This window comes from Cervus elaphus, chromosome 16, assembly GCF_910594005.1.
Source record: "Cervus elaphus chromosome 16, mCerEla1.1, whole genome shotgun sequence".
NCBI lineage: Eukaryota > Metazoa > Chordata > Mammalia > Artiodactyla > Cervidae > Cervus > Cervus elaphus.
This window is the reverse complement of record NC_057830.1, coordinates 28,693,955-28,766,043: the sequence shown is the minus strand read 5'-3', so window position 1 is coordinate 28,766,043 and position 72,089 is coordinate 28,693,955. Positions and strand designations below refer to the sequence as shown.

Genomic DNA, 72,089 nt, shown 5'->3' with positions numbered 1-72,089 from the left:
TTTTTTCTTAGTATCTTCTAGACAATTCAGTTTGTTTATAATGAACATAGCTTTAAAAAAAAAAATCTTAAATTCAAAGGGCAACAAACAGCTTACTCACCTAATCCAAGCGAGAAGAGCTTTCTTCCATTTCTCCTGCTGTATGTCAATGAATTGAACACAGCCACCCCTTAAAGGCATTTTTGTTGCAAGTAAATAAGAACTATTTGATCTATGTTTAACCTGCAGTTTGGAGAACTTGAGAGATACAGAGAGCCACAGAGAACATGTCTCATCCACCTCTTCCAATTGCTATTTTAATCAGTCTGTGTGTTCCTGGAGGTTTCTTCTCCTTTGACAACATATCAACTTTAATAATACAATAGCCAGTTTTTTTTTTTTTTTTACTAGCAAATGCAAATTTATTCAGGAATAGTCAGAGGAATTGCTATTTAAGATATTCAAACTATGGTGGACCATAGGCAAACCAGAGAACAAGGAAGGAGAACTTGCTTTTAAAGGGAAAGAAGGGAGTTGGAAGGAGCTATAATAATCAAAAAGACCGTTGCAGGAAAATGCAATCCAAAGTGTAAGTGTTAGTCGCTCAGTCATGTCCGACTCTTTGCAATCCCATGGACTGTAGCTGGCCAGGTTCCTCTGTCCATGGAATTTTCCAGGCAAGCATACTGAAGTGGGTTGCCATTCCCTTCTCCAGGGGATATTCCCAACCTAGGAATCGAACCTGGGTCTCCTACATTGCAGGCTGATTCTTTCCCACCTGAGCTGCTAGGATAGAGGCTTTTTATTGCTGGGGCTGCAAGAGTCTTTGATTGGCTGGGCTGTCCTGAGGCAAAGAGAGGTTTTCTCCCTTCTGCTGGATTGCAGAGTAGGGACATCTTCCTGTCAGAGATGCAAGCGTGTGTCTCTTCCTATTTGGAGTAGCTGATGATACAAAGCGGAGCATGAGAGGTTCCCCTACCTGCCTGTGCTAGCTCCAATTTTAGCTGAGGTTTCTTAAGTTAATTCCAAAGAGGACAAGTTATAACTGGGTAGTCTGGACCAGGGCAGGCTTGGGGTTTGCTTCTATAATCCTTTTTATCTGTATCAATAGGTTTCCCCACGTGAAATACTCTTGATTTCTGCACTTTTTCTCAAGATCACATCTGTAACACTTTTTCATGGGTGCACTCCCCATTAGAATGCAAACTCTGTGACAACAAAGACAGTTCTTGCCTTGCTCAGCGCTATATCCATCCCAGTTAGCACAATGCCTGGCCCAGAATATGGACACATTATACTGTTGTCCAATGAATCACTGAAACTAGTATTCTTTTAGCAACAAGATCTTGTGAAACCTGGCAGAGATTCAGGAGGTCACAGTGAAACCACAAAACCATGGACTGGGAACAATTAAAGATTACTAAACATGTTGTTAAATATGCAAAATGTTTTTACTCAGTGGAGTCTTTAAAATGATTTCATTACTATTTCTTTATTGGTTGGTGCATGTACATTTAAAGCATTTCTGTAACATAGAGAAAACGATATGGACATTCATTTATTTTCTTATTTTGACCTTATGTTCACTATTTATTTCCTAAAAAATATTGAGGAAGAACTGCCTATGCTCTTCCTAGTCCCTACCCTGACTTTACATGGGAATGAATATAGGGTGGGCTTTGGGCTTCCCTCGTGGCTCAGCTGGTATATAATCTGCCTGCAGTGTGGGAGATCTGGGTTCGATCCCTGGGTTGGGAAGATCCCCTGGAAAAGGGAAAGGCTACCCAATCCAGTACACTGGCCTGGAGAATTCCATGGATTATAGTCCATGGGATCGCAAAGAGTTGGACACAACTGAGTGACTTTCACTTAGGCTACAGGATTCTTAACCTCTATTTCTTCCTTAGCCCAGGGAGCTTCTCTTTCTCTTGCTGGGGGTGGGTGAAGAAGCATCCTATTAGCAAACAAATTGCTTTGTAATATTCCATTTGCCAGGCCTGCCAACTTCACAGTGTTTAACGTCTGTGTGATCCCTGTGGGTTGGTAGCTATGACAGACATCTAGTATCTTGTTTATTCAACTCGTTTTCCCTTTCTTCATAGAAGAGCGGCTTTCACCTCTCCAATCTTATAGTTCAAGTGAGGACCACCACGTTTTTATTCAACCCCCCTTGTCCCAGAGTCCGCCAACTGAGAAAGTCCCCAGACTAGCATGGAAGCAATCATAGCACCCCTCCCACACACATCTGGCCATGGCTGATTGGTTCAGGGGTGAGCACCTGACCTGATCCTGGCCAATCAGAGTGCTTCCCTGGGATTTTTTTTTTTTTTTTCAAGTGTAACTGGAGTAAAAGATTTAATTTCTCTGTGATGGTGACACTGACAGATTAGAGAAACCCGACCTTTCTAAAGTTGAAATATAGAAAGAAGCAGAAAAGAGAGAAATAGAGCAAAAATCTTGGCAGGGTTCTAGATTTTTGAGCTCCAGCTGCTTCTCTGTCCTGTCTATGGGTTAGTAATTCAATTCTCCTGTAGAGTCTATGAGATAAATTCCCCCATTTTTCCTGAGCTATCTTGATTCCTGTGGCTTAAAACCAAAAGGCCCAATCAATGTCCCCTCTATCCTCCCCATCCCACTACCAACTTCTTTTATTTGGATATATGGTCAAGAATTTCCTGGTTTTGAAATAAAATTTTGATTCCCACAGGGAGTGAGTATAAAAGAGAGTGTAATCATTGTGAAAAGGGTCTCAGTCATGGTGAGTAGATCAGTTCTCCTCTCCCTCCCTCCCTTTGTTGCCCATATAATTTGAGGTTACCTAAAACACTCATCTCTTAAAAGGGAGGAACATCTCTCAAACTCATGACTCCACTATATCCATGTATTTATAATGTGTACATGTCTGGTGTCCAAGGATTTGGGATACCGGGCTCCTCTTCTCCAATTTGTTGTTTTTCTTTTTAGTTGCTAAGTCATGTCTGACCTTTCACGACCCCATGGGCTATAACCTGTCAGCTCCTCTGTCAATGAGAGTTCTTTGGCAAAAATACTGGAGTGGGTGCCCATTTTCTTCCCCAGGGGATCTTCTCAACCCAGGAATCAAACTCGCATCTCCTGAGTCTCCTGCATTGGCGAGCAGATTCTTTACTGCTGAGCCACCAAGGAAGTACCATCCTTCTCTAATAAACAGCTCTTTTTTAGGTTTGAGAACTTTAAAAATAACATACAAGTTTAGAAACATCCATAGTTCCTAGGATAATGCTGCATACACTGTGTTTACCTCTGGGTATCAGTCTGCTCTGGAGAAGGGCATGGCAACTCACTCCAGTATTCTTGCCTGGAGAATCCCCATGGACAGAGGAGCCTGGTGGGCTACAGCCCATGGGATCACAAAGAGTCAGACACGACTGAGTGTTTAAGCACCATCTGTCTGCTCATCAGATATTTAAGAAATTTTTACCTCTTACGAATTTTTAGAAAATTCTTGCCAAACACTTCTATTCATTCTTTTCTAAGGTGAACTTGACAGAGGACTGAGACTGAGGTCAGTGCTCTTGTCCTGCCACCATACTCACCGGCCTGTGCAAGGCTTATGGTGACTCAGATTGGGCTTCAAACCAATCAGCAGCAGGACTGAGAGAAATCTGGTTGCCCCCTCATTTGTGCAGGTTTTGGTGGGAATTAGTCATGGGGGTGAACCTCAGTTTGCACCATGGGAACACCATGCCCGAGTGTTTTTGGAATGAAATGTGGTTAACTACAGGTAGGGGCACTCAGTTTAATGTAGCTAGGTCAAGTTTGACCTACATAATGGTTTCTGGGGCTAAGAAGTTGCCAACCCTACTCATAAGAAATTGACTCCTGCCTTCCAGAATGTGAATGATTATGTCCCCACCCTTTTTCTCTCTTTTGTTTCTCTTTTGTTCCTATTTTCATGCCGTTATGTTGGAGGTTTTATGTTCTTATATGATAATTTAAATCCTTTTTGGAACAAGGCAAGTATAAACACATACATACATATGTGAGAGGGGCTTCCCAGGTAGTGCTAGTGGTAAAGAACCCACATGCCAATGCAGGAGACGTAAGAGATGCAGGTTCGATCCCTGGGTTGGGAAGATCCCTTGGAGGAGGGCATGGCAATCCACTCCAGTATTCTTGCCTAGAGAATCCCATGCACAGAGGAGCCTGGTGAGCTATAGTCCATGGGGTCACAAAGAGTTGAGATGACTGAAGTGACTTAGCACATTAGATATGTGAAAGATTTTATGAAGCAAATGTTAATCAATATTACTTGTAGTCTTCATGACTGGAAAAAAGGGAGAAAATTGAAATTAAAGCCTGAGAGGATTTGGTGGAACACAAGAAAAAATTCCCTGCTCTTTGAGAGATTAAGCACACGAGAAACTTTAAGAATGCTGTTGTCCCAAATGGTTGGTAACACTTATGTGGAACACACTGTGTGATTGCCCAAAGTCATGTGTGGCTTCTCAGTTTTTTGAGATGTGGTCATTCATATCCTTTCTGACCAAATCCATGTGCCAAGAATATAGAAAGAAAGACACGGTCCTGTTTTCAAAGAGTTCCTGATCTAAACAGATACCTAATCAGATCATTACAAGAAAGTACAATGTTTACAGTAATAGAGATGGACAAAGAATTATGGGATCATAGAAGATGCTGAGAGAAGTACTACATGATAGAGTAGTACTATCATGTAGAGAAAGGCTACGTGATAAATGGAGAGGGCTTATGCTTAGGTTCAAAGCTCATTGGTTTAACCAAGATACTATTGAGTCATCTATCTTCAGGGTAAGTAACTATAATCTTGAACACTGCAAGTTCTGGCCATAAACCTAGTGTCCAAAACATAAGGCAAAGATGCAACCTTCCATGGGAGGGTAGGATATACCCTCCAGATACACACCCAGCAGATACACACTCCTCTCAAAGCACAAGTCCTCAAAATAGAGAGGATAACCAAGAAGAAACCCAAGTGATAAACAATGTGGAGAAAGGGAAGAGGGGAAAGGAGAGTAAAAACACAAATGAAAGAGATGCTACATCCATCTCTTAGAGGGGTGCTGCAGCTGATGCCCAGAAGGTGGCCATGTGCAGTGGCACAGGTTGTTGACTGCATCAGTGCACTCTGCCTAAAGGGAAGTGAGGCTGAACTGAGACTGCATTCAGCTTTTTGAGCCATATGCCTTGGTATGGGGCTGACTCTGCTGGCAGGAAAGAAAGATTGTTTTCTAAATTATATAGAAACATTATTAAGCAGTGGCCTTGAGTACAACCTTCTCTACTTACACATGTCTGCCTTTAAATAATTTCTAGCCTTGGCTTTCTTTTTTTGGTTTGTTTCTCTTTTTTTTTTTAATTTTTTTTTTCATTTATTTTTATTAGTTGGAGGCTAATTACTTTACAACATTGTAGTGGTTTTTGCCATACATTGACATGAATCAGCCATGTATTTACATGTGTTCCCCATCCTGAACCCCCCACCCGCCACCTCCCTCTCCATCCCATCCCTCTGGGTCTTCCCAGTGCACCAGCCCTGAGCACTTGTCTCATGCATCCAACCTGGGCTGGTGATCTGTTTCACCCTTGACAGTATACTTGTTTCAATGCTATTCTCTCAGAACATCCCACCCTCGCCTTCTTCCACAGAGTCCAAAAGTCTGTTCTGCACATCTGTGTCTCTCTTTCTGTTTTGCATATGGGGTTATCGTTACCATCTTTTTAAAATACCATTACACGCCAGTCAGAATGGCTGCTATCCAAAAGTCTACAAGCAATAAATGCTGGAGAGGGTGTGGAGAAAAGGGAACCCTCTTACACTGTTGGTGGGAATGCAAACTAGTACAGCCACTGTGGAAAACAGTGTGGAGATTCCTTAAAAAACTGGAAATGGAACTGCCATATGACCCAGCAATTCCACTCCTGGGCATACACACCGAGGAAACCAGATCTGAAAGAGACACATGCACCCCAATGTTCATCGCAGCACTGTTTATAATAGCCAGGACATGGAAGCAACCTAGATGCCCATCAGCAGATGAATGGATAAGAAGTTGTGATACATATATGCAATGGAATATTACTCAGCCATTAAAAAGAATTCATTTGAATAAGTTCTAATGAGATGGATGAAACTGGAGTCCATTATACAGAGTGAAGTAAGCCAGAAAGATAAAGACCAATACAGCATACTAATGCATATATATGGAATTTAAAAAGATGGTAACGATAGCCTTGGCTTTCATCACTATTTTTTTTTACTATTTTTTTTAATTGCATATTATGCTTTTTAAAAACATTGTCTCTTACATGACTTTAGTATCATGAAAGCAATGCATAAATCTTCAAAGTGTAGGGTGGTAGAAGGAGCATAGGCTTTTGGAGTTGAACAGGTGTTACTCCAGATCTCGGTTCTCTCATTTACTAGTTTGTCATCTTGGACAAATTAGCTAATCTCTCTGTACCACCTTTTTTTTTTTTTACCTGTGAAGTAGAAACAAAACTTAACTTGCCGTCTGTCTTGGGAATGAGGGATAATAAACACAAAGAGTCTTCCTTTGTGCCTGGCATACCCATACTCAATAAACAGGAGCTATTATAACATAAAATCTGGAAATCATTGAAAGAAGATGAGGGAGCAAAGATCGTGCTTAATCCTTCCATCTAGTCATAATCAATTTTAATGTTGTAGTGTATTTTCTTTTTAGATCTTTCTCTGTGCATTTTTGTTGTGCTTAGTCGCTCAGTCATATCCAACTCTTTGCAACCCCATGGACTATAGCCTGCCAGGTTCCTCTGTCCATGGGGATTCTATAGGCAAGAATACTAGAGTGGGTTGCCATGCCTTCCTTCAGGGGATCTTCCCAACTCAGGGATTGAACCCAGGTCTCCCACATTGCAGGTGGATTCTTTATCATCTGAGCCACCAGGGAAGCCCATGAATACTGGAGTGGGTCCCTTATCCAGGGGATATTTCTGACCCATGAACCAAACTGGAATCTCCTGTATGACAGGCAGACTCTTTACCAGCTGAGCTACCAGGGAAGTGTTGTTTGTATATAATTGAGATCACAGTGTGGGTCTCTGTGTGTGTGTGTGTATACTGTTTTGTCACAGAACAAGTCATAGGATTTTCTTATATCCTTAGAAACACTTCACAAATGTCATTTTTAATTGCTGCATAGCAGGCATCCTGTGGCTATACAGAGTTTATTTAACCAACCCCCTATTGTTGGCCCTTTGAGTTGTTTCCAGATTTTTTTCACAATTATAAATCCCATGCCTACTTTTAACTGCTTACAGGTTGCCAACTCTGTAGCATGCTGTTGTGTGGAAGGAATGCAGGATAATTTGTAATCCAAGCACCAGATCAATGTTTAGATTAAGAATTTACCCAAAAAAGGCAGAGAATAAATGGCCAAAAGAGACCCCAATCATCCTCATAGCGGTTGACCCAGAAGATGAAATCTTCTAGGTGATAGAACAAAGAACCAAGTCAGTGAGGCAGATAGAAATGAGAAGCAGAAATAGGACATTCAGTGCAAACTCTTTAGTGCAATTAATGCGGTGCCAGCAGAGCTCAGACTGGTTGCTGAACAGACTCTTAACGCAAATTAAGCAGTCACATGAAGTAAGCACAGACCAAGGGAACAGCTCCCATTAGCACCCTTACAGAAGATGGCATTCAAAACAGCGCAAGCATAGCTACCCAAGAGCTGGTCAGGCCTCTAGACCTGATCTCACCACCGCTGCTGCCCCCGCCGCGCCGATGTGTCCAGTGTGTTGCAGCAGGCTTCCGTATTCCTCCCGCAGCTCCACAAGCTTTTATGATAGTTTGCATATAAGAACACTGAGGCTTAAAGAGGTTAAACAACACACCCAGAAGCTAAGTGCCTAGTAGGTAACAGGGCTGGGCCTTAACCAATCCAAAGCACCTGCTGCTCCCAGTAAAGCCCTCTCTTCCCAACCCCAGGCCAAGGAGTTCATGGTAGTAGCATGATGTTGGCCATAATCATAGGACAATGTGAATGTAAATACAAAAAAAATCTAGATCTCCAAAAATTGTTAGCAGTGGTGATCTCTGAGTGGTGGTATTTTGGTGCTATTTTCTTTTTAAATGAAGTTCTGTGTTTTCCAAGTTTTCTGAATTACAATTGGAGAAAAGTCTGATGTTGACCAGAGAGGGGATATAACATCTTGGGAGGAAGTGCTTCAGGTCAGGGTCTTTGCTGTTGTTGAGAGTCGGCTGTTCACTACTGCACTCCTACCGTCCAATCTCCATCTGGTCTCCATCATATCAACACACTCTTTTTCTTAACAAGGAAAAGGAATAAGACAGAAATGAAGGCTTTGTCTATCTAATGGCAAGACACCAACCTGATTACATCATATCAAACAACTGATAAACTCAATTCTGAACCATTAAGATCACTGTCGGGTTGAATTTGCCATCTAGGTCAATGGTTCTCAAAATGTGGCCTTCAGACCAGTAGCATCACCTTCACCATCACCTGGGAATTACCCATGCTGATAAATTATTGATTTTAAAATTTAAATATAGGATCAGGTTAACTGGCTAAATAGTGGGAAATTTGGTTAACCAATTTGGTGTCTTCCACAGTGGTAAAAAATCTGCCTGCCAATGCAGGAGACACAGGAGACTCTGGTTCGACCTCTGGGCTGGGAAGATCCTCTGGAGAAGAACATGGCAACCCAATCCAGTATTCTTGCCTGGGAAATCCCATGGACAGAGGAGTCTGGTGGGTTGCAGTCCAGGGGTCACAAAGAGTCAGACACAACTGAGCAACTGAGGACACATGCTGAACTACTGGTTCCAGACATTGTGCGGCTGAATTGAAGGGCTGTTGCAACCAAAACTGGGGGGAGGAAGGGGATGGGGCTGGAAGGGTCAGAACTGCTGGTATTTTCAGATACACTGGTGTGTGTGAAGTCCTGGAAAACGATAAAGCAGTTGAAATCTATTCAACCACTCCATCAGCAGGCACCTGCTTTATGTGCCTCAGGACGTCGTCCTGAGCGCTGAGGATCCAAATTTGGCACGTCACATCTTGAAGCTTCAGGAGCTGAGGGCTACACGGCACAGGCAGCCACGTTAGAACACAAATTGCAGAGTTGTAGGATGCATAAAGAACTCTGGGAGCAGAGAAGGAGGCAATTAACTCAGCCCGCGTGCAACTAGTGTTGGAGGGTGGGATGTTATATAAACATCACAGAAACCTGCCCTGGTCTCCTCCGTCTCTACATATTTCTCTGTGGATCGCAAATACCTGTCATCAACTACTAATCAGGCTGATAGCCAGCACACTGTTTTATTCCACTCTTGGAAACACTGAAACACGCCCAGCAGTACCTCTATTAAAACAGAGACTTTGTGTGCAAGATAATGGAGGCATAGCTGGAGCCACTGGTATTTTTCTTGGAAAGAGGCCTCATTTGGATGGCAGGTGGGGGAGGTGGAATTTCAGAAGACACATTTTCCAAAGCTAATGTCTGTTAGGGAAGGGGAGACTGTGTTTCCTTTATCTTCCCATTGTCATTTTACGGTGGCAAACCCAAAATATATCAGCGAACATAACACACATGGTCTCTCCACAGAGGATATCACTGCCTTGCTTTTCTCACTAAACCTCTTACAAGAGCCCGGAGCTGATGGCAAAATCTTGGGGTAGAAGTAATCAATCTAAGGAATACTAGAACAGTATTCCCATGGTTGGGCAAAATATACATATATGCACAGCATACATAAATTATGTCATTTAGATTGTCTGCATTAGTGGCTCCATTTGAGAAAGAATGTAGGGGAAATAACTCCTCTCAGGTTCCCTTTGTGGAAAGAGAATGGTTAAACTTCATCTACAGCCGAATGTGCTATTCCTCTTGGGCATGTAACATGGAGACAGCAAATGTTCATAAACCGTTCCCAGAAGAAACCAGAAAAGTAATATAGAGCTCCCCTTAGTTTTTACAGTTATTTATAAAATATTTTATAAAGTTTATAAAGCTAGAGATTGTATCTAACAAATCTGCAGAACCATGGAAACAGGATATGCAAATTGTAGTAATACTTCAGGGTAGAGCAAAGACTAGAGTCTATTTATCAAAAATGGTATGGACACAATTAGTGTCATTGCATTTGGCAGTCTGATCCGCATCTCAAAAGATCAACTCCCTGAGTGATTCTTCTGTCGCAATGGCTTACTAGGCACACAAATCAACACTTTTGCTGCCACTGCAGTTACTCTCAAGGAATATCACAGTCATGGAATCATGACTCTCTCCATCATACGCGCGCACGCATACACACACACAAACATACAAACTGCTTGTCTTTTTCCATCAGTAAATTCCTGGTGATGAAGTAAATGACAAAAGAAACAGATGACTTTCCATAAGCCACATTGAGCTTGCAACTCATAAACATGAAAATTTGAACCAGAAATTACAAAGGAAAAGATAGATGGAAAGTCCTACACAATCCCTTTTCCAGAATTTCTTCATTTCCCTACCTCTGGCCTCCTAAAGCTGACAATTACTCTTCCAAATCTTTCTGAAGTTGACCTTCCATGTGGGTAAATGTGTCCCAGTGGGTGGGCTCTGGGGTTGTGTTTTCACTCATCCATGGTTCCAAGGCACTCGTGTATAGACCTCAGGCTCTAAAAGCAGACAGTCCTCAGTCTTAAGTCAGGGTGAATATAGGTCTGTGCTCAGATTGCACTTGATCATTCTTGTTGAGGGAGCTTGGATTTGTCCAGAAGTCTGATTGATGCCCACCCAACTTTATTTTTATATTTTTCCACTAGATAATTGCAAGCTGTTTATAACATATTCTTCTTGCTCAATCTTTGCATGAAACCATAAGGATGAACAACACAAAGCCTCCCATAGACATGTTTCACATTACAAAGTGATTTAAGATTCTACAAAGGATGCAAAATATGCAAAGCAGCCCCCTGCTCCTTGGGAGGAAAAGAACTATTATTAGATATTCCATATTGTCATGAAGTATGATCATTGTGCCCAGAGGGAGCCATAGCCCCAAAGAAGCTGACTGCCTCCAGTTGAGCTGTCCATGCCCCAAGCACAGAGAATGTGCCACCACCAGTCACCACCATGGCTTCCTGTACCCCACCACACCCAGGCAACTGGGTGACATTTGAAGCCTCCATCTGTACCAGTTCCTTCAAGAGCATCTGCCATTTAATCACTCCAAGCTTCTATCAGCTCCTAGGAAGCAGAGGATCTCAAGGAGGAAACTGCTTCCTTTTATGGAACATCTTTTATGTGATGCCACAGGGGTTGGTACTTCATATCGTTTAAATACCCTAACAGCTCTGTGAACTGGGCATGATCATTTTACAAAAGAAAGAAGTAGCTCAAAGAGATAAAATTTAATAGCTAGTAAAGAAGAGGAGTAGGGCTTCCCAGATGGCACTAGTGATAAAGAGCCCTCCTGCCAATGCAGGAAATGTAAAAGACACAGGTTCAATGATTGGGCCAGAAAGATCCCCTGGAGGAGGGCAAGGCAACCCACTCCAGTACTCTTGCCTGGAGAATCCCATGGGCAGAGGAGCCTGTTGGGCTACAGTCTATGGGGTCACAAAGAGTCAGACATGACTGAGTGATTGAGCAAGGAAGAGGAGGAACCAGGATTCTAACCCAGATCTGCCCGATTCCAAAGGCCCTGCTTGTCTCCTACACATTGAAGACTCTCATCTTTGTTATTGTTCCTTCCCATATCTCTTCTCCTAAACCTGATACATGCATGTGTGCTCAATCTCTTCAGTCTTGTCCGACTCTTTGAGACCTTGTGGACTGTAGCCCACAAGGCTCCTCTGTCCCTGGGATTCTCCAGGCAAGAATACTGGAGTGGGTTGCTGTGCCCTCCTCCAGGGGAATCCTCCTGATCTGGGGATTGAACCCATTTCTCTTATGTCTCCTGCATTTGCAGGCGGGCTCTTCACCACTAGGGCCACCTGGGAAGCCAAACCTGATACATAGTAGATCCTTAATAAGTATTTTTTAGAATGAAGCCTGTTAAAAATCAGAAATGAGTAAGCTAAGTGGGATAGAATCATGCATCCAGATTAGAGCTATAAATCATCTTTAGCCAAAAGATATAAATACCAGTGAACTTTCAGTGAATTTTTAAGTGCTGTGAAGGCTTCTAGATCAAACTTTTTTGGTTTCCTGGTTGGATTAAATATTTTAAAAGGCAATTTAAAGTGCTTACTTCCATAGGCTAAGTTAGCTCAATCTGCAAATTAAAAGTTGGGCTGCCACAAATAGGTAACAATACCCACTAGGAATCACAGCCTATCACATCTTCAAAGATTGGTCACTGTCTGCCTGAAATTACCCTGTGTATTTGTTTGACTACTTGTTTATTGTCTCACTCCTAAATGTCATCTGCCACTCTACACTCAGGGCCTCATACAGTGCCAGACACATTATCATTCTACTGTAGATAGTGATTGAGATTGTACCGGATACAATAACAAATGGGAAGATGGGTATCTCCATGCTCAGAGAAGGCATAACCCACTACACTTAAGTTATTAAGCTAAACCTTTGTTCACCCCAGAAGAATGCCATTGCCATTCAAAAGGATCAAACCTGTACCATTTTGGAAAGAATCTTAATATCATACCTCTCCTTGTTGGCCATTTGTATTGCCAGTGCAGACAGCAAAAAGCAGGCAAAGCCCCATAAGTCTGTCCTATCCTATCTTCTGCTCGTCATATCTTCTCAACTGTGGCTAATAAAGGAAAGAAATTATGTTTATGGGTTGGAAAATAAATCTGTCCCTACTTTTCACTCAGCATATTTATTATGTACCTACTGTATGCCAAGCACTGTTCTAGGTACTAGGAATGCAGCATTCAGCAAATCAGGACTTCTGCTCATGACGCTTACATTCCAGTTGACAGGAGATAGATCATAAACAATAAATTAAGATATGACAGCATAGGGTCTAAGCATGACCCTATAGGGACAGACCCTCCCACCAGATCTTCTGCTTTACTTCCTCTCTGAAGTGCTTAGATGATAGTATCTGATGCACATTTCCTGAGTTGCTTTGCAGATGCTAAAACTCCCCACCAAAGGGAAGATGTTAACTACTTGATAACCATGAGTATGTAGGCCCAGACCTATTAGATCCTAATTAGAGCCCTATTAAAGTGAAAGTGAAGTCACTCAGTCATGTCCGACTCTTTGCAACCCCATGGACTGTAGCCTACCAGGCTTCTCCGTCCATGGGATTTTCCAGGCAAGAATACTGGAGTGGGTTGCCATTTCCTTCTCCAGGGGATCTTCCCAAACCAGGGATCAAACCCGGGTCTCCTGCATTGCAGATAGATGCTTTACCGTCTGAGCCACCAGGGAAGATCCGTATTAGACTTTATTAGAACCACATTATGATTGATAATGTGACACTACCCTGTTACCTCACCATCAACCAATCAGAAAATTTTTTGCAAACTGATCACAAACCCTGTGACTCCCCTCCCTCACCTGGCCCTTAAAATTGCCTCTCTGAGGGACTTCTTAGTGGTCCACTGGCTAAGAATCTGCCTGCCAGTACAGGGAACATGGGTTTGATCCCTGGGCTGGGAAGATTCCACATGCTGTGGGGCAACTAAGTCCATGCACTACAACTACTGAAGCCTGTACACCTAGAGCCTATGTTCTACAACAAGAGAAGCCACCACAATGAGAAACCTGTGCTCCACAACTAGGAAGTAGGCCCAGCTCACTGCAACTAGAGAAAAGTCAGCAGCAACAAAGACCCAGTGCAGCCAAAAATAAATAAAATTAAAAAATAAAAATGCCTCCCTGAAACCCATTAGAGAGTTTGCATTTTCTGAGCACTAGATGCGCCAGACTCCTCATCTGGCCCCTTAAAATAAACACTGCATTTTCCTTCACCACGACCCAGGGTCGACAGATTGGCTTTACTGCATTTAGGTGAGTGGACTCAAGTTTGGTTCAGTAACAACAGGAAGCAGCGAGAAGAAAATCGTAATCAGAGGAAAGGGACCTAGAGGGGACTGAGAGGAATCAGGAACATTATTTTATCTGGAGTGGCCAGGAAAACAGTTGGTGTGGTCGATTAGACCTAAGATCCAGACCATTTTGAGGGACTAGGGGCACCTAAGGAAACTCTCATCACAAGAAAGAGTTGAGGGCCCAGGTGTGGCTCAAGGACAGTGGGCCAGTGGAAAGGAGGGTGACTCTGAGCATGCATCACCATGTCGACCACTCAACTCATCCCAGCCTCAGGGACTATTGCTGGGCCCTGGGAGGAGAGGCTCTGGTGATCCCCCTAAGCTCAGAGCCAGGCACCACTGCATATGTGTGTGGGGGGCTGGGGGTGGAGACTGTAGGGCAGGGGTGGTGACAGACCTTTTCCCAGGGTCCCTGTTACAGCCACCTGTGACCAGCATGTCTGGGGAGTCATGGCATGGGCAAGACAGTCTCTGGGGAACTTGGGTGGCCTAAGCTTCAGGTCCCACCAGGGAGAAGTAGAGCATCAGAGAAGAAAGACTGCAAATGTCAGTCAGGTGGCACCTGAAAAGGTCACTTGTAAGGGATTCCTTCCAGGAAGCCCCTAGCAAACTGGGGTCCCGAGTTCCTCTGGTGGGAGGAGGGTCAGAGTAATACTATGATGTTATTTTTACCCCCAGGCTGTTGTGTCCTGGAAAACAAGGCCAAGCCAGTGAGAACCATCTGCTTTAAGCTTTAATTCTGAGGCCGCCTAGCTTTGCTCGGGCTCGGAGTGTGGGCAAGATTTGCAGCCCCTGGTGCCCTTGACAAAGGACTGCCCCCCACAGCAGGCAGTAGGTCTGATCTAAACTGCCTGCTGTGTTAACAATGCCATCATAAGGTGAAAGATTAGGCCCTGGGAATTTGTATTTAATAGGTAGTAAAACTATCAAGAGGAATGCAGTTGAACAGTATTAATAAAAATATGTGGCTGGGAGAGACTAATACCACATAGTAAGTGGGCCTCTTTCATACTTGCAGAATCCTCACACCCAACCTGTGGACAAAATCTTTAGGCTAAACTATGACTCACGTGGACCTACTTGTCATAACTAACCCACCAGGCTTCAAATTCATCAGGCATCTTTTAAAAGGGAGAGCTCGAACCTCATGGCACGGAGGAGTCGGTGACTTTTTATGACTCTCAGGCCAACCCCCATCTTGCTGTTTATGCATTGACCCTGTCATTGTGCCAGCTTAAGTCCTCGAAACAAAGCTTCTCAAAATTGCTGGGTGGGTGCTGGGAAGACATTGTGTGAAATGCAAAAGTAAAATGTTACCACACACCTTCTTTCCAGCCAATGACCGTCACTCACGTGGCGGAAAAGCCAGGAGGCTCTCAAGCTCAGAAGACTGAGGGAGGCAGGCAGGAGCTCCAGGTGAGGAGGGCTAGGGACTTGCGGCCACTCAGTACCTGTTGACATATGCCATGTGAGCAAGAGGGCCCATGTTTCCATGTCTTTTCAGTCTCCTCAAGAGGAGCAGGAAAGCCATCTTAAAAGTAACGTCTCCCAAGTTTTTAAAGTTCACAATTATTTATTTTTTGGAAGCACTGCTGCTGCTGCTAAGTTGCTTCAGTTGTGTCTGACTCTGTGCGACCCCATAAATGGCAGCCCACCAGGCTCCCCCGTCCTTGGGATTCTCCAGGCAAGAACACTGGAGTGGGTTGCCATTGCCTTCTCCAATGCATGAAAGTGAAAAGTGAAAGTGAAGTCGCTCAGTCGTGTCCGACTCTTAGCGACCCATGGACGGCAGCCTACCAGGCTCCTCCATCCATGGGATTTTCCAGGCAAAAGTACTGGAGTGGAAGCACAGTGTGAAACAAACAAGATAAATACATCTGTGGGCGGGATTTTCCTCTGCAGACCACTAGTCTGAGGCCTCTGGTTGAAAGGATGATTGAGACATCTTTAGAGAACACTGTGATCTTTCTGTATTGTTTCCTGGGGCCCTAAGCATCTCCATTAGTAATTCTTCCAAGATGAAGCAGGAACTCTTTGGGCCAGGTTCTAGCTTGGGCCACCAAAGCACTTGATCTCCATTTGTGCCCTGAATCAGCACAATCAGGTCAAATTGCAAAACAAGTGGACCTTAACTGCAGCTCTTATTCTACATCCTTCAGACTTTGGAGAGCTCCATGTTCACCTTTGGAAAGAAAGTGTGAAGTAAACATGACTCGGAAAAACAGGGAGTGATGTGACTCCAGCAAGTTGCTCAGACCGGTGATGTCCACCTTTCCTCCAATAAGCATCCTGGGGTATTGGAGGAGTAGCTCAGTCAGAAGGGATGATCTGAATTTGGGGTGCTAGCCCTGTGATCTGGACCCGCAGTCATCCCCAGGAGGACCCCAGGTGTCATAGAGCAAAGATGAATGGTTCCTGCCAAGCTCTGCCCAAATTACAGATTTATAAGCAAAATCAATGACTTGCTGTATGATGTTTTGGGGTGATTTGTTACACAGCAGTAGAGAGCCAAAATAGTCATTTTGACTATGGACAGGGAAAGATTTAGGAGCTCTGAGAAGCCAGGCACTCACAGCCTCAGAAGCAGGAGGCTTCTCCCCAGGTTCTCTGCTGCTGTCTCCTGTGGTTCCTATGTGGCTGGGGCCCCACATGGCTGAGATTCTGCACTCTGGCCCCTCTCTTTCTGGGTGACCTCACGTCTTGCTCTCTCTAAGCATGGCTTTCTTTATGTCACCAATTCAAATCCGCCCCAAAGAGGGCCTCTGATTGGCTCAGTTCATCCTTCCGTGTAAGGCTGTCAATTGTTGGCTTGTCTATAGATTGACTGTTGCCGTGTCTCCTGGAAAGTGGTTTGCAATTGACTGGTATGATCCATGTGTCAAGAATGGAAATGAACAAAGAATAAATAACAGTAGAACTTTGTGCAGTGGACAGCAGGTTTCAAATTGGGTACACATTATTTTCCGAAGGGCATCCTAGCTCTGTGACTTGTGATACAGTCCTGGACATTTTCAAAGAACCAACTTGCAATGGTACTGTTTCTAAAATTGATCAAGAGGTGTTATGATAGTTTCCTTTCTCATCTTTACTTTCACTGATAAAATTGGCCTTCTCTCACTTCACAAATACCCTTACCCTTCCTGAATATTCTCGAGTGAACTGCTTCAAGATATGAAAATTTTCCTTCTCCAGGGACCTTCCTGACCCAGGGATGGAACCCGCATCTCCTGCATTGGCAGACGGATTCTTGACAACTGAGCCACCAGGGGTTAGTATCCTCTGATGTTGATCCTTCATTCTAGGGATCATAAAATAGCCCCTTTAATCACAGTAAGAGATTTATTTCCATTAAAAAGACCTTTTTCTTTTTAAAAATGATCAAAATCAGAATGACTAATACTTTTAACCAGTTCTAATAACAATGAAATGACACCTCAATCCAGAATACCTTTTTAATTGCTTGAAACCTTATGGCACCATGCAATGTTTAAAATAAATTTAGATTTATATCTTTGCCACAGAGGAATAGGAAAATCGTTTTACTTTGAAATGCCATTATAGGTTGGGTCTCTGGGAAGGGGACTGTGACATGAGGCCTTGGGTGCAGAGTGTTCATTGCGGGTGCCTCTGGAAGGACTCCTGTGGAAAGAGGAGGGGAGACTGATGCGGCCCATGGAGGATTTGGCAACCCTAGGGGAGCTCTGCCAGTAGAAGGGTCTATCAGAGTCACCCGCCCCTGCCCTGTGGGATTTGGGCTGCCTGAGGAAAGATATGACCTAGGGCGAAGCAGGTCTGCAACCGAGACAGATCTGAGAGGGCTACAGCCAGGGGCTGGCAGCATTCCAGGAGCAGGCAGCTGAGAGGCAACAAGTCTTTCCTCAGAGGAGGGTCTTGGTGGTGACTCATTGCCACCATCACAAATACTGACATTTTTATTATGCCAGAAATTACATTCTTTCACAACTCTTTACACTCATGAAAAAATTCAGGTATAAACTTTAAAAAACAAGGGAGTAGACAATCTGTCTACCAGCTTCCCTGGTGGCTCAGGTGATAAAGAATCTGCCTGCAATGCAGGAGACCTGCCTGGGTTTGATTCCTGGGTTGGGAAGATCCCCTGGAGAAGGGAATGTCTACCCACTCCAGTATTCTTGCCAGGAGAATTCCATGGACAGAGGAGCCTGGTCGAGGGACATGGGACAGACTTCTGAAGACCATGGCAGCAGGACTCTCCGGACCCTGGTCACAGCTGGGAAGCTTTGTTGGGAACATTTCGTGGTCACAATGAAACAATGGCTTATTAACAATACCCATATAGTTGATTCTGCTTCCGTGGCGGCTCAGACGGTAAAGAATCAACCTGCAATGTGGGAGACCTGGCTTCAATACCTGGGTTGGGAGGATCCCCGGGAGAAGGGAATGGCTACCCACTTCCAGTATTCTGGAGAATTCCATGAACAGAGGAGCCTGGTGGGCTACAGTCCATGGGGTTTCAAAGTGTCAGACACAATTGAGCGACTTTCACTTCACTTCGTAGCAGATTTTGGTGAGTACAGCTTGTGTTAGGGTTATGGATCAGTTAGGGTTGAGTTCAACTCTAAAGAGAAACCTAATGACTGAGGCTTGAATAGTGTGAGGGGTTATTCTCTTATGTAACAGGCTAGGAAGTTATACGATCCAAGGCTTTATTAGCTCCATGGTGACATGGAGCTAAAAACATATGACTTCTAGCTCTCCGTTCAGGCCTTCTTAGGATGGGGTCCTCCTTCATGCGCATGGCCCCCAGAGTTCCAGCTGTCGTGTTTGTGCTCTGGGCAGAAGGAAGGAGGAAAAGTGGAGAGAACACGGGCAAGAGCTGGCTCTGGTAGATGCTAGGATGCTCCAGCCACGTTCCCTCAGGCCCTTCACTTCAACCAGCCTCACACACAGTTCTAGGCACAATTAAGAGCATCGCACATGTAGCATCTCTTTGCTTTGCTGGAGTCACAGAAGACCGTCAACTATACACAAGAATAATGAGTCAGCATACAGGCATTAACAGCCCCAGGATGATTCCAACCAATAGGGAACAGAAGGCCCAACCTGCTTGTTCTCCAGTGAGACCATCATGAGGCAGGTTCTACACAGCTCTTTAGAGGGTCCCCAGTTGCACTGAGGACTCCACTGTAACGGGCTTGTTACTGCCTCCTCTTATCCTTTTCATCCTTCCTCATCTCACTCTCCCCTCCATTTCTGTTTCCTGTGATCACTTCCAGAGAAAATCTCCTGCCTCCAAGTCCTGTCTCAAGATCTTCTTTTCGAATCATCTGACTCTGTCCTCATTTAAGGGGCTTTCCTAAGGGACCCCTTCTAACAAACTCCAGCTAATCCCGTTGGTCAGCGGTAGGTCACAAGCTCATTCTAAGCTGAAAAGGAGATTGGGAAATATACATTTTTTAGATGAGCACTTTGGTACCCCCAACAAAGTCAAGATTCTGTTCATATGGCAGAGGAGGATGCACATTTGATGGGCAGCTAGCCAGTCCTGCCACAGACACAGAGTCTGTAAAAGTGAAGGTGAATGTATTGATGTTTGGGTGATTTTCAAGCACTAAGTTTGTGAAGAGAAAAATTGGGGAAATGACGACATACATAAAAGTAAAAACAGATATAAACAGTATAGAAAATACAAAAATAGGAACTTCAGAACTCAGTCTGGTTGTTTAGGATCCTTTTAACCTGGGAATGTCCTTTGTGGTAAGAAAAAATGTACTGTGTTTCAGACAAACCATTCTCTGATGCACCGTTGGGATGATGTTAACCTTGGACTTGGCTTTGATTAAATGTGTTGAAATAGAAACACATTACTTTTCTCTTCCATATTTACCGATTGCCTCTTTTCCATGGAAAATTTGAGGTGGGTTACAACAGAACACAGTCAACAAAGCAATAACAAAATGGAAAGCAGATTAGAGAGAACAAGATGACAAATAGGTGTCTCTGGGACCATGCCCCATGACAGCCATGCATCAAAGCTGGATCAGTGCTTCCTGGTACCCAAACCTAAGTGGAAGGGAGCATGCTTTACATTATTTCTGTTACTGGATGAAGACAGCATCCCTATTTTCCTAGAGCAAGTGAATCAGTCCCAGCATGGAAATCTAAAAACAACAAATAAAAATTTTAGGGGTTACTTTTGAGAGTAGGGAGCAATGCATGTAAACTGTTTTTAAGAACATTTTTACAGCAAAGCCCAATAATGGGTTTCATGGGCTTGGGTCCTGCTGTGTAAACGATTCCATAAATGTTTAAGTTGCAGCACTAATGTCCAACTAAGTGACAGTGATTCTGCAAATGGCAAAAATGCTCCCAGTGATGCAGCAAGTGTCAAGGATAGATCTCAGAATTTCTAGAGGACTAGAGAGACTGCTTGGCTCTCTTCGAAACTACATGGGATATTAGGAACAGACACCCTGAGGCAGTCCTCAGATGAGGCCAGGACATTCTGGCAACTGGCTTACTTGTTGAGGTAGTCACTCACTGTTTGGCTAATGCAATGCCTATTCCCAACTTCACTTCTCTCGCCTGTCTCTTTCTCTAAAATCCTCTTCCCCCTTGTTCCTGTTTTGAACATAGATGTGATGTCTGGTGCAGTGGCAGCTACCATGAGGCCAAAAGTGTGACACTGGAAAGCCAACTGGTTGAGGACAGTTTTGAGAAAAGAGAGTGCCTGGGTCTTAGCTGACACTGAACTCTGAGTCCAAACTTGAGAGAGTCTACCTACAGATTCTTAAGTAAATAATAACATAATAGCAATAATTTATGAATAATAAATACTAAATATGGTGAAGTTTTCTAGTTCTTGGTGTTGAAACCTTTTACTTTGGGAAGAGATCGTCTGTGTACTTTAAAAAATAGAGAAGCAGTTGATGAAATTAGTACAGCATATGAAAATAAAGAATTAAATCAGGGATACCACTTCATATGCAAACAAGGGTGAGACCTACACAGAGTCAGAATTTTGCTCAAGAAATAACTTTGGGCCAAATATAGCATGGGAATAACATCTTAGCTGAGTTCTCAATGTATGATGCCCTAAAATATGACAAAGGTAGTTTTTAAAAATTTAAAAACAGAAATAAATTGTCACCCATTAGAACCATATAAACCCTCATTATAACTATCCTGAATCAACTGATTTGAACAAAAAAAAACAACACTGCTTCTCCGTGAGCCTACTGTGATAATTGAGCTGGAAATTCATCTGCAGCTTCTAGTTAGTCAATATAAATAGATTTAATCCTGGAAACTGTTAAAAATAATGGTTTTAGCTTCCAAAAAGTTAATATAATTCTAAAATCATAATTTCTGAAAAAACAGAAATCAGTGCTGCTTTTTAACAATAATAGTATCTGTCTCATTGCTAGGTGACATGCATGTAGTTTCTCTCAAAGCAGCTTTAAATAACTGACAAATAATTCAAAAGAAAGGGAGGATGTAGACATCATAAGCCTGTTTGAAACCAATTAGAGAGAGTTATTCTTTGATGTCCTGAAGTCCTATGAGTATTTTCATACTGATCCCGCTTTTTATGATGATTTTGTGTGAGCTTCAGTGACCAGAAGTTCATGTCATCCTTGTGCAATTTGGCCACACATTGGCTATTATTACTGATTGGGGTGTGGAAAGCATTTCCAGCCCTGCTTTCTTCTTTTACATGAACTTGCAGACTAAGTTAATACTTCAATAGAACGCCTTGGAATGCACTGGTGTATGCATATCTAGAAATGCTATTGTACTTGCTTCATTTGTTTCAATATGATATTAATCATTTGTTAAAACTGAAATAACAATGAAATGAGAGGAAAAGGTATAGCAACATTCCCCATGTAAAATTAAGCCATAAATATGCAGTTTGAGAAGACAAAGTGCTTTCTCCAAATGTTTCCAATTATAAGAGGAAAATGAAGTGTTTTTGCTATTTGTGGGTCTTTTTTTGTTTCAAGTACATTGTTTTTTGAAAATGTGGGAGACAGACATGCAAATAAATGTTTTCTTTAAAATCATCTGCTGTAAAACTCCAAGTTTCTCTTTTGTTTTTTTTGGGTGTAATTTATCATTTCTTACGTTGTGTCAAAAATCATTTCTGTGAAACACATGGTGGAATGTCTCCTACAGTAAATGAAATAGTAATTCAACTTGCCGTTGTTTAGGTCATGGCGTGTTGCAAGAGACCACTTTTTCTGGATCACCAGCAACATAAACAAAGGGTTTATCACAAAATAAATAAATGTAATCTACAGTTTTCCATTTAACTGTATCAGAAAACATTTGGAGGACATAGCCACATGCTTGTTCAATTTAGTCTCAATAATGTTATTGGCATGACAAGGCCAACAAGTATTGCCAAAGTCAATACAGTAGGCTGAGATGTGCTGGGCGGGTTTCACGAGGGTGGTGAGATTTTATGTCAAGAGCCTCAACATTCATCCAGATGAGGTCCTCTTTTGGGGCCTCCCAAATAAGGGATCCCCTGTTTCCAAATTAGATAAGGCTTTGGGGACATTTGAAAGGCTGATAGGTTTGGGGGAACTAGGAGAGAAGAAATGAATAAAGTGAGCAATACACTGATCATACATGTGGGAAAATTTATGCTTAAAGAATCAAAGAAATATCAACAAAACTTAGTCCAGATTTAACTCCTATTAATTTGTTTTCATTTACTACACAAAAAACTCCACTAACTTTTTAAACACCTCTTAGACTTGCGTTTCTTGCAGACTTATTTCTGGAATAGTTAATGCATGATAATGGCAAGAAGTTAAAAGCTTAAAAATGTATATTTAATGAAGCATAAGTCTCCTTCCTACTCCTGCCCTTCAGACACACATCTCCCCCTCCCAAAGCAACCACTGCTCTCAGAAACAACCTAGGCATAAATGAATATACACAGACATAGTGGAATTTTTTTCACTTAATGATATGATAATCTTTGAGATCATTCCTTATCAATATACACAAACCCACCTCAATCTTTTTAATGGCTGCAGTGTATTCCATGGCTTGCAATACTCATTGCATTATTAATTAGTTTCTTATCATTGGACATTTACTGTGTTTCAGGAGTTCTTTATTATGTAAGATGGTATAGTAAGTAACACTGAACATAGATATTTCTTGAATGTGCAGACATATAGAGAGAATATATCTCTGAGAGTTGAATTATGGGGTCAAAAGGTATGTGAATTTTATAATCTTTAAAGCTTTTGCCAAATTGTCCTCCAAAGAGCTTTACCAGTTCCCTCTGGAAATGTAGAGGAATGACTCCCCACCACTCAACACAGTATGTTGTCAAACTCAGTCCAAAATCTGAATGGCCTCTTTTATTCAGACATTAACAGTAAGTCAGAGTCACACTATTTTAACAGCTTCTTTTGCTTTTAGGGACTATAACAGACCAAACAGCCATCTATTCATCCATGTAACAAATAGGCATTGAGCTCTTATTAATTCATTCAAGAACACCTTCTATGTACCAGGCATTTTGCCAGGGCTGGTGATACAATGATCCCGGATTTTATTGACAATGAGAGAGACAGACATAATCACATACAAGCGCTTGGAAGGAAAAGCACAGAGTCTGTGAGAGTGTAAAACAGGACAGTCTGTTCTGGTCTGGAGCGGCTACAAAAGCTTTCTTGAGAAATGCTGTCTGAACTGAAGGATGAACAGGAAATCATGGAGGGTATGGTGTATATGTGTGTGTACACAGGCACACGCAGAATTTTTCCAGATAGTAGAGAAAAAGCATGTCACCTTCTTCAAAGATCCAGAAGAAGGACAGAATGTGGAGGGAGGGAGGAGCAGAGAGAGCGTGAGGAATCCAGCACGGAGGGCACGATGGGACAAGGTCCTCAGCCTCCAGGGAGGAGTGAAAGGTGCCAACCACCGGTGAGTCTGGTAAAGAACGGGGTGATACAGGCCATCACAGGAGTGAAGTACAAGAGGAACTGATGAGTGAATCCCCGGGGTTTCAGTTCCATTGGCAGCTTGTGGGCTTGATTTGCTTATTTAGTTTATTTGGTTTTGACAAAATAAATACTGTAATACTCTTTAAGGCTTCGGTCCACTTTGGCTTCTCTCATAGCTCAGGTGGTAAAGAATCTGCTTGCAATGCAGGAGACCCTGGTTTGATTCCTGAGTGGAGAAGATCCACTGAAGAAGGGATAGGCTACCCACTCCAATATTCTTGGGCTTCCCTTGTGGCTCAGCTGGTAAAGAATCTGCCCTGCGATGTGGGAGATGTGAGTCCTCTTCCTACCATTTCAGCCTAAAGGAAGGGCCAAGAGATATAAAAATTTCAAACTCCAGGAGTTTCTACAAAATTCTCATCAGTGTGGGGAGAGCTGAGCCAAGACTGATGGCACAGTCCGCCTCAGGTGGGTGTCTTCTCTCTCCAGGTATGTGTTATAGTGTTTGGGATATCGAGACAGACTAGGTAGTAAGACATTTCTGTGTTTTAGAATGAATGCAAAAGAGAGGTTAAAACTAAGTAGCTGCCCTTTGAAATTATTTTTAAATGAGTTGGAACCTCAAACTTGGTTTATAGTAACATGATATATATGCCATAAAGGAAATACAAATGAGTAAATGACTATCTCTTTGGCTGTTGATATACCATACTTTTCAAAAAAGCTTAAAACATGACTCATATAAATTATATACACAAGAAAAAGTGTATAACTCATTAATTGATGAGGGAACCAGTAAAATGTTAAGACTGGTTCAATGAAGATTTTAAAGAACAAATTTATATAGTCAGACAATTAAAGGATGCTGAAATAACTTGCTAGTAGAGGCAAAACTGTTTAATATTCTACAAAGTAATAAGCTGCAATGTCTGGGGGTGTTTGGGGCTATCTTTTCCATCAGATGGGAACCAAATCCATCTCTGTTGGATAACATTGTATTGAAATGAGTAGGAATAGTTTATTTTCAAATTAGAATCACTTCTCATTGTGATCAGTTTTCTACAAGCTAACCTTATCCCCGCAGAGCTATAAATAGTTTAGTCAATAGAAAATCGACAAGACCTACCCAGAAGTACTGCACTGACAGAACATCCTGTAATCCCCTCTACTTTTAAAAACATTGTATTACAGGGCATTAACTGTGATGAACTCAGAGCGCTCAGTTATTCCCAAGGATTTTATGACCACATTATCATCCCCAAAATGATGTTTAGAAACTAGTATCCTGTTATTGCACCAAGATTGAAAGAAGTGCTCATAACATCACATATTATTAGGAGCTAAAAATTAGCACCTGAAGCAAGCTAAACTACAACGTATAATTAATTATTCTCATAGTCCTAGCTAGAAAGATCACTGCTCTTTGAACCACATTTTACATCTCTATTTCTGTCTAGTACAACCCCCTGACTTTAAGCTCTCACTCACAGAAAGCAAAACCTTTAAAATGCCTTTCAATTCTTTAGTAACATGAATATAATATTCAATTACCAGCTTTCTTTTTGACTAGAGACCTTTGTCAAACACTGTATGAAGGTGATAAACAGAATAAATTTTGTGGTAGAAAGCAGTATCCAAAGATGCCACTTCCAGAATAGGATGTCCAATGCAAAAGTGAAGAATGAGCAGAAACACCATCTGGTCCATGAAAGAAAAACAGAATAAGGTGCAACCAGAATCTGACATTAGGACATCCCAATAGGAAACATAAAAATCTAGCAGAACAAAAGAACCAGAGTTCAGAAGTGTATCAGTCAGGGCTCAGAGAAGCTGAACCATGATCAATACTATAGAATGAAGAATTTCATACAGAGATTGCGGGCAGAGATGGGGAAGGAAGGATCTGAAAACGGGAGCTGAAGATTTGGCGAAAAGCCCTGGTTTTGGTGTGTGAGTCAGAGTTCGCAGGAATCTTGAAGGGACACTCACCCGGCTCTAGCACTGGGTGGGAGACAGAGGGAAGGTCATTGGCTCATCCAGGCTTCCACTTCTGTGTCTCCACAACAGCGCAGTTAGTGGCGGGCCCAGTGTGGCCATTGAGCAGATGGACTGGCCGTTGGGAAGGACAGATGAATACAAAGTGGGGAGGCACTTCTCACCCCCACACTCTACGATGACCTTCAGGACCTTTCACTTCTAACTTCCCCAAGTCTTATTGAATGTCATCTTCAATCAACTCTAACTTGACACCATATAAGGAAGGGGATTCAGGGACATGCAGCTGACAAGGAAACAGGCCAGCATACAGTGGGCAAGTCTGAAATCATCTTCAGGTAATGAAGTAATGAATTCAAATAAAAGGCATAAAACGCCAGACAACATGACACTTTTAATTGCTAAGATTCTCTCGGAGAGCACTTATGGTAGACAGACCTCCTCTGAAGAATGCAGACCCCACCACTAAAGACAGGCCAAAAGTACAGAAGGACCAAGCAGTGACATGTATGGCTGTGTCTATAGCCTCCTCGAAAAGAGAGGAGATGGATGTTTTGCATTCATCAGTCTGGGGGAGGAATTTGGACTACTTGAACCGTGCACTAGTGGTCTGATGTGAACCCTCATCATGACCAATTCACAGTGACTCCTTCCTTGAGAAGGGAAGCATCTAAGAAATGCTGATCTCCATTTGGTTGATTTACTTCTAAGTTCCTACTTCCAATTTGATACAAAGTTTTCGTTTCGCTGTCTACTCTTTTTCTCTCCTTTTTTTTTTTCTTTTCTTTTATTCTTGCTTTTTTTTCTCCTTCACAGGTCTGCGTTTATTTATAGAGCACAAAATGGTAGATGGATTGATGGATAAGATCAGAATTGATAATAATGGGAAAGAGAAATGGATTGAGAATCAGGAAGCATGGGCACTTCTGTAAGCATGGTGACTAAGGATGAAATTCTTAACAACTCTGAGGCCCCACAGAGTAGATTTCCCCAAGATTAAAAGAAAAAGTACATGTGTTCTGCTAGAAACTTGCTTTAGATATCTACAAGGCATTTTAATTTAACAAAAACTCAGAGAACTCCTACAGTAAAGAAATTTTTTCACCTTTGCTCAATCCAGTGTTTCCCACACTAATTTCATTCTGGAACCCTTTTTTTCCCATAATTTCTATTAATATTCTGCAGATGAAATACACATTGGGAAAATTCTAGATGATGTCTAGGGTAGTTCTTTCACCTCTATGAAACCCTGAACTTTTCCATTTTTCTTTTAAAACTCAAACCATTATATAAATTTGAGTTACTAATTGAACGTTGATCTGCCTGGAAAAGGACACTTTTTTTTAAAAAATAAAGATTTCACTGAAGGCTAGTTCAAATGGCAATATATAAGATGTAATTGTCAGGGCTTCCCTGGTGGCTCAGTGGTAAAGAATCTCCCTGCCAACGCAGGAGATAAAGGTTTGATCCCTAATCCAGGAGGATCCCACATGCCTTGGAGCAACTAGACCCATGTGCCACAACTAGTGAGTCCATGCTCTAGAGCCCAGGAGCCGCAACTACTGAAGCCCCTTAAAGCCTGTGCTCCGTAACAAGAGAAGCCACTGCAATGAGAAGGCTGTGCACCGCAGTAGATAGTAGTCCCCCTCCTCCGCTTGCCACAACTAGAGGAAAGCCTGTGCAGCAATGAAGAACTCACACAGCCAAAAATAAATAAGTACAATTACATTTTAAAAAGATGTAAAGTGAAAAATGGATTTTCTGAATGTGTCTTCAGTCAAGAGACCAACAGTGAGTTGTCAGTGTTTTTCAAATACTCACAGAGAATAATCTCATTCAAAAATGTTGTTTTTGAATTCCAACAGCAGTGATATGCAGAAAAATAGTACCCTCCCAGTTTGTATTGGACAACATCAGCTCTTCTAAATCAGGATGGCCAGCTAGAGTTCTAATCTTCCAAGTACTTGAGATAGATCAATTGGTGGAGGGTTGGACAGCTATTGGTCCAAAGTGGAAATTAAAAGTTCAGTCATCCTGTTATGTAGATCTTTTGGGTTTACCACTAGGGGTCACTAAAGAGAGATGGGAGATAGTCAATCTTTTCTAAGTAATTCCAGAACAGCCATGGGCTTTGGACAAGATGCCAGTGAGTGCTTCTCTAACTTTAATTTGCATGTGGATAACCTGGGGATTTTGTGCAGATTTTTATCTATGTTGGGGCGGGGGTGGGGGTGGGCTGAGATTTCTCTATTGCTGTCATTTCCCAGGTGATGTCCATGCTATCGGGGCTAGAGTACAGGCTGTTGGGAAAAGCTCACACTCAAGATGGAACATCACCTCAATCCAGCTCTCTTAAAGGAAATGGAGATTATGTCTCATCCAGGCTGGGTCCATATTTCTTCTCATCCTCTTCTCCTCCTCCTTCTGTCTCTTCTTCCTCCTTCCCCCTCCTCCTTACCCACCTGATTCCCTCCACCTCCTCTTCCCTTTTCTGCCAGCTGAAGTTTGACCTCAATCATCTTGAAGGACACCTTCCCAAATATTTGTTATAGCTTTTCTTAATGAAATCTATCTTGGTGGCATTAATATCTATTTATGAAATACTCATTAAAGAAACAGAAGCACAGCAAACAGTTGAATGCTTATTTCTTCTGAAAATTTTCTCTTTTGTGTATGTTACATTTTATATAAATGAGTTAAACTAGTCTGATTCTGGTTCAGCTAGACCAGAATAGATGGGTACATCATATGACTTTGGTGTTGAAGGCTATTTGATTTTATTCTTTAGTGCATGCGTGCTAAGTCTCTTTAGTCATGCCCAACTCTTTGAAACTCTGTGGACTGTAGCCTGCCAGGCTCCTCTGTCCATGGGATTCTCTAGGCAAGAATACTGGAGTGAGTTGCCATGCCCTTCTTCAAGGGATCTTCCCTACCCAGGGATCGAACCCACGTCTCCTGTGTCTCCTGCATTGGCAGGCAGGTTCTTTACCACTAGCACCTTCTGGGAAGCCCCAATATATTCTTCAGTCCCAACTATAAAGTTATTTTAACCAATAAGAAACCTATTTTGTGTTTTTTCAGAGCTGAGAAAAAAAGACAATTGCCTACATAGAATCCAGAGTCTCATCTTCCACTCAATTCAATAACTCAAAGGGAGTAAAAGTGAGTGATACAACAAATCTCTTTTGGTGTGAGAAATTTGTAAGTGGATCTTTATGTAGACAAAGATAAAAAAAAGTTGTAGATATTTTTTTCCAATTACAATTCAGAAAACTTGGAAAACACAGAACTTTATTTTAAAAAATAGTACTAAAATACCATCACTCAGGGATAATCACTATTAACAATTTTTGGAGATATTCCAGGGATTTTAAAAATATTTACATGCACATTCTCCTATGATTATGGAATACTGTTTTATAATCTGATGCTTTCACTTCATGATGTAAATATTATCCCTTTTCCATAACTATTTTTACTCTAAAATTGCTAATGGTTTTGCTGTAATCTATCATAAATATTCCACAATTTATTTAATTAAGTCTCTATTGTTGGATATCCAGGTTGTTCCTAATTTTTCAGACTAATAAAAATGTTTACAAACATTGCTATACAGACATATTTGCCCTTACATTACATTATTTGGTTTGGAAAAGTTCCAAGGGATAGAACTTCCAGGTCAAAAGCTTTTGAAGTGTGCTACTAAAGAACTATTTGGGAAAGATGCTCTACTATTTGCTGGCAGCAGAAGGTGGTTAGGGGACTCTGAAGGCAAGAACAGTGCAAGGGGTTACACATGAAATCTACAGTCAAATTGCTCATATTTGAGCCAATCTTGGAAGACTGTTTAATCTCAATGCTTCTGTAAAGTAGAGATTATACTAGCTCCTACACCATGAAGTTGTTTTGCAGGCCAAGTGATGGAATATACATAAAGCTGCACATGGTAAACAATTAGCAAATGTCATCTGCTTTATTACTGTTGTTATTTTCCTTCATGCTCAGTAGTAATCCCAGAGTCTTTAAATGCCAACTGGTCTATAAACTTGGCTTCTGCATTTCTGCCAGGGGCATCTGTTGAGGTCAAGGAGACTGGCTAATGACTGGGGAAAAAAAACCTGTGAAGAGTGGACTTCAGAAGAGGGAGGTATAATAAGGCTGTTCTCCCCTGAAACCTGGGAAGGCTCACTGCAAACCTTTCCCAGAAATGAAGGCTCAAAAGAAATGTGCCAAATGGAAACTTTCAGGGGTACCAGTCTACCCTTTCACTTCATACAGTAACCTCTTCATCTAACAAAAGACAAAGAGTAGTTTCTGCGGAAGGACAAACTCAAGCTACTTTAAAGAAGAGGCTAGGTCCCTGTGGCAGGAGGGACCTGGGAGACCTAAAGCTTCCTCTGGTTCCCTGTTACTGTGGGGACACTTAGGGGTGTATCTCAGGACAGGAAGGAGAAAATATTTCCTTAGGATACGAAGGTGCTACTTGAAAGATGCGCTGAAGAGAGAAATATAAGTATCTTATTAACACTAATTTGTAATGGTGTGCTGGGTGGACACGCTTAGAAGGAAAGAAAACTTGATGGTGATGAGGTGTGTCTGATTCAGACACTTTAGGAGATGAATAGCTGCCGGCTGCATTGGAACTCTCCCCACCCCACACCCCAGCCTCAGGCATTGGGTCCAGAACTCACCCCGCTTCCCTGAAGAGGGAACAGGAAAGGGGACGCCAGCTGCAGGCAGAGTTCACAGGCAGTGTGTGTTGAGAATGAGACGGAAGACAGTGGGAAAGAAGAGGGTCCACAGGAACCTCCCCCGGTCTGGGGTGCTGGCACTTGGGGTCCCCACAGGGAGGGGAGGAGCCTTGTGGCTGGAGAGGGACTCTATCCCTGAGGGCACCTTCAGGGGGTTGACGCAACTTGAAAGTGAAAGTGTCAGTCAGTCGTGTCCGACTCTTTGCGACCCCATGGATTGTAGCCCACCAGGCTACTCTGTCCTTGGGATTCTCCAGGCAGGAATCCTGGAGTGGGTTGCCATTTCCTTCTCCAGGGGATCTTCCCGACCCAGGACTTGAACTCGGCACTCCTGCATTTCGGGCAGATTCTTTACCATCTGAGCCACCACGTCTCAGCAAAGAACTTCCACCTTCATGGGGAGCCGGTGGGAAGGAGTGACGTGGTCCTAAGGAGACATGGGGAGAAGCCCCTCACTGTGGAGTGTGGATGGTGAACGCCCAGCCTCAGAAATGCTGAAACCAACTTGCCTATGTCTTTGCACAGAGGCGCTAGAGAGGCACCACATACAGCAAAAGTGGAGGCCCTCACAGAGCAGAGCACTAAAATCCAAAAGTGCCAAAGACAGACTGGTAGGACCTCGGAAGCTCATTTGGGACAATGAGGTGGACTTCCTAGAGAACATTCGAGTTTTTCACAATTAGAGCAATTAAAAAAAAAAGAAAAAAGTGGCTGAGAAAGATGTGTCCCTATCACATAAACTAGAGATCAGCAAAGTTTTCCTGTGACGGGCCAGGTAGCAATATTTTTGGCTTTGTGGGCCATGTGGTCTCTGCTGCAGTTCTTTGTATTAAAATCTAAAAGAAGCCACAGATAATACATGAGCAATTGGTTGTGAGTGACTGTGTTCCAAAAAAATTTCTTTACACATATAGAGAGCTGCCTGGGTTTGGTCCACAGGTCATACAGGTCACAGTTTGCTAACTGGTAATGTATGTAAACATCTAGAACATTAGATCTTTTTTTCTTATTGGTTTCAGAAATTAATTTAAGAAGCCTATGTGTGGTAGTCTGTTATACTGACTTCAGATTTACCTTAAGCATTTGTCTCTGAGCCAACATGAGCTTGTGGACTTGTCTCCTCACTGGGTTGTGAGGATCTTATTGAGATGCGTGATCTACAGGGCACATCACACATGAGGTGTTCTGTTTGCAAATTCACTTCTTCATGTGGTGAAGCTATATTTGAAGCATACTCACATATAACACAGATGTCAGAATCTTAATTCATGTGAATTTTAAAAAGCTGGCTCTTTAAATTTTGTGACCTAATTTGCAAGCAGGGTTCAGTTCAGTTCAGTTCAGTTGCTCAGTCGTGTCCGACTCTTTGCGACCCCATGGACTGCAGCACATCAGGCCTTCCTGTCCATCACCAATTCCCGGAGTTTACTCAAATTCAAGTCCACTGAGTCGGTGATGCCATCCAACCATCTCGTCCTCTGTCGTCTCCTTCTCCTCCTGCCTTCAATCTTTGAAAAGATTGAAGAGAAAATCAAAGAAGAGAAACCATTGCCAAAGATATGTGAAACTATGAAAAGATGATAAACAGATTCAAAATTCATGCCACATGAAAGACACAAAACTGAACCTGCACCTTGCCTGTACTCCCCCTCCTTTCCCCAGAGAAGACATGAGATGGACTCACTCTTCTCTTCTTTAAAGTAAGCTGCATTCATTTTTTCTGTAAGTATTCATTCAATACAGGTCAATAACAAGAAAAATAGCTTAAATAAAATGGAAGTTTATTTCTATCAAATTGAAGGAGATTGAAATTTGACAAGTCCAGGCTGGTATGGAAGTCATTTTGGTATCCTCAGGGACCCAGGCTCTTTTCTTTCTGTTGCAAGTTTCTAAGCCTGGTCATGGTCCAAGGTTGCTACCCAAGCTTTAGCCATCACATCTGCATTTTGATCAGCAAAAAGGAAAATAGAAGGGGAAGGGTACATGTCACTGGCCAGAATTTAGTTACCCGCCCACATCTAGCTACATCAGAGAGTGGGAAACATAGACTATATAGGTGGGTAACAATGTAGATAGAAGAGCCTGGTGGGCTACAGTCAGTGAGATCACAAAAGAGCTCAGACACAACTTAGTGACTAGACAACAACAATAACATAGTGCCCAGATAAAAGTTAGGGTTCTTTTTTTTTTTAAATTAGAGGATGATAGATATTGAGAAGCATCTACCCATAGGGGGTGTTCTCAGTTGCTCAGTTGTGTCTGACTCTTTATAACCCCATGGACTGTAGCCCACCAGGCTCCTTTGTCCATGGGATTTTCGAGGCAAGAATACTGGAGTGGGGTGCCATTTCCTTCTCCAGGGGACCCATAGGGAGAGACAGGTATTAATCTAATAATGATTCAAAAGTATAAGTGATTAGCTGTGAGAAGTATTATGAAAGGGATAAAGAACTACTGGAGTCGATAAAAATCTGTTTGAGAGAGCAGGGAGTGTTTAAAAAATACTGCTCTTGAAAAGGGACTCTCAGCTGGAACTTGATTGATGAGTAGGTGTCATCCAAGCATAGAAATACTAGGAAGAGCCTTCCGAGCAGAGAGCACAGTGTATGCAAATCCAGGCATCCTGGAGAGCTGGGCTCTGCCATGGTCCAGCAGCTGAACACAGGTCAGCATTGTAGACCTGGCATGTAGTCAAGGGAGAGAGGCCTGTGGCCGAGCTGGGAAACTGGAGAGGACTCAGAATATCAGACGCTTTAGAAGTCTTCTTGAAAATTTTGTTTTAGGCACAATAGGAAATCATTCAAAGATTCTAATTGGAGGGCTGGCTCCATCTGATTTATGTTTCAGAAGGGTCTTCTGGCTGTCTGCTGCATGGGGTTGTCTGGCTGTAGGGTGGGAGGGAGAGGAGGTTCCCAGTGCAGGGGCAGACGGTGGATGGGGATGGACAGTAGAGGTAGAACAGAGGGGTCTTGGTGAGGACTGGCTGTGGGGGATAGGCACAGGGATGCTTTCTGGGTACAGTGGTTAATGCTGAGCACCACTGGCCAAGAGACTCTGTTCTTGGGGGCATTATCAACTGTCAAAGCCTCAGTCCTAAGGGTGCTGGCTGCTAATGAGGCTTCAATCTTCCTGTCTGGGATCAAAGTGAAGAATCACAAAACAATAAGATGGGCTTCCCCAGCCAGGTTTTTCTAGCATTTGTCCCTTAACCACCTTAAAAAGTCTTCCCTGTAGCTCAAGTGGTAAAGAATCTGCCTGTGATGCAGGAGACCAGGGTTCTATCCCTGGGTCGGGAAGATCCTCTGGCGAAGGGAATGGCAATCCACTCCAGTATTCTTGCCTGGAGAATTCCATGAACGGAGGAACCTGGCAGGCTACAGTTCGTGGGGTCACAAAGAGTCAGACACGACTGAGTGACTAACAAACACACATACACACAGACGTTAACAAGGGTCCACGTCACTTGATCAGCATCTAGTTGGCTCAGAGCCGCCAGGGCAAGACTGGAAATGACAGAGTGTAGGGAGTGGAATTGTTAAGACGTGAAGGGAGGAGGTTCATTCCTTAGGTTCACACTCATCTAGGTGGTGTGCTATCTTGGTGCTCAGGTGACTGATGGATTTATTCCAAACTATAATCAACCGTGGCAGTCTCTGAACTTCCAGCCTGTAAGGTTAGGCCCATCAAAGCTGCCTGTGTTACTGTTTGGAAATGCAGCCGTTTCTCTGAGTCCCTGACCCACCACTCATTGCCAGAAGTTGGCCTGTGTCTCGAGGTCATTCCTGGACTTGGGTTAAAATTATAAGCTTGAGACAGAAACAAACTGTCACTTCCTTGTAAATCAAACAACACATGATGGAGCAAAGCACAAGTTCAAAGGTCAGCACTGACATTACTAAAATGTTTTCTTTGCTTTATATTTTAATCATGCAAGTATAACTGGAGATGAATAATAAACAGTGTAGTTGAGAGTTTTGTTTTTAGAGAGTCTGGACCTATGAAATGAGCAACCCCACCACATTCACTGTGAGCCTTGTCAAGAACTGTAGTTTGGGGCAAAAGTGCTAAAGAACGTGAACTGAAGCAAATGGTACAGATGGAACATGTGAAGAGTCCAGATTTGTTACCAATATCCTCTTGTCACCCCTGGTCAATGTGCACAACTAGATTTATCTTCTTGCAACAGACATACAAAAATACCACATTCCTTTATCATTGAAATGTTGCAACAGCATTAGCAGAACTCCTTGGGGGCCTGGTTATCTTGATAGAGGAATTACTGACAACCAGCTCCGCGCTCAAGGCTGCAGAATGTAATTATCCCATGATCACCCGGAGTACTTTGTTCCCTGGATGTCTCTCATCTACAGTGCATTTTCTGGATGCCTTCCTGTTCCATTAAAGCATTTATGTCTATAGAAGTGCTTTAGAAGTCACCGGGGCTCTAAAAAAATTAAAGGGAATGAATTGTAAAACCACAGTTATTTTACCTACTTCTTGAAAACAAAAAATAAAGGCTGACATCTGGTAAGTAAGAAACTTCCCCTGGAACCCAAGTAACTAACTTTTATTTTCTCATCATGAAAGGGGCGGATCTCCATTGGTGGCCTTTCTTATTTACACCACACACATGGCGATGGCTCCGACATCCAGTTCCTTTAGTATAAACAGAAAGGATGGCCTTTTTCTGTGGAAGTTAATGAATTGAAAAACAAAGCTGTTCTGTATACCCACTTCTTCCAAACGAATAAAAGAACTACAGTGTTCTGAGACTTGGGCAAAATAGTTGCATTCAAATTAATTTTGCCCCTTTTACTCTCCCCCTCCCCACTTCCCACCACTACCCCCCACCACTCGCTTTTTCAGGAGAAAAAAGAACCATTTAATCACCTTATAAGGGCAGAGAGCATTAAGGGAATAGAGCGAGAGTCAGGAGGCCCAGATCTTATTCTTGGCTCAGACGGGGCCTCACTGGGCGATCCTGGGCCATCCCTTAACCGCGAGCCTCTGTTGATGCAGCTGTAATATGGGGACGCAGATGTGTGTGTGTGGTACCGATGTGGGACCTCGGGGAGAGGTCCAAAGCTGAATGTGGGGTCCATTTTGCTGGTTGTACGCTGTTTCCAATTTGAAAAGGCTGTCTGCAACTCAGGAATTACAAAGTGACCTGGTAGGTCTTAGGTGGATAACTGGTGTATAGATGCATGGAAAAGGAAAAACAAAAAAAGTCCTAAGGGTCTCTGGGTCTCTTGAAATTAGATTGCCAGGGCAACAAGAGCTGCTAGTATCTGACTTTATAAAGAGCTCATCACAAAAGTAAAGTATGGTTCATGGTTGTTTTTTTTTTTTTTCTTAAAAAATTCATGTGGTGTTTCCTATAATGTATTTGAAGAATAAAGGAAAAAAGGAGTGAGCATGTCCAAGTTCCTCTAGGCAGCACCTGGGAGCCCTTCTTATGGTGGAAATGCAGTCAAACTCTGCACCCGGGCAGGGACCCGAGGGATGTCACCCCTTCCTCTGGAATTTTATTGTGTTCACCAGCCAGAGTCACTTGTTGCTAACTGCAGGTCCCTTTTGCAGGGTTCCTCATGAACCCAAGCAGAGGGAGCAGAACCTGGCTGAGACCACCTTCTACCAACAAACATGCCGCCCCATGCTTCTTCTGACTTTGTGGAAGCCCAGCAGACCTGCCTTCTCGTGGCTTTCCTTTCGGCCCCAGAGCTCCCCCACCCTGCCACCATGGCTTCCCAGACCTCAGCTCACCCATCAACTCATAAGAAATGGTCTTAACAACAACAAAAAAATGGTCTTAACAGGGACAGTAAAAAAAAGATTCACGCCCAGTAGCCAAAAGCCTGAAATTGAGAAAGGAAACCCAAGAGTTTGTCTTACTGCTGTTGTGGTGGGTGTCTTTGAACTTGGATTGGGTTAATCATCACCTGCTTGCAGGGTGCTTGGAAATCACAAGTGGTAATGGTGCTTCTGACCCAAGAAAGGCTGTGGAATGAAGGCTTCAACCCACCCTTCTCTCTCTTCCTCCTGCAAACACTTCCCTTAACTCTACCTGTCCAAAGAGGATTCTTAGTTACAGGAGACACAGAGTTTAGATTTGATTGGCTTCCAAACATGCCTTTAAAAAGTTCTGTGCTTCTCTACATACACCCTTCAGGTGTGCCGGGACTGGGTCTTTTTACACAGTGTACCTACTTTACTTCCCCAATGGCTCAGTGGTAAAGAATCTACCTGCAATGCAGGAGTCAAAGGAGACATGGGTTCGATCCCTGGGTCAGTCCCCCGGAGGAGGAAATGGCAACCCACTCCAGTATTCTTGTCTGGAGAATCCCATGGACAGAGGAGCCTGGCTGGCTACAGTCCAAAGGGTCACAAAGAATTAGACATGACTGAGCATGTGGTAACTATATATACCTGCTTTTCTTACCTTCCTCTCCTGCTCCAGTCATTGCCAGAGTGAAACAAGAAAGTGGTCATGTTTTCCTTAAAAGCTGACACTCCCCCCACCCCCCACCCACCGCCATACCTCCAGTGCTTGCAGATGGGGTCCAAATTTCTTTGCAGTGCCTACAAGGCCCTTCTCCATCTGGCTCTGACCCAACTTCATCTCCTCTCCCTCCCAATTCCGTTTCTCCCCCTACCTCTTTCCAAACAGCTTCAGGTCTGGGAACACATTATTCCTTCTCCTGTAGTGCATTACCTACATTTCCACTCTCTTATTCTTCCTGCTGAATTCCCATGCATCCTTCAAGACCCAATTCAAATGTGATATATTAAAGCCTGGGGCTGCTCCCGCCTCTGTCTGTGGGCAGAGTTAATTGCTCTTTCCTCTGAAGTATCACTGCCCCTCTGAGAATTTCTCTTCCAGATGAAGCATCATATTGTAGGGGACCTACTACTCACATGCCCATTTCTCTCCCTAAACTATACATTCCTTATGGTCAGGGGTAAGATCTTATTCATCTTTATGATACTAGTTCCTAGATCAAGGCCAACAGATGTTCAATAAGCTGGCCAAGATTACATGTGTTCAACTCTAGGTTCCAATCAATATATTCCTTTGCTTTAGAGTTTGAAAATATCTAGAAATTGAAATCAAGGCTATCTTAGATAAGTTTTCTGAATTTTGGAGGATAGGTATGAGTGTAAGCTCACCATTAGAACCAGTGCAAAGATGAAGATACATCTTAGAGTACAGAAAGAAGCATTAGTCACTCAGTTGTGTCCGACTCTTTGCAACCCTGTGGACTATAGTCTGCTAGGCTCCTCTATCCATGGAATTCTCCAGGCAAGAATACTGGAGTGGGTTGCCATTCCCTTCTCCAGAGAATCTCCAGTTCAGTCTCCCAACCTAGGGATTGAACCAGGTCTTCTGCATTGCAGGCAGATTCTTTACCACCTGCGTCACCAGGGAAGCCCTAGAGTATTTCACCTAGAGTACAGAGCTTTACCCAGAGTACAGAGCTCTAGGTAAATGAAAAAGTCCTGTTTTAGATAGACTGCATTAGGAAAGAGGTTCACATACACTAACCTGATTGGTAACAACACTTCAGTTTTCCTCCGTGTTTACTGTTATCAGACACTGCTCAGTCCTGCCTATGAACATGCAATGGGCTCCTGCAACAACTTTTCAAGGTGGGTATTAGGATTATTATTCCAATTTCACAGGTGGGTAAACTGAGAATGTGGTAAGTTTCAGAGTCATGGAGCTGCTAAAGGAGGTGTGAACCTGGAGGGCTGATGCTGAAGCCTCTGTGTTCCACCACCACCCACTGCACCCCCACGTCTACCACACCACACACACAGTACCATCTGATGAGCAAAGGGAGTCTGGTCGGTTGTGAAAGAAACATGAATAACAATTTTAGGAAACACCATGTGTCAACCACTGTCCTACCTATTAACTCATTTAACACTGGCAATGACCTTGTGAGAGGGGTACAATTATTATCCTCATTTTACAGATGAGAAAACAGAGACAGAGAACTTAGCCGTTTGCCCAGAGGCCACGTAGCTAATAAGTGGCAAATTTGGGATAGAAACCAGACAGGCTGGCTCCAGAGACCTTGCTCTTAACGACCCTGCTCGGCAATCTCCCAGGAACCCTGGGACAAGGATAGGTGTTCAGACAGGATCCAAAGCTGTGGGAGCATGAAGAATTGGAGGTTCTCAGGGACCATCCCCAAGGCCCACCAGAAAGCCCATCAGCTCCTCTCAAGCTCCCCTAAAGACACATAACCTCTAGGTAAAAACAATACTCTTACAAGGCAAACTCAGGCTTCATGAGATGCAGTTCAGAGGCCCACCCTGTTTCTTCTAAAAAAACATTCTGGGACACTCAGAAGGCTCTGTTCTCAAGGGTCCTGCTATTGCCTGGATCAGTGCAGTCACTGTTTCCTCCAACTTCCCCCGTGAGCATCATCTTCTTCTAGTATAAGTAGCTTCCTTCTCCCTTCTAGCATCTGCTTATCACAGCCCCAACTTTCCTTATAACCCTCACTTGGCAGGACCCCTGGTGGCCTCCTCTACCTGCCAACTTGATTCTGCCTGATGACTCGCTTCACTTCTCCACTTCAAGCACAGCTACTAATCATTTTATCCCTTTAACTTTTTCTGACTTACTTTTTTTTGGAAGGAAGGCACTGATAAGTCTTGTTCATCTTTTCAAATAAGATTGGCACAGGTTGCTGGCCAACCTATAAGCTTACTGTCCTTGGCCCAGGTATGAGGACTTTGAGCTCTGGGGAGACAGATGGGGATAAGAGGGTAGTGGGCAGGGCAGAGACACATGGGGAAAGAAATGGCCACCTAAGGCTGCCTCCTCATCAAGGACTGAGGGCAAGGTGGTCCCTTTTGTAAAAGCTACAAATATGGAAGCCACAGGGATGGATGTGGTTGGTAAAATACCGTAGACCGTGAACAGTCTCTCTGTTGCATTTTATAACCAACTCACTCCAATCCAAGAAATCTTACTCTATAACTAGAGGCAGAAGGGTGTTCCTACTGGTTAATATCTGAAAAACCAACTGATTCAGTCAGGTCCCAGCAGAAAACAGATGGCAAAGGCAAGCAGGATACGTAGGGAGAGTTCAGGGAAGGAACTATTTACAAAGTAGTGAGTGGGCAGGGTATAGAGAAGCCAACAAAAGATGGTGATGCTTTGGGGGGCCATGACCATCTCTAGGCCTAAAGGGCTGGGTAGGGAGTAGTTACTGGAGCCCAGAGACAGCTGTACCATCACTGTGTCTGTGTCTGCAGGAGATGGCCACCCAACAGCCCCATGGCTTTGGGGAAAGGAATACAGTCTCTGCTCACCTGTGACTCAGAAGGAAAGGAGCCAGGAAACTCAACACCCCACTCCCTCCTCCTCCTGCTCTTTGATCTACTGCCAGGGCCTTGCTCCGGCTGCACCACACTGGAGCCAGAGGGCAGAGAGGCCCACACGAAGATTCTGTAGAGTCTCCCAGGGCACACACAGCCTGTGGAGAAGGTGGAAGGGGTGCAGGAGGGGCAGGAGAAGACAGCACAGTGATTTCCTTGTCCTAAGGCCCTTGTTGTCCCGAGGTAACCGCACTGACGTGGTGCCTAAGAAAGTAGTGTATTCCTTGCTTATTACATTTCACATATTTTCAAGGAAATCAGACTGTTAGCATACCACATCCTGGAGCTTCAAGTATGTTTTCCTGGGATCTCATGAGAATTTCCACTTCAGTGGAGAGTAGTTGAATATTCCCATAACACCAAAAAGGAACAGATGTGGGAGAGAGCGGGACACGACAGACCTCCAAGGACTCATCGTTCGGCTGAGGGCATGTGGTAGGGCTGGCAGTGAGGCCCGTGAGCCAGGGGCAGGCGGGCAAGTCCACACCTCAGGGGATGGCAGGATATGACCACCGTGGCAAATGTCAGGCGTCCAGAACATAAGGTGCAATCTAGGAGAGAAATGGGAGACAGAAAATGCTCAAAGGGATTTATTTTGAATTTATTAAGGTTAAACTTCTGCCATGTGGTAGAATGGGGGTTTCAAAAAGAAATAACTTAATGTAAAAAAAAAATATTTTTTTTTCACACTTGCCCCTGGGAGTGGCATATTCTCTCCCCACAGCAAATTCTATGGTTGCTGTTTTGAGTGGAGAATAGCGTTTAAGCCCAGAATGAAAGCACAACTCCCATATCTGCATTTTCTTTAGGATAGAACTGTTCCCAGAGGAGGAGTTTGTCCAGAGTTAAAAGGTGTTAATTGATGTAAGTGTTCAAGTCTATAAAAAGTCGATGATAGAATAAGATATGGCACTCAGTGAAAGTTGCTTCATTATTTCATCTTTGAAGGCCCAAATGAAGGCATGTTTAGATAAAAAATACCTCCCAGGGAGTTAAAAATGTACTGGCCTCAAGTATATCTCTTTCCCATCACTCATGCACGTTCACACAAAGAGGAAACCACTAAGGGAGGCTTGATGTTTAGTTGTTCTAGAAGTTGGTGGGAGGCAGGAAGGTTGAAGGTCCTGGCATGTGCCTCTAATTTATTTCCTTCTACTTTCCCAAGAGTGGGAGAAAAAATATTTGTGAACTTCATATTATTAAAAAGTTCGTGCTGTCTGCTTAGCTCTTACCTATAAGCCTTTCATTTTTCTAGGGCAAGAATGAGCTTCAATCTCCAGATTAATTCACTTAGTAGACTCTGATTTTGTGCGGTTCCCCAAAAGGTAAGTATGAGTACTTTTTTTTCCAAAAAGTCTCTTTGAACATTCTTCTGTGTCTTTTACATCTTCTTCCAGCAGCATTAGCCATTCCACATATGATTGCCCAAGGGCAAAGGCACATTTTGAAATGGATTTTCTACTTCTCAAGCACACACTTACATGCTCACTCTCTCCCTTTTAATCTCTTTGTCTCTTCCCAACACATAATTAATACTTAACAGGTGATGGCTGGTATTTCCCTAACAAAATTGAGGACCCCAAGCCTTCATCACCTACTTAAGTTGAATGGTAATGGCACACATGACAATCCTCCTGGGTAAGAACCTCACTTTTGGCATTTGAGCATTCCTCTCCTAATTTCAAGAAATTAAGATATTCTCCTTTCCTCCCTATAGCTCAAATGGTAAAGAGTCTGCCTATAATGCAGGAGACTCGGGTTCGATCCCTGGGTAGGAAAGATCTTCTGGAGAAGGGAATGGCAATACACTCCAATATTCTTGCCTGGAGAACCCCATGGACAGAAAAGCCTGGAGGGCTATACTTTGTGGGGTTGCAAAGAATCAGACACAACTGAACAACTTAACACTTCACTTTACTTCCTTTTTTCAGCTATCCTTGGGCACTGATTTTCATACTGCAGGTCCTAAAATCAATGCAATGGTTCATGACTAGCATTAAACAAACAAACAAAAAACAGTGACATAGAATTTAAAATATCAAAATATGCTGAATACATTAAAACAAATATGAGAATGTTGTTTAGTCATGCCTACTTTTATACGCTTGTGTTGGTTTACAGTGTAAAATACATTTCTTATTATGGATTACCTCAAAGTTCTGAAGTCATTGAACTCAGGTTATTGAAAGGCAAATTCTTCAATTTACAGCCACGTGTTTGAAGGCTTGGCCTCGTGGTCTGGTTGACCAGGTGCTCTGCTGGACTTGAAGGTCCTTGTCTATCCATGTTTCCAATTTCTTAAAAACATTTCCATTCCTAATTCAGGGCTCCCAAGTGCTGCTCTCCTCCCACCAGGTAATCCTTCTTCCAAGTGACATTCCAGGGCTCAGAAAGGGATTACCTAGAGAGCCATTCTAGAGAGTCTAGCCATTACCTAGAGAGCCTAGACTTTGGATTCTGCTATCTAGGAAACTGTTCAGGGGTGAACCTGGGACTGATCTCATAGAAAGACTTCTGTTCTTTCCTTTCCCTTCTGGCACACCCTCTCATACCTCCAGTTCTAGACCCACCAAGCCATGGCTAGGGAATCTTGGAAATGGCAGCTGTGAGGGGATTATTACTGCGTCCCAGGGCAGAGAACTCTCCAGAGGATTTTGGTAATCTTGTCCTCTCTGTCTACTGACTTTTTGAAAAGTGCATGACATCCCATCACTTCAAGCTCAAGAAATAATTTAAACTTAAAAGTATCAGTGATCCAACAGAATTCCACCAAATAATCAAACATTCTTTCAACATTTCTTGAGCAACAGTTTTCTGTGTCAGACACTACAGCAGGAGGCAGGCAGTAGGCTGGATATACCATAGGAAGGAAAACACTTACAACCTCAGAAACTCAACTCTACAGAGAAAGACAGCTACCCTGAGAAATCATTATGATATACTTGTTTTCATAGATGTAGGAATAAAATGCTGTAACTTCTCAGAGCAAGGAAATGTCACTTGAACTGGGGAAAGATGGGAAAGGTTTTACAAAGGAGGAGACATTTGAACTGAGTCTTGAGGACCTGGGGGCGTAGAGCTGGCTTCAGAGGAGACTCCAAAGGAGACTGCATGCATGCATGCTCAATCACTCAGTTGTGTCTAACTGTTTGCAATGCCATGGACTGTAGCCCACCAGGCTCCTCTGTCGATAGGATTTCCCAGGCAAGAACACTGGAGTGGGTTGCCATTTCCTTCTCCAGAGGATCTTCCCGACCCAGGGATCGAACCCCAGTCTTCTTCATCTCCTGCATTGGCCACATTCTTTACCACTTCACCACCTGGGAAGCCTTAGGGCTGGGTTGTAAAGAGTTTCACATGCCATATTTAAGAGGATGTATTATCCCAAGGGCAACAGGGAGCCAGTAATAATTTTAAAGCTTGTGATTCATATGATTTAATTTATAAACAAAAATGTTTAATCCAGCTCTGTTTGAAATAACAAACATTAGAAAAAATAAATTGTTTGTAATTAGAGGGCAAGTTCAATAAATCATTGACTATCTATACAATAAAATAACATACGCCTCCTGTCCCACAAAAAATATGATGATGCTTTTGATATTAATTAGCATAAAAAGAGTGCTTTTATTGAACCCTTTTTAATATTTACTACTGTAATATTTTTTCTTAAACTCAGATTTTAAATTGACTTTGAATCTTTTCAAAGATTGCCTAATAAAAGTCCTGTGCAAAATGAGAGTCTAAAATAAAAGGAATAATAGGAAACACCAGATTCAAATATTCTAAGTCCATATGAAGGGTCATTCTTTGAGTCTTATATTGATGGTAATAAAAAGATACAACTTTTCCTTCCTTGTCCCAAATTTCAGCCCCAGGGGACTTCCCTGAGACTTGTGTCTGTATTGCCATCCCATCATCATTCCTTCACTTGTCAGTGTTCAGTATTCTGCCCCTTGCTCACAGAAACCCTGCTTCCCACCCCTAGATGCTTATAGGAGGCCTGATGGAGCTGACAGCCAGGCATCTCCGTCACCACAGCAACTGCTGTTCTACTCAGACCAACACGGTAACAGGGAAGAAAGAGTTCCTCTTCTCTTACCTGGCACACCAGCTATTCTTTTCCAGCTATGAATTTCATCATTTTTCTAGGGGTTAGATTCTATCATATGCTAGATTATTTATCATTCACGGCGGACATATTCTCTTCACAGGTTGGACCAGAGAAACTGAAAAAATGATGAGAATTTCTGTATTATTCCAAGCAGTAAGAGCTAGTACAAAGATAGAACAGAATATAAACCTCAGAATGAGATTCTAGAATATTTAAGAATTTGATACATCCTAGGACAAATGATATATAAATAATGTATCTACAAATGAAGTACCATCCCAAAGGTTATTCAAATATATATCCCATGCTATACATTTAATAAATTTTGCAGAATGATACAAATTTTACTCTAGATTTTCTTAAAGAGCTTCATCTTTAGAAAACTTCCCAAAGATCTTCTCTAGAAGTATTTCCCCGTCCCAAACTTCAATGCTCACGTGAAAGTGAAGTTGCTCAGTCATGTCTGACTCTTTGTGACCCCATGGACTGTAGCCTACCAGGTTCCACCGTCCATGGGATTTCCCAGGCAAGAACACTGGAGTGGGTTGCCATTTCCTTCTCCAGGAGATCTTCCCGACACAGGAATTGAACCTGGGTCTCCTGCATTGTAGGCAGATGCTTTACCATCTGAGCCACCAGGGAAGTAGCTACCAAATGTCTCTCCTTTCGGTCAGCCACACAGATTCCTCATTGTGTCCATGCGCTCTCCTTCAGCATCTCTCTTCCCTTCCACCCCACACCATAATGGGCTACATCAGAGGTCACTAGGACTTCTCACCTGCCCCCCAACCTAGACCTCTCTGAGGTGGCCACAGCACCTAGAATTTCTACACTTTCTTATCATCCCTTGCTCCCCATGGACAAAACACATTGCAATTCTTTGGAAATGGAGACTTTTTCTCACATCAATGAAAAATTCATGGACATTTGGGGAAATAAAATTCTCTACCTTGTTGACAAATCAGTAAGGATGGATTATTCAGTAACTGACGGCTGACACTGCTGAAGCTGAAGCGCCAGTACTTTGGCCACCTGATGCGAAGAGCTGACTCATTGGAAAAGACCCTGATGCTGGGAAAGACTGAAGGCAGGAGGAGAAGGGAATGACAGAGGATGAGATGGTTGTATGGCATCACTGACTCAATGGACAAGAGTTTGAGCACACTCTGGGAGATGATGAAGGACAGGGAAGCCTGGTGTGCTGCAGTCCATGGGGTCACAAAGAGTCAGACATGACTGAGCCACTGAGCAACAACAAGTACTACTAGCTAACTACCTGTGGAAAACTGTTAAATTTTCTACCTCACACCAAAATACGTTCCGGATTGTTCAGAGGTAAATTTGTAAAATAAAAACCTAAATGAACTAGAAAAATACAGGTGGATATTCAACTGATCCCATATAAATAGTAACACTAAAGACGTTGGCTACCACTTCATAAAAATACAAAATTCTGCATTCATAAAATGCTACAGAAATGTTTAGCAATGAAAAGCTAAAAGAATTATTTGCAACAGTTATGACAGATCAGTGTTTCTTCTTGCTAACTTCTAAAAAAAAAAAAAAAAACCCTTTACAAATCAATATGAAGAAACAAGCATGTCACCAGGAAATTGACAAAAAAATGGTAAGCAGACTTAGACAATTCACAAATATCTGGAAAGCCAATAAATACTGAACAAAAGGATGTCCAGCCTTCACGAAGCTAACATCCCTTTGAAGGAATGGTCTTGCTCTTGTAGAAGGGGTGGACCAAGGCGGTCAGGAAAACTGTGGCTTATGGCCAGTGAGTTGGGTGATAGCAAAATCTGTCCTGCTGACACTGGGTGCCGACTTGGACCTGAGATGTGAGGACAGGATTTGAGAGGTGTATCCTTGCAGAATTTTTTTCTTGTGAGGTTTTGGAAGTTGAGTATGTGGTAGAACAATCACCTCAACCATTACAAGTGCTGCAAAACGCCTCTGCTTGCTAGCTCCAAGCAGCTCCTCCAAACTTCCCTGACTCAAGCCTTCAGGAGCTGCCTCGTCAGCACAGGCATCTCCTCCCCACTCTGTCCCACAGCTTCTGTGGGACAAAGTCTACTGTGGCCTCATATCTCAGCTCTCTTGTCCTCAGAGAAGCATTGGCACAGGACTCCTGGCCTGTCCCACGGCCAGCAGCTGCCCACCTTTGCAGCCTCTCGGTTCTGCTGGAGCCCCTATCATTGTGCCTGAGTAACGGCAGCCTACCCACCCACCCCCAAATCACCACTCTTGATAGAAACAAAGCAATGGGATCCCCGTCAGGGCTCTGACCTGTATTAGCTCCCTGGACATGCCTTGTGGGCCAGCTGTGACCATCCAGTACCCTTCCCTGCACTGCCTGCCTTTCCCCACACAACCTCCTCCATGTAAAGTGGGGGGACCTTTGGAGAATGGACCATTTGGAGAATGGCACTGGTCTTGGATCTCCAGCCACTCCTAGCAGTCAGGATGCTCCAGCTGTCAAGGTGAGTGGGTGATATTGGTTGAACCTCAAACACTCCAAAGATTTCCCCCACAAGATATTATCTTGTTGTCTCAATTAATAAGGAACTGAAATTGGCATCGTATGTGGTATTTAGAGCCATTTGGTTCTTGTAAAGGAAAAGTTCTATTGTTTTCCTTTATACTACGCATAATACTCTGAAGACTTCTATATTCCAAATGTGTGTGGTTTTACCCTACGCCAAGCAATTCTTCAATATCAGCTGGGTGTCCTACAATTTAATTTCATTCTGACACACTCTACCAGAAGAGAACATCAGATCACACAGGTTAAGGGCTCAGTCCCACCAGCCAGACCTTGTCCCCTTCAGATGCTAATCCCAAGGCCAGACAGTCATCTGTGCTTCTGACTGACCAGTTATAAAGGTCAGAGGTTCCCATGACCCTCTTCTTGGGTTTCATTAATTTTCCAGAGCAACTCACAGAACTCAGGAAAATATTAACTAGATTATTGGTATATTATAGGCAGCTATAACTCAGGAACAGTCAGATGCAAGAGATGCATAAAGATGTGGGAAAGGATATGAAGCTTCCTTGTCCTCTCTGGGGTACTACTCTCCAGAATTTCTATGTGTTCACCAATCCAGAAATTCTTTGAATTTGGGGGTTTTTTAATGGAGGCTTCTGTAAATAGGCATGATTGATTAAAACATTGGTTATTGGTGGTTGAATTCAACCTCTAGCCCCTCTCCCCACACTGGAGGTGGTAATCCTCTAATGATTGTTGCTTCCCCTGGCAGCCAGACCCCATCCTTAGGTTACCCAGGACCTTTGCAGAAGTCACCTCATCAACAAACTTGGATGTGGTTTGAGAGGGGTCTATAAGTAACTGGACACCCCTTTCATCATTACTATTTTGAAGCAACTTCAGGAACTGAGGACAGACGTTCAAATATTGAAACAAAAGATGCTCCAATTGCTCTCTCAGGAAATTCTAAGAGTTTTAGAAACTGTGAGCCAAGAATAGGACAAAGATCAAATATATCTTTCTTAGTATAAATCACAGTATCACAGTTCTGTGAATGAACTTCTCTGTGTGTGTGTGTGTGTGTGTGTGTGAGCTTGTGTGTGTGTTTTCCTAACAACTAATGTGATGCTGAAGTTCACATTTATTTGTTCAACCTTCTATATAGACTGTTTTTTTTCCCATATAGCTAACTGTAGATGGATTTGAGCAGTTTCTAGAATGATAAGGAAGTGTGAGTTCGTGGAATTTGTTCTGTCTTTCAGACATCTACAAATTAAAGTCAAATGTCAGACTTGCTACCCATTAAAGTTGCTTCTACATCAACAGGTATTTTTTGCCTACTAAATCCTCTTATGGCAATTCAGCTCTATCCACTAGGCTGCATTTTAATCCTTATATTGCTATTAGCACAAATGGTAGTCATTCTAGCTTTTGGTCCATATCCTAGAAGATTTTTGCCATTGTCCACAGCAAATGAAGTGATGCTTTCCCCTTTCATTAGCCATGAAAAGAAAATACATGTTGTTTCTAATAAAACAGATGTTGAAGCTATATAAATTGAAAATGCTTGTAGCAATTTAGGATAAAACCGTTTTAGCTCTAGTTACAAAATGATCTTAAATTGAGTCTGTAAAGGCCAAATATGGCAACTATTCCTTTGGGTTTTTTTTTTGAAAACTCCCTCTGGTTTTGAGAAATCTCCTTGACTGTAGGTTGGAACTGGCCCTGGGGTGAACCAGACCTTCCCAAAGGCTAGAGGCACCCCAAGAGGTGCTCATTTCAGGCTTTTACATTACTGTGACTATGAGGTTTGACCTGATGCTCTTGGTGTCTCACTGGTAACTCACTTTCCCTTTGCACTCAGCTTCTCCTCTGCACCCATGGCACCTGGGGCTCTGCCTGTGAGCTTTCTCAGCTGCAAGAAAGTGCTCTTGTGAACTGCAACCCATGTGATATCTCTTAGGTTAACCTCAATTTCTTGGTCTATCAAACATACAGGTGACTTTCAGTTCCATGTGAGTGTACAGGAAATTTTCATAATTATAGCTAGTTTTAGATCCTTGCAACTAACAGAGCTGAATTAGGTAAACATGAAGAAAACACCCATTGTCACCACCAAGACAGGACTCTGACATGACCGCCTGAACTCTTGCCTCCTCCCCCACAAAAATCTCTGCTCCCCACCTCCCCTCCCCGAGCTTCCCCATCTCAGTAAAGTGTAATTTACTCAATGCTCATAGCACAAGCTTAGTCATCTCCCAAGAGTCTTTCTTTCCTTCACACGCTCTGTGGGATTTATCAATGAGTTCTACAGCCTCCACCATCAAAATACATCAGCAGTCCAACCACCCCTCATCACTGTCTCTGCTGAACTCTGGTTGAAGTCACCATCATCTCTACCTGGATAATTGCAAGAACCTCCTACTGGCCTCTCTGCTTGCACCCTCAGCCCTCAGTGGTATATGCCAGGCATTGGCAAACTATTTTCTGTAAAGAGCCAGATAACAGATATTTGAGGATTTACCAGTCTATGCCCCAACCAGTAATGCTGAAGAAGCTGAAGTTGAACGGTTCTATGAAGACCTATTAGACTTTTTAGAACTAACACCCAAAAAAGATGTCCTTTGTATTATAGGTAACTGGAATGCAAAAGTAGGACATCAAGAAACACCTGGAGTAACAGGCAAATTTGGCCTTGGAGTACGGAATGAAGCAGGGCAAAGGCTAATAGAGTTTTGCCAAGAGAACACACTGGTCATAGCAAACACCCTCTTCCAACAACACAAGAGAAGACTCTATACATGAACATCACCAGATGGTCAACACTGAAATCAGATTGATTATATTCTTTGCAGCCAAAGATGGAGAAACTATATACAGTCAGCAAAAACCAGACCGGGAGCTGACTGTGGCTCAGATCATGAACTCCTTATTGCCAAATTCAGACTTAAACTGAAGGAAGTAGGGAAAACCACTAGACCATTCAGGTATGACCTAAATCAAATCCCTTATGATTATACAGTGGAAGTGAGAAATAGATTTAAGGGACTAGATCTGATAAAGAGTCTGATGAACTATGGGCGGAGGTTTGTGACATTGTACAGGAGACAGGGATCAAGACCATCCCCATGGAAAAGAAATGCAAAAATGCAAAATGGTTGTCTGAGGAGCCCTTACAAATAGCTGTGAAACGAAGAGAAGTGAAAAGCAAAGGAGAAAAGGAAAGATATTCCCATTTGAATGCGGAGTTCCAAAGAATAGCCAGGAGAGATAAGAAAACCTTCCTCAGCGATCAATGCAAAGAAATAGAGGAAAACAACAGAATGGGAAAGACTAGAGATCTCTTCAAGAAAATTAGAGATACCAAGGGAACATTTCATGCAAAAATGGACACAATAAAGGACAGAAATGGTATGGACCTAACAGAAGCAGAAGAGATTAAGAAGACGTGGCAAGAATACACAGAAGAACTGTACAAAAAAGATCTTCATGACCCAGATAATCACAATGGTGTGATCACTCACCTAGAACCAGACATCCTGGAATGTGAAGTCAAGTGACCTTAGAAAGCATCACTATGAACAAAGCTAATGGATGTGGTGGAATTCCAGTTGAGCTATTTCAAATCCTGAAAGATGATGCTGTGAAAGTGCTGCATGCAATATGCCAGCATATTTGGAAAACTCAGCAGTGGCCACAAGACTGGAAAAAGTCAATTTTCATTCCAATCCCTAAGAAAGGCAATCCCAAAGAATGCTCAAACTACCGCACAATTGCACTCATCTCACACACTTACACTCTTACTAGATAATGCTCAAAATTCTCCAAGCCAGGCTTCAGCAATACGTGAACCGAGAACTTCCAGATGTTCAAGCTGGTTTTAGAAAAGGCAGAGGAACCAGAGATCAAATTCCAACACCCGCTGGATCATCGAAAAAGCAAGAGAGTTCCAGAAAAACATATATTTCTGCTTTATTGACTACGCCAAAGCCTTTGACTGTGTGGATCACAATAAACTGTGGAAAATTCTTCAAGAGATGGGAATACCAGACCACCTGACCTGCCTCTTGAGAAACCTGTATGCAGGTCAAGAAGCAACAGTTAGAACTGGACATGGAACAACAGACTGGTTCCAAATAGGAAAAGGAGTACGTCAAGGCTGTATATCGTCACCCTGCTTATTTAACTTATATGCAGAGTACATCATGAGAAACGCTGGGCTGGAAGAAGCACAAGCTGGAATCAAGATTGCCAGGAGTAACATCAATAACCTCAGATATGCAGATGACAGCACCCTTATGGCAGAAAGTGAAGAGGAACTAAAAAGCCTCTTGATGAAAGGGGAAGAGGAGAGTGAAAAAGTTGGCTTAAAGCTTAACATTCAGAAAACTAAGATCATGGCATCTGGTCCCATCACCTCATGGGAAATAGGTGGAGAGACAGTGGAAGCAGTGTCAGACTTTATTTTTGGGGGCTCCAAAATCACTGCAGATGGTGATTGCAGCCATGAAATTAAAAGATGCTTACTCCTTGGAAGGAAAGTTATGAGCAACCCAGACAGCATATTAAAAAGCAGAGACATTACTTTGCCAACAAAGGTCCATCTGTTCAAGGCTATGGATTTTTCAGGAGTCATGTATGGATGTGAGAGTTGGACTGTGAAGAAAGCTGAGGCCGAAGAACTGATGCTTTTGAACTGTGATGTTGGAGAAGACTCTTGAGAGTCCCTTGGACTGCAAGGAGATCCAACCAGTCCATCTTAAAGGAGATCAGTCCTGGGTGTTCATTGGAAGGACTGATGCTGAAGCTGAAACTCCAATACTTTGGCCACCTCATGCGAAGAGTTGACTCGTTGGAAAAGACCCTGATGCTGGGAGGGATTGGGGGCAGGAGGAGAAGGGGACGACAGAGGATGAGATGGCTGAATGGCATCACCGACTCGATGGGCATGAGTTTGAGTAAACTCTGGGAGTTTGTGATGGACAGGGAGGCCTTGCGTGCTGCAATTCATGGGATCGCAAAGAGTTGGACATGACTGAGCGACTGAACTGACTGACTGACTGACCAGTCATACAGTTCCAATCACAATTACCCCATGTATGTAGTCATAGGTAACATACAAGCAAATGGACACTGAGATTTGAATTTCACATAATTGTCACATGCCACAAAATATTAAATTTTTTACTGTTTTCAAAAGTTTAAAAATATAAAAGCCATTCTTATCTCTTAGACTACACAAAAACAGATGGAGGACCAGATTTGGCCCACAGGTCGGCTGACCTGCATTGATCTAATCATGTAACTACGTCCTTCCTCGGTAACTAGCCTTCCTTGTCCTCATCTCCCTGAGCTAAAAAAGAAAAGCCCATCACTGGCACAAGGCCATCAGACACCACTCCTTCTCCGGCACCCTTCCTTGTTTCTTCCCCACCTGTCACTTCTCTCCACCCATGTGGACACCCTCAGTTCTCAGGCACCCTGAGAATGCTCTGACCTCAGAGTTGAGCACTTTCAGGTTGGCCTCTGAATTCCCTTTCCCAAAGATCTCATGCATCCTCACCTCCATTCCCTTGAGCCTCTGCCCAGATGTCACCCCTGCCCCTGTCCCAGCCACTGTATTTAAACAAGCATGTGCATGCTAAGTCGTTTCAGTCATGACCAACTCTTTGCAACCCCATGGACTGTAACACACAAGGCTCCTCTGTCCATGGGATTCTCCAGGTAAGAATAATAGAGTGGGTTGCCATGCCCTCCTCCAGAGGATCTTCATGACCTAGGGATCAAACCTGTGTTTCCTGTGTCTCCTGCTTTGCAAGCGGATTACCCACTGAGCCATCAGGGAAGCCCCTTAAATAAGCACACCAACTCCTATTCCAGGTGGCCTCCTTGTCCCCTTTCTTGTGATGCTTGTCCCCATGGCACTTGTCACCTCTTGACCTACTGTGTATTTTTCCTGTTTCTTGATTGTCTGATCCCCTGCATCACTCCCCGCAAAACTAGAATGGAAGTTCTATGAGGCTAGAGATTTTATGCCCCCCTCAACTTCCAGAAAAGTATCCGATATGGAGACACTTCATATGTTAAATGAGTGAATAAGTGAATGAATGAGTGAACTGATCCCCATCTTCTGTTATACTTTGATTGGAAATGAGTACATGCACTGTTGAATGTCTCAGTAGGAACAGCATGGAAACGTTCAATTTCGGCCAGTTAACTCCACTGGGGTTCAGAATCATCTGAGACCTGAAGGAGCCCACTGGCCATGTCCCATGATCTATTCTTCCAGGTGTGAACTTAGTCATGGCAACCAAGAGAAATAAACACCATCTCACCATCAGTGGTGTCTTTGACTCTAGGAGAAGGCCCAGTTATTTTAATCTCCTCTGCACACTAATATCATTTTCTACAGTAATAATCATTCATAATCCAGGTTTTCTTAATTTATCCTTTAGTTCTAAAACAATTGTTTTTTAAAAAATCAATTTTAGTTTCAAGGTATGATTCATACTCAGTAAACTATTTCATGCATGAAGTAAAATCTGCAGTTAATGAAGACAGTACTCCTCACAGTTTGCACAAGGAGTTTTAACTTTGAAACACAAAAACTCCAAGGGATCCTCTGGAGTTACATAATTAAAGTAAAAGTCTGGCTCTCCATTTTTATAATCACTGGGCTACCACTGTTTGCTCCAGGTCTGCTGCTTATCCGCAGGATTATGGAATAATGTGGGGGCCGCAAACGTGGGGTCCTCTGGACAGGATCCTGCCCAAAGGATCATGAAGGGAAGCTGAGGGCTGAGCCCACATGTGTTGGAGGTCTGCTATGTAAGTGGGAGTGCTACAAAGCGACCTCATGTACAATATAATGTTATCAAAGGATAAGTGCTAAAAATGTGCTGATTTGAAGCTTTCATCTATATTATTAAAGTTCAATGGAATTCACAGCAATTGCTTCGAAAGACCTTCAAGTTCCTCCCTCTCCCCATTATCCCAGGAGGAGTATTTTATCACTGGTGATGTTTGGAATGCTAGCACATGGTGAAAATAAAAAGCGGACCAGATCTGTGGTGGGTTTCCTGATTGTTTTTAACTTCTCTCAAACAATCTATCCCGTTGTGTGCTGGACTGGACCACTCCCACCATCCCACCCGTGATATGCTACCACTTATCATTTCTCTCCATTTAGAAAAAACATCTCTAATCCTCGGTAGTCACAAACAGCTGCCAAATGCACACAGCGTGTTCCTTCATGCCTCGGCTTCAAACTGCAGAGCCGATTCATTTAGTAAGTTAGAACTGAAAAGGACTGCGAGACTCTACTTAAAACCTCTCATTTTATAATAAAAGACATGTATTTAGGTGATCTTTAAAAAATTTTCCCAAATGCCTTCACTTATTTTGTTTCTCAATGAAACCTTTCAAGTGGGCAGGATAAGCATTATTGCCTACTTGGAAGAGGGACATTTGGGACCCCAGAAGTTAAATGACAAGCCCAAGGTTACACAATCTAGTAAATCACAATGTCTAGTCTTAAACCCTCAAGGGTTTGTAAGGCCTGTATTTGCTTATCATAATTATGTTGAATTCAAGGCCACTTATTTACACAATGAGGATTAGAAATACTACTTTTAGGGAACTCTGAGCTACAGTTTCAAAATCTACAGTTTCAAAATCTACAGTGCAGCTGAGGAAATTGCAGATTTTTGCAGTGAGCAGCTAGGTCTGATTCATCTTTGTCTTTCTGGGGCACTGGGTACAGGTTTGTTTCATGGAGGAATGAAATGTTAGGAAAACCTCAATATCCAGTGCTAACCAGTCCACACTGAACCCTAGTGGGGTTGGTGGTCATGATGGAATGACTCCAAGAGCATGTCAACAAAAAGAAGTTTAAAGACCTTTTAAAGAAGAAAAACCTGAAAGTAGCCTCTAAAGATAACCATAATAGTAATAATTGCCATTTTTGAGTACCTCCCACAGACAGGCAGTTTCTCTACCACACTGTGGAAAACCCTGCCAAGTTCTGATCAACGTGTACAAACGTGTTCTATCTACAACTGAGGTTTTGTGTGCACAGCTAGGATAATGTCCAGAGGTCAGGATGCTAAGCTAAAAGGGTTGGTTAGTTAAGGGGAGAGTGGGGGACACTGACCATGTGCATTACAGGATGAGGTGCAGGGTGAAGCTGTGTTTACCAACACCCATCGAGAGGATGAGTGTGTAAAACAACGCTATCAGGCTACTGAGCAGCTCTACTCAATGCCAACACAATAGGGTGGGCGGCCAAGGGAAGAATATATTAATTATGAAAAGTTATTTTTCCAGCTTTCTAAATTATGTCCTTTTTAAAAATGCTGCCAACCTGTTAATCCTTTTGGATGTGCCAAAAATATTACGGTCTTCCCAGATGTGCTGCAAATAAACACAGGTTGAGAATGATCATGCTGGGTATTTCACACACACAATTTGTAGCTCTTACAGTGATTCCACAGATAAGAACTCTCATGGGGTTTAAGAGCTCACCCCAGTTCACGATGTGGGTGGGTGGGAATTGTATTCAGTTTAGGTAAGTTTCCAAAACCCATGTGCTTCCCTCCTTGCCTGCTCCCTCATACCTGTGGGAAAGGCTGTCTTGGGAAGAAGAAAGTGGGAGCATTTTGAATGGCGAAACTTGAACCAGGGGTGGAGCTTCAGGGAAGCAGATCTACAGACTAACCTAAGGAAAGAATGTCCTGACAGGCAGAGCTGCCCAGGGGTGGAGCTTCAGGGAAGCAGATCTACAGACTAACCTAAGGAAAGAATGTCCTGACAGGCAGAGCTGCCCACGAGTGACCTGGGCGGCCGAGGATGGTCGCAAGATCCTGAGTGGGAGAATCCAAGCAGAGGCCCGGAATCCTGCTTGGTCAGAATTTCCCCGAAGAGGGTATGCAGAGAATCTCTCAGCCTGCCTTGGGATGGACAGCCAAGACCTTACACAAAGATGGGTCAGGCCACTACCAAGGTCGGGCCACAGGCTACATGCTGCTCACTCGTGGGCTAAGTCAGCTGTCCCTAAGGAGAATTCCAGGCAAACAGTATAGGGGCCCAGTGAATATGAGGCCAATGACATGGACCACAAGATGGGGACTTCTTATTGGCCTACCTGGTGACGCAAGTCATGAAATAGAAAAGCGAGTGGGGGGGAGAATGTTGGACAATGAGGACAAGGTAGGAGACAGCCGTGGGAATTGTGGGGGGAGGGATGTGGAGGCCCCTAAGCTAGACCAAGGAGGAGTCAGAGAGACCACAGGTCACCCTGGGCTGAGATGATGACAGCCTCACCAGCCTGTCAGTTACGGAAGGCTGGAGCAGCATTTTGGCACTTGGCAAATAGGAGCAGAAGCATCCACATCTAAAAGGCTGGGTTGAAAACTGGCTCTACCATGGAACCCCCAGCGAGTCCTTTAACCTCTGAGTTTCCTTGTGCATGAAAAGTGTTCTGCCTCCTTCAGGACAATCAAGAGGGAATGTGTGCAACATGCTTAACACATCATCTGCCTCCTACTGAGCAATCACTAAATGGTAGCTGTTACTATTTTCATTATTGCTGTTTTGAGTTTAGGACTTTCAAAAGCCTATTCTAAAAATCCCATTATCCAAATACTTTCCAACTCTTCAACTCATTTTTGGAATCAGGGAATGGGAAAGGATTTGTAGTCAGAGAACATTCTGGAAAGTTCTTTGGGAAACAGTCTTCTTTGTTCAGTCTGAGATCCTCCAGTTGTGAAAGCTGGCATGATAATATATTTTAACACAGTTTTTCTGTCCCAAAGAAAAATCCTCAAAAAGTTAGTGATTATCTTCACTATTTTAACTAATCACATCATTATCATAGCTCCATTTTGAATTTTGGAGTGTGAAGTTAGCTTTGTTTTGTTTTTCAAATTTATTATCAAGAATTGCCTGGTTTCTGGCTTACTCACTGATTATCATTTTTCCTGGTGAGAAAATCTAATCTGAACTTGGTAGCTTTATTAAGAAATATTTCTGAGGGCCTATTTGACACTGCATTAGAATTGTTAAAGCTTTCCTGTGCTATTACGGTAGTTCATGCTTGGCTCTTCAGTCTTTTTACATTTATTATAAACTTGAACACAGGGGGTCTTCACTGGGAATGGTTTTGCTCCCAAGCCATATCTGGAGGCAGTTCTGTTTGTTACAAACAGAAGTTGTAATTGTTGGGATTGTTACTGGCATCCCATGGGTAAAGATCAGGGATGCTGTTAAATATCCTAAAAGGAACAGGATAGCCCCCCACAACAGAAATATCCAGCTCCTAATGTCAGTCAATTGTGCTGAGGCTGAGAAACCAGGTCTGACATCTATCTTTCCTGCCATCTGTGTTTAAGAAATACCAAGAGGACAAGGGGCACATGACTCTGTAGTCCATTACATGAGGTACTGTCTTTGAGAAAAATTGTGTGGACTTGCAAAACTTTTCTTTCTTTTTTTTTTTTTTTTTGCAAAGAGAAAAATCACTTTTAAAGCAAGGCACTAAGAGCGTGTCCTCCTGCTGGCTGGGTGTCCCTTTTTTGGTTTCTGTGCCCTGGGCATGGTGTGAGCATCGCCTCAGCCAGAGCCACGTTTTCAGAGCAAATCAAACCTCCTAAGGAATTCATGGAACATGAGCACTCTGGACTGTTTGCCCAAGACTAAAAGGGGGAAGGGATTGTGTTTGGGGGGCTGATGATGCTGAACTTTCAACCCTCCTTAGCAATGTTTGCTGGCCAAAAAGCAAAGCCAGCTGTATTTGGACAGCACTTTACACAAACAGACAACACAGACTGTTATCTCCTAAATTGGAGGCTTTCTACAATGTCTTCTCGTGTGGGCACTGGACTCCGGCAGGAAGACCACCCACAGGCAAGCACACCGCACCTCCCAGGGAGGCCCTCTAATCACCCACCGTTCTCGCCACCTGTTCTGGGCTGTGTTATCAGATGTGAGGGAGCCAGCTAATAACCCTTTATAAGCTATAAATGGAAGTGGCCATGGCAGGGAGTTGATAAACATTTGGGGGGTAAATTATTTGTATAGCTGACTGTCATTTGCACCCCTCTCAGCTTCTTGAAAGGACATGTTTCAAGTTACAGGCTGTCCAAATGGCTGTTTGCACGGAGGGTGCCTATTGCCACGCAGTGTCTGTGGTCTCGTTCCAGGCTGCAGTTAATGACAACAGCCCTGGATATTTTCAGCCTTCCTAGGCACCAGATCTTTTTCCTTAATCCTGTTTGGGGGTGAAAAGGAAATCCCAAATCTAGAACTCCCTAAAGTATCACATGTGCTTTGAAATCTCAGATCTCAGTTTGGGGTTGAAAAGGGTGGACAGAGTCGTTTAAGAAGTGAGCTTTTACACGCTTCATTAGTTTGGGTTAGGTTTTATTTTGTTTCTACTAAAAGAACGTGAGGATGGGAATGCTGCAGATAAATGGACATCTGACTGTCTGAGGCAATTATAGCTCCTGGATTGCGTAGGTTGCGCTTAGCACAAAAGATGTGTTTCGCTGATGCAATTCGATCACAGCTCAGCCGTGCCTTGGTGGTTGATACCTTGGTGGCTATTGGATTAAAGACTGAAGGGGGAGTTTTGGAAATGAAAATGGCATGAGGAACAGGGAAGAAGGGCCCTGGACATTTAAATAACAAAGTGACACCTGTTTTTTCACCTGAGGAATGGGAGAGTAGGCAGAGCTTGCTGCCCAAGCCCAGTTTCTGCTTTTGTCTTCCCAGGGAAGCCAGAGTTGTGCACAGACCAGAGTGTGCGTATGAGCAGCTTCCAGAGGCTCTGAGCCACTTGTGCAGGGCCTGGGGATGACTCATGCTGTGCTTATTTCAGGAAGGGTGCCAGGTGGGTGCCTGAAGAGCTAGGTTCCAGACCCCTCAGCTCTTGGGGGGCTGGGGAACCTCACCTTCTCCACACCCCTGTCTTTATCTGCCACAAAGAATGCTTATGGCTGAAGGTGCTGCTGGAAGCTACAGAAGTCTGATTCAAAACTATCATCTGGAATCCATAATTCTATCATCATGGAATCCATAATTGGGCTGGAGAGAAGACCTCTCACCGATGAGATCATCAACAGTCGGAGACCATAGGGAACTGGCAGTGGTGTCCAAGGGAAAAGGAGAGCAGGGAGACTCTAAGGAGGAGGTCTGGCCCTCCACTGGCCTCCATGGTGGTTGGGTTTGGGTGAGGACCTAGGGAGGGAATGCCAGGGCCAGCGGAGGGCATCGGCACTATCCTTCAATTGGCCCCAAAGGAACAGAAAGGAGCCTCGCAGGTTGGCATTAGAGCAGCAGGTTAGGGCCACGTTGTGAAGGCAGAGGTGAGTCTTTTCCTGGGAACACCAGCACAGGAAGAGCTGGAACGCAGTGATCTGAGGTGAGTAGGTCTGGTGAAAAGGTAAAACGCTGGGAGGAAGAGAGTGTCAGCCCAACATCAGGGCTGGGTGGCCCCCTGGCCGCTGGAATAGAAAGAGCCTTGGGAAAGGGCCCACTAGACTCAAGAGGAGAATCAGCAAGACCCTGCTGGAGGTGAGTCCCTGCCTGAGTCTTGAGGAGAGTGAAATACCTTCCGCAGAAGCTAGCATGTCCTGAAGCCTGAAAGAGAGCTTTGTTCCCTACGTTTTGAATCTGGGGGCAAAGCACCCAAGCAGAAACACCCCACAGGTGGTTGGAAATACCGAACTGGGGTTGGGAAGGGTGCCTTGGCTTCTCTAGATCCTAACTTGATTTTTTTTTTTTTTAATCACTCCAAGGTCAGCAGTGCTATCCCAGGACAGTAGACATTATATTGAGCAACAACTTTGTACTAAATTATTAGCTGAAGACATGCTCTCATCAGGTCACAGCTCTACCAAACTGGGATTGTGACTATTGCTATAGTCAGAAACTGACGTTCAGAGAAGTTAAGAAATTTATCCAAGATCACATAGCTTGCAAGTGGCTGGACTGGGGTTCAGACTCAGGTCTGGCTGATGGAAACGACCATACTCTCCCCCATTCTCAAGGGAAGTCATGACTCCCTTGACTTCTTAATGTAGGAATTCTTTCAGGTGAAACTTCTGTTTCTCTACAACTAATGCAATACCGTGAGCACAATGGTTAGTTTTTTTATATGTGTTAAATATTTTTCTTTCTTTCTGTCACCACATTGCTTACAAATAAATATCAAATTTTTATTAGTCTGCTATTTTGAAAAAATAAAACAAAAAAAAGAACAGATAATCCTGTCCTCTTTCTGTTAAAAAGCATCCAGTTTAGAGACAGCAAATCAATTATAGTTATTTGCTGAGTTAGAAATTATATTTCCTTTTTTGCAAAGTGATGGAAATTTCTTAAAGGCAAAGGAAACAATATAAGTTTATTCCTTATCTTTACTTCAGAGAATTTATCTAGAAGATTTTGTTAATAGAATTCTTTGACAAAATTTTAATAATTTTCTAAAAGTAAAACTTACATGCATCTCTTCCATGTAGCTCTCAGGCCAAATTCATCCATATCCATGCGAAAATATCATTTATATATTTAGGGAAGGAAAGTACATAGATTGTGCAAGGTCTCACAGTAACTAGAAGTAAAAATTTAAGATTAGTATTTACCACTTCTACTCTGAAAGTCATGCCAGAGTCAGGCTACCTCCCATACAGTTTCAAGGGAAAATGAAATCAGAAACCTAGCTATGGTGATTTTTACTGCGTTGAACTTTTTGCCAAATTTGAGTTCTTAAAGGAATTTCTCTCCAGGGTGTTTTGGCAGAGACCTTGCTTTTTTTCAACTTTCACCTGGAGCACTTAGCTGGGATCCTCTACTGCACAATCAGTTTGCCCCAACTCTCTCTGCCTTCTTCTTTAATTTAAATCAGAGTAAACAATATATGAGAGTATGCTACAATATATCTTTGCTGCTGACTACAAGTTCCTTCTTCCATAACCCACTGGCAGGCAGGAAATGGACAGTCTTCATTAATTTCCTAGAGAATTACCATTTTCTGTCAAGTAGCATTGCTCTTTTACCCAAGGGATTTCTGCACATTAGAGAGAAACCCTAGGCAAAGTGGCCCATGGGTGGCTTGGCGAAACCATTGTTTCTGTATAAATGATCGTATAATTCCATGAACCCAATCATAAAAATCAGTATGTCCACAGAGATCTAAAGCAAATTAAGTTAAACTGTAGAGATATGGAAAGACATTACTTTTCTATTTAGTTTTATTTAATTTTTTAATCAAAATAATTATACTTTTAATATGGTTGTTACAGACAAGGCTTTATGCCTTTGTGGGCCAGGAAGAAAAAAAAGGACAAGAAAAAAAACAATAAAAAATGTTGGTTTGGATAATACAAATTTTGCAACCCAGGGAGAAAGTTGCAGGGCTTCATTTTATTTTTCAGCCTCTATATTAATATTAAGCTACAGGAGCCCGTTGCAGAAGCAATATGCACTTTTTCTTAGACAAAGAAAAATTAATAATTGATTTCGATGCTGAAATCTGCTTTGCAATCCTCAATCCAGGAAGGGTAGCAAAACCTAAAAACTGAGCATGTGCAGGCCAACATCCCCACACTGCCCTCTGGTGGTAACCCACCTCTTTGCATTGATACTAGGGGTCAGGCAGCTGGGAGCCTTGTGGACAGCTGAGGTCTGACTGCCTCGAAGGAGGGCATTACAAATAGTTTTATCCTTTTATGTGCACCTCACCTTTATCACATGTCCTGATTTTCAGTCATCTCCTGCTCACCTCCCCAGTGGCCTGATAGCTACTTGGGGACAGGACCCTGTCATCTTCATCTTGTACACCTGCTTAATAGAACCCAGTGCCTGCTGGATGCATGTCAGATATGTGAAGAAAGGGATGCCTCAGTAAACTAGAAAGTCGCTGAATGATTGTCCCCACATCCTCCCTATAAGGGGATTGTGTGGTTCTTAGGTTGTATGTATCATGTGCCCACAGAACTGAGCTTAAGTGAATGCACCTGATTACTGGGGACATGGCATGTGGGCACCTGCATCTTGGGGCCCACTTTAGATTCAGCTTCAGCCTCTGGTCTGGCTATGTAGCTGACAACTCTTTCCATCACGGATACAGTTGATGTGATTGAGCCATCAGGGCTCAGACACAGGATTTGGGAAAGCTTTGGAACCCCAATTTTCACTTCTCATTTCAAATCCAGGGACGCTAAATTGCAAATGTGGAAAACACGTAACAACTATTAGCAACAGTTTGGACCTCCATAGCCTATTCACAGTGTTGCCAATCTCTTAGAAATAATACTTCCTGATGAAATAACTTAGTCCAAGGGCAAGTCATTTCAAAGGGCCTCATCTCTGAAATTAGAGCATTGATTACCTAGAATTTTCCAGCTCAGATATTTCTTGACCTTAAATCTAGTCTTGTATAAATTATTTGTATTTTATTTGAATTCATTTAAATTTGAAAAGTAATAATTAGACATGTTCATCTCCTTGTAGAGAGCTCCCTACTCTGTACTGCTGGTCTCTTTTCCTAGCAGAGTCTCTAACCAGTCCATCTTTGACACTTGCCTTCACTTGAGATGGCCTTTGTAAAGATGGGCTTCTGCTTTTTAGACCTTTCAAAGAAAGCTCACGTGTATAACAATGTTCATAGTAGTGTTGTTCATAGTCGCCCAAAGCTGGAACCAACCTGGACGTTATTAATAACTGTAGTATGGTCTTATTCTAGAATACTATACGGCCATGAAAATGAGTAGGCCACAGAGAAGCAGATGAATGTGGTGTGATGACATGCCTGCTCAAACACCCAGGACTGGGGGGTTAAACAAAACATATAACAACAAGGAAACAGGGCAAATACTTCACATTTTAGATTTTCATTTTTTCTTGGATGGGAAACTTTATGGAAGCACACATGAGAGGAACCTGAATTGATATCTCAGAGCAGAAATTTTCACAGTATGATTGCAAAGCCTGTCAGGATCATCCAAGGGGCTTGTGAAAACCGAAGCTGTCTGGGTCCTTATTGGCTCCCCTGCATCAGAATCTTCAGGTGGGAGAGGAAAATCATAATAGAGCCCGGAGCTGATGCTTATGCATTATAAACTATGAAAACTTGTTCGAAAGCTTGGTTAAATCTCAAGGAGGATGGTTCTTTGTTAGCCGCCTAGGTTTCTTATTGTCTCAAACATCACTGATATCCCCTGATAGTCCAAAGCAAGGACCAAACCCTGTAACATTCAAAACTGAGGGGGACACATGCCTCCCCCATTTTCATGGGCTGTTTGAGAATCAGATTTATGGAGACCAGTTGACCAAAGAGAGAATGCCAAGCAGCTGAAGACCCCAAGCAGATTTTAGCCAAGATTTTTTAGGGTCAGAGAGAGGCCAAGAATGCCACTCTTAAAGAAAAAGCCAGTAAGCCAGGGAATGCGGCTGCATATTTGTGAAGAGCTTAATACGTGCTGAGCAAAAGACAAATAACAATAATCAAGCTAAGCTGTAGTGCTTTTTTCCCCTCCCTTTAAAGACATTTAAGCTCAACCCAAAAGCTGACCTCCAAGTTCCTATGTTATTATTCTAAGCCATATCGTTAGCTACAGGAAATAATCCTGTTGGTTGGAGGAAATACTTAAGAAGCAGTTTTCTTTAGCCTTTGCCAAGTATACAATGTGGTGAGGAAACTGAACGTAAAGTACATTTTATGTTCACCTGATATTAACATGTGAGATAGTTGATTCATCCTTTTGGAAATGGAGACATCTTCTGGATCAAGGTAATAAAATGAGTGACTAGATCTATGGCCAATGACAAGAGGGGGAAGGGATTGAGGCATAAACGGGGTAACTTTAGATAAAGAGGAAATAACAGCTTTATTTTCCCTACAATCCCCATGGTTTTGGTGTCGACCCACTCTGTTTTCGTCATTATGAAAACAAGATTCATTTCAGAGTATCTCCCAGAATGTGATGAATTGATGAATTGAGTTGTCCTTGGTTACTGTTCATTGCTTTACATAGCAGTTAAGAGTGTGGACTTTGGAGTCCACTGACTAAGATCAAATCCCAGTTCTGCTGCTTATTAGTGGGATGATCTGGATTGGGTAAACCGACTGTGCTGGTTTGCCAGCGACCAAGAGGTTTGCTGGGATAATGGCGTATTCGGTGCTGAAACCAGGCAGGTTCCAAGCAAACTGGGACAAGATAGCCCTCCTACACCTGGAGCAAGTTACTTCACTTTTCTATGTTTCAGTTTCCTCATCTGCGAAGTGGGGTGCTAGCCTAGCAGCCTGCTCTGGGGAGTCCAGGAGGCAAGCAGCACTGGGAACTGGGCCTGGTGCCCAGCAAGCACCAGCGTGTTTGGCCACTTACACACTAAACACGGCCTGCTCCACCCCAAACATGTCTAGATTTGTCTAGACCAGGACATCACTTATGGATATCGTGAACCTTCCTTTGCTGTGTGGTTGGCTGAGATGCTCACATAACAGGTATTTGGTATGCTCCATGAAGCAACAGTCATGACGTGTGGGGCCAGAATATCCTCTGCACTTCTCTGGGTGGTTGCCAGTCCACTGTCAGTAGGGTTGTGTGACCACACACTCACCTGTGAGCCATGGAAGCAGGAGGCCATGGCTCATTTCAGGAAGCTGGTAAGATGGTCACTGCCTCTGGGTGTGGACTGAGATGGGAGGGAAACAGGGGCTGGAGAGAGGGGAGGTCAGGGCAGACTTGGGACCTCGAGGGGTCAGATATCTTAAAGACCACCTGAATGCAGAAGTCACATCAGAGAAGGAAAGATGATCAGGTCTGTTCTCTGATTTCCTCAAAAGTTCATGGGAAAAAAAGAAAAGAATGGCAGGAAGGGCAATCAATAAGGAAAAGTAGGTTGAGGCAACACATACCTGCATGGGTCAGTTTGCAGTAAATACTCTCTTCATTCATTCAACACATTCAACAAGTCAACACATATTTACTGAATACCTACTATGTGCCAAGTGCTGTGTGCCACCCGCACTGGAAGTGTGCGTCCTTGAACACAAGAGGCAGCAGCCTTCTATTCTAGTGGGGCCACCTCTTCATTCAGCATATGGTTACTGTTGTTATTCAGCCACTGTCATGCCCTGCTCTTTGCAATCTCACGAACTGCATCATGCCAGGCTTCTCTGTCCTTCACTATGTCCTGGAGTTTGCTTAAACTTATGTCCGTTGAATTGATGATGCCATCCAACCATCTCACGCAGTTACTGAGGCTTCTAGACACCTGCCTTGTGATATTCAGAGACTAATAAACAAACACATATATAGGAAAATATCAGGATGATGAGAGAAAATAATAATAGCTAGTACTCAACAGAGAATTAACCACCTAGGAGGTCAACAGAGCTGAGACGGAGAAGCTCTGCTCTAGAGGGCCTGAGCAGAGCGCAGTGTCAGGCAGGGATCATTGAAGGCCTCTGTGACCTGTCTTTGAGCTGAATCCATGATCAGAGGGCATTGGCCATGCACACACCTGGGAATGGCACGTGTAAAGGCCCTGAGGAGGACAGGCCCAGGCTGTACAACAAAGCCAGTGTGGTGGGGGGAGGTGGCGAGAAGATGAGGGCAGAGCAGGTAGCAAGTCCAGCTGAAGTAAGGAGGCTGGAATTTACACTAGACACAGCCAGAAGCCACTGGAAGGCTGAAAATCATGAGATTATATGAGCCTTTTTAATCTTCTTTTTGCTTATCTGTATTTTAAGACTGTTATGGGTTGACATGTGTCCCCTCCCCTCAAATTCACATGTTGGCGTCCAAACCCCAGGACCACAGAATGTGCCTATATTTGGAGATGAGGCCTTTAGAGAGGTGATTAAGTTAAAATGAGGTCATAGGGTGGGCCCCAATCCAGTATGACGGCTGTCCTTATAAGAAGAGGAATTTTGGACACAGACATTGATGTAGAGGGAAGACTTGTGAGGACACAGGACGAGACAGGCATCCCCAAGCCAAGGAAGGCGGCCTCAGAAGAAACCAGTCTTGCTGACACCTTGATCTCGGGCTTCTAGCCTCCAGACCCGTGAGAAACAAATTCCTGTTCTTTAAGCCACCCAGTCTGGGGTACTCTGTTATGGCAGCCCTGGTAAACTAACACAGTGACAGTGCTCCAATGAGAGAAAAATGTGTACACAAACACATAATTAAAGGAAAAAACAATAAAAGTTTCTTTAAAAAGAATAGCTAAAGGAGACATTACCAACATGTTTGAGATTCCAAGTAGAAAGAAAAGATTTTTTTCAAAAACCAGCTATAAGGAAAAGAGGAGAGATGATTTTAGAGAAACACGGGTACCTCAAGAAGAATCGAAGCAGGAGGTGTCAGCGGCATTCTGCCCAAATAGGCCAGATGCCTTCATCTTGTGGTGGAGGCTGCACCATCTCAGGACACCCAGCCTTCAGGGGATTCAGTTTGGTGAGAATCACACAGGCTGTGGAGGAGGCATCATGGCCACCAGTGCCTCCCTCTGATGAGTTTTGTAAAACTGCTTTGGAAAAGTCAGCTGCAAAGAGTCAATTTACAAAAAGCACTGCTGGCATCATAGTGGGAAAAGGAAGGGAAGGAGGGAGGAAGGAAAGGAGGGAAGGGAGGGGAGAAGGGAGGGAGGGGAGAAGGGAGGGAGGGGAGAAGGGAGGAAGGAGAGAGGGAGGCAAGTGTTTAACAGAGTTTCAAAATGGCCACTATGGTTGAATGCCAACCTTGAAAAGGAGAGTTTTAAAGAGAATATATAATAAAATATGTAAAATACACAAAAGAGGAGGGGCAAAGGAGGTGTATATTAGCACATCTTACTTTTCACCTTGATGCATTTGGAATAGTATTAGTTGTAGACCACAGACATGACACCACGCACTGTCTCTGTATGTCCCATTATGAATGGACGTGACCCAGACCTGTCAACTGTGGAATCACCTTATCCGGATCTCAAAAGGAAAGCACAGTGTTTTGCAACGTAGTTTAATTTGCGTGGACAAGGCTGGAGCAGGGCTGTTTGAATATTCTTTTTTTAGAATCTCCATTATCACCATTTATCTGAGAGCTTGTGAGAAACTGTCCTCTCAGCAAACGCCCCAGAGCAGTAAACACTGGCCCACTCCAGGGCCTTACTTCTCAGTCTGACATATGCTTCCTATTCCATATCCCCTGTCGTGGAAACATCCCCTCCCCAAGTCTCAGTGGGTTTGGTGTGTGTTGGTTCTGGCTGGGGTCAGGAGATTCGAAATGGAGTTGAAAACAGCTGAGTAAGTGAGAACATGGAACAACGGACTGGTTCAAAATCGGGAAAGGAGTACATCAAGGCTGTATATTGTCACCCTGCTCATTTAACTTCTATGCAGAGTACATCATGCGAAATGCTAGGCTGGATGAAGCACAAGCTGGAATCAAGTTTGCTGAGAGAAATATCAATAACTGCAGATATGCAGATGATACCAGCCTTATGGCTGAAAGCAAAGAGGAACTAAAAAGCCTCTTGATGAAGCTGAAAGAGGAGAGGGAAAAAGCTGGCTTAAAACTCAACACTCAAAAACTAAGATCACGGCATACAGTCCCATCATTTCATGACATATAGACAGCGAAACAATGGAAACAGTGACAGACTTTATTTTCTTGGGCTCCAAAATCACCACAGACTGTGACTGCAACCATGAAATTAAAAGATGTTTGCTCCTTGGAAGAAAAGCTATGACCAACCCAGACAGCATATTAAAAAGCAGAGACATTACTTTGCCAACAAAGGTCCATCTAGTCAAAGCTATGGTTTTTCCAGTCGTCATGTATGGATGTGAGAGTTGGACTATAAAGAAAGCTGAGCACCAAAAAATTTATGCTTTTGAACTGTGGAGTTGGAGAAGACTCTTGATTGAGAGTCCCTTGGACTGCAAGGAGATCCAACCAGTCCATCCTAAAGGAAATCAGTCCTGGGTGTTCATTGGAAGGACTGATGTTGAAGCTGAAACTCCAATATTTTGGCCACCTGATGTGAAGAACTGACTCACTGGAAAAGACCCTGATGCTGGGAAAGATTGAAGGCAGGAGGAGAAGGGGACGACAGAGAAGGAGATAGTTAGATGGCATCACTGGCTCAATGGACATGAGTCTGAGTAAGCTCTGGAAGTTGGTGATGGATAGGGAAGCCTGGCATGGTGCAGTCCATGGGGTAGCAAAGAGTTGGACATGACTGAGTGACTGAACTGAACTGAAATTAATATTGCTGCATCTATGGCAGGATTTTGAATGATAAAGCTCTCTGTGATTCCATAGAAGAAGTACACTTTGGGCAGTGGTGTTCCTTTTATCCCACTGAGAGGACTCACCAAAATGCCAGTCGTGTTTTCAACCGTGCCACTTTGTAACCTCTAAAACCCAAAGTCCAAGGGTTCTGTTTGCCTCAGTCTGCCCAATGTCTTTAAGATAGTGACAAGGTCATCACCAATTCTTTGTTTCTCAGTCAGATATATAAAAGTGAGAGATGAGGTGCTTGCTTTAGCACAAAATATGAGCAGTGAAAAAGTGTATTTACTCTCGATAAGCATTGCTAGCATAAAATACAGTTCCTTTCTACTCTGCCCCAGGAGGCCGCGGCAGCCATAGCCCCGTGCAGGCCTCTGTGAATGACAGTAAAGTGCAAAGTCGGTGCAGAAGGCTGCATTGGCGGTTCTCCGCCCTGGGGAGCTGCGCGGTGTGTGGTCCAGAAGCTCTCCAATTACCCAGCCCCACTCCCATTCCGACAAGTCCCCAGGGGGCACATGCTTTGTAAAGCTTCCTGGGGAATCCCCTACGACCCCACCCCCCCAACCCCCACTTGAGGCTGAGAATCAAAGCTCTGAATTGCTTTCCTGGTGAGAAGTCTCATCTCCCAGGATCTCTTCAGTTGAAGCACTGAATGAACTTAATCTACAAATACTTCATCTTCAAAAAGAAAATATTTTCATGATTATCTAAGTCAGTAATATGTTTATTACAGAAGATTAAAAAATACCAGCAGGTATAAAGAAGAAAAAAAAAATCCTTGTATAGCCTTGCTAGCCGCTGTCATCACCTGGGTTCTTGTCAGCAATGCCCCACTCCAGACCTCCTGAGTCAGAATCGGCATTCTTACCAGATTCCCCTCCTCCAGTGGGTTCTGTGCTTATTCAAGTTTGAGAAGCCCAGAGTTTGCTAATCCCAGAACAACATTTGAATGTATTTTCTTGTAGTTCTATACATGTATTAAAGTTGGGGTAAATATTAGATTATCGGTATTGCAATTGCCAGCTGTTAAAAGGTTATTTTGAATTTATTTTAATATTATTCAGAGGTTCAGTTTGTGTCCTGATTCTCTCCTTTAATTGCTTATGCTATCCACCATCACTTCTACTTGTTTTTGAGGCTTTCTTAAAACCCAGTTTCTTCATTCTAGGGTGAAGAATAGAATGATCAGTGGCACATGAAGGGTTAATGTCTACCCACTGCTCTAATATCCACCTAAAGACCCCAGGCCCCCGCCTGCCAAGCCCAGATTTTGCAATGTTTGCCATGCGCTTGCTTCATGTTGAAAGATGAACGGAATGGAGATTTCTTTTTGTCTGCACGTATCTGTGTGTGTGTGTGGTGCGTGTGTACATGTGCTTCTCTGTGCAGTCTCCGTGGGTGGCCTCCTCTGGGTGAAAGCGCAGTGTTCCCACTGTTGCTTATCCTGAAGGCTTTCCAAACCTCCCTCTGTGCAGACAGCCAGGGGAAAACACCTCTGAAGGGAGAAAGAGCAGTGCGCAGCCTGGATTTCTCAGTCTGTTCCTGCTCAAGGAAGGCAGGCGAGGGACCCCTGCCCCCCTTCTTCTTAAAGGCTTCTTTTCAACCTGTTCCCTTTCGGAAACATAGTTTGGGAAGGTGTCTGTCTACCGCATCCTCGCTTCTCCAACAGCCCTAGGCTAACAGAAGAGGTGGCTGCTGCCGCTTGCATGGAAGGTCGATGGGCTGAGCAATCCTGGGGCGTCTGCGGCCTGGAAGGCAGTGGGGGGCTGGCGGGGAGCCGGGTCGGGGGGTGCTTTGCAGTGGCCGAGAGGCGGCGACAGACCCCCTCAGTCACAAGGAGGGCGAGGGAGAAGCGAAGCACTGTCCACCCTGGTCTTCCTGTTCTGCCTTGCCCCTTGCCTCCTCTGTAACAGGACTCTGCGTTTCCGAGGGCTGTTTGGTGGGCTCAGGCTGTCAGGTTGCCATGTTTCCCAGCGGGTGCAGAAAGCAGGTCAGCCATGCTGAGCCACTGCTCCGAGACCAGCCCCACACCTCTCACCACCGCTGTCTCCCCCTGGGGCCGAGCCTCCTCCCACTCCCCTTCCCCCGGGGCCCTGTGAGCCGCCGGGCTCACTCTTCCCAGCAGACTTGCTTGTCACCACAAGCATCTCAGTCATCCCGAGCACTGGCCCCGCTTGACTTCCCCAGCAGGCCCAGGCCACAAAGCCTTTTGTTTACAGACTTGTCATCCTCCCCACATTCCCACCAGCCCGTGGTCCAGGGAAAACACCCAGTACAAAAACACCCTGTGTGCATCTGGTAGATTTTCCACTAAAAAGTTCAGCATCCAGGTGAATGGGTTCTGGATCCAACCTTCTGAATACTGAGAAATAAAAGAGGGCGTTTTATGTGCGTTTGGCACTCGCGGGAGCATGTGGCACCCAGCTCATGCCCCCACCGACGTCACCACGCGCAGCCCGCCCACTCCTCTGGTTTCCCTTACCTTGATCTCAGTCACCTACCTTGTTGTCTGAGGAGAAGGGCAAGCTGTAGATTGCTCAGAACTCAAGATGATTTTTCAGATGACTTGGGCCAACTCCTGAAGCTACCTAAAAAATGTACACAGGTTGGCCATCTAAGGAAAAGCCATGGATGGCATTTACCCCAACCTCAGCTGAATTCAAACCACTAAACGCTTGTGTTTTCTACAACTTTCCTAGTTTAACAGGACTGGATGGATGCCTCTGAAAAAATAACATTTCAAAATAATATTTTAAAACCTAGCATTATTTGATTTTCCCTCTGTAAAGGCTAGCCTATCGTCATTTCTCCATGGTGTGCTTCAGGAGAGGGGTGGCTGATGAATGGAAGGGATGTGACTTGGTAATTAGGAAGAGCCTGAGACATGAAGGAAGCAAAAATCCTGTGTTCAGATGTATTCAGCCACCTACCAGCACAGCCACAATCTTTCTGGGTCTCAGTTTCCTCTTCTGGAGAATAGGAAGAAGAATAGTTTCAGTTACCTTAAAAAATGATTTGATGAATAATATGATGAATTATTTGGTGGCTCAGATGGTAAAGAATCTCCCTACAGTTCAGGAGACCTGGCTTCAATCCCTGGGTCAGGAGGATCCCCTGGAAAATGGAAGGGCTACTCACTCTAGTATTCTTGCCTGGAGAATTCCATGGACAGAGGAGCCTGGCGGGCTCCAATCCATGGGTCGCAAAGAGTCAGACATGACCGAGCAACTGACACTTTCACTTTTTCAACTTACAAAGTGATTTTATGAATCATATGAACTAATGCTTCTAAAAGCATTTATTCACCATAAGGTGCTACACAAATGTGAGCTATTGTGCTTGAAAAAATAACTTGAAAGGGACTCCCTTGGTGGTCTAGTGGTTAAGACTTCTCCTTACAATGCAAGGGTCACAAGTTTGATCCCTGGTCAGGGAACTTAGATCCCACATGCCACAGAGCAGCTAAGCCCATGCACTGCAGCTAGTGAAGCCTGTGCGCCCTGGAGACCACATGCACATCTAGAGAGTCCCTGCGCTGCAACGAAACATCCCACATGACACAATGAAGATCCTGCCTGCCACAACCAAGACCTGACACAACCAAGTAAATAATAAGTATTTAAAAATAAATAAATAACTTGAAAGAAGCATTAAGAGTTTCTGGAAGCCTAGATATCCAGAATCTTGGGTCATTCTCAGATGGCAAATGGTGGTCTACCCCATGATCTGTTCCATGTGCCCCAGTAGCTTTCTCAAGGGCTCAGGTTTTAGAGGGACTTCTGCTTGCTGCAGATGAACAGTAAAAGCTCCAGGAACTCCTTGTTCACTTACATGTTTCTTTGTCTTAAACCATCACAGTTAGCTCAATGGTTAAGGATGCATGTGGCATTTGGGCAAGACTGAGGTAGCTTCTTTGAGTTTGGCTCTGCCACTTAACTTGTCTAAGGCAAGTTATTTAGCTTCTCTGAGCCCAGTTTCCTCATCTGTAAAATGGGAATAACAATAACAACAATAATAATGCTATTACTATTATAATACATGGCTTACAGAGTTCTTGTGAGATTAAAAGTGCATCAAATTGCCAACTAGT

The 72,089-nt window shown here is 43.4% G+C and overlaps 1 long non-coding RNA gene and 1 other non-coding gene across 3 annotated transcripts; both read right to left on the bottom strand.

Annotated features, from left to right (window-relative positions):
• Positions 1-32,630: 32,630 nt before the first annotated feature.
• LOC122710211 lies at positions 32,631-70,637 on the bottom strand. Of its 2 annotated transcripts, none has more exons than XR_006345854.1 (4): positions 70,501-70,637; positions 44,216-44,342; positions 40,388-40,664; positions 32,631-32,659 (listed from the first exon to the last, which is right to left on the bottom strand). It is a non-coding gene; the product is annotated as an uncharacterized LOC122710211 (long non-coding RNA). The 2 variants fall into 2 exon arrangements; XR_006345853.1 differs by lacking the exon at positions 70,501-70,637 and adding an exon at positions 66,062-66,259.
• TRNAC-ACA lies at positions 44,797-44,869 on the bottom strand. Its single transcript has one exon. It is a non-coding gene; the product is annotated as a tRNA-Cys (tRNA).
• Positions 70,638-72,089: the final 1,452 nt, after the last annotated feature.